The sequence below is a fragment of the Phascolarctos cinereus genome, unplaced genomic scaffold (genome assembly GCF_003287225.1).
Source record: "Phascolarctos cinereus isolate Bilbo 61053 unplaced genomic scaffold, phaCin_HiC Scaffold_4;HRSCAF=312, whole genome shotgun sequence".
Taxonomy (NCBI): Eukaryota; Metazoa; Chordata; class Mammalia; order Diprotodontia; family Phascolarctidae; genus Phascolarctos; species Phascolarctos cinereus.
The window spans coordinates 431,961,038-432,033,126 of NW_027555847.1; the positions used below are offsets into that span (position 1 = coordinate 431,961,038).

Consider the following 72,089-nt stretch of genomic DNA (forward strand, 5'->3'; position numbering starts at 1 on the left):
TCCTTTATGCTCTTTGATTCAGTCACTACCTGCTGATATGAACATCATATGTCCACGTTTCCTCTCCCTAAATCCTTAGCCCTATTCTTCTCTGACCATATAATTCACAGCGTCCATTGATATCCCTTCAAACTCATTAAAGAAACTCATTTTCTTCCTCTCACATCAGTCTAATGAATTATCCTCATGATTCTCAGGGACTTTCTCTAGAAAACAATTCATCCTTCAGTAGTCTCTTCATTGCTGGCTGTTCTTCCTCTAGTGGCTTTAAAACACAAGTAAAGGAAGATGAATTAGCATAAGGCTATTCCCTTCACTTGGTCTCTTTCCTTCTTTAAGTTCTAAGCTAAAGATAATTTTTTTTTATTCACCTTAATATTTCTGTAGTTTTTAAATTGTTGCTGAACCTCTATTTTTGGATAGTTTCTCCTATCTTGGCTTCTACTGTACTCTTCTCTTTTTTTTAGTTCTTTTTGAATGCTTATCTTTCTCCTTTATGTTAAGCAGGGGGAACTTCTCAATGATATGAACTGAACATTCTTCACTTTTATTTAGTCATTCTGGAAACTCTATTTCCAGTGAACCACATGTCTAAATCCTCAACTCCAACTTTATAGCTCCAAATGCATTCAATATGACACTTCTATGAGTCAAAAATTGAACCAAAATCTTTTCTCCTTTAACCCATCTAAACTCATATTTTCCCAATGTCTACCACAAGACCTCTCAAACTTCCACCCCAAAAAGAATTTTGCCAAGGAGATAAAGGCATTTCATCTGTCTTCATAGTCAAAGACACAAAGAACCCTAATGAGTTAACAGCAAGTTGAACTAACAACAGAGAAGGCTAATCCTTACTTCCTGATATAGTCACTCAGCACTCCATCCTCCACCAGTCACCATGTTCTGACAGTGTGAACTGATCCACAAGCATGCAATAGAAATCAGCTCAACTTACTACGCCAGCTTCTAAATAGGAATCATACTCTCACTGAGAGGGCAACTTGGTGTCATGTTGTGCTGCAGTAGTGCTAAGTAAGAAAATTAAAAAAGAACGTGTTGGCATCCAGATGATGTTGATTCTTTTGATCACCTCCCCAAATTCATTTTGGGAAGAAAAAAATGCCACTTACTCAAAATGGGAGGACACTATGACAGCTTTGAGGTCTAGCCCCTAGGGAAACCATCATCAAAGGGAACAAGTAAGAACATTATCAACTGGGAAATTAAAGGAAAGAAAAAGACAAATTGCCAATAAACTCAGCAGAAAGAAAACTCAGCTAATACCTTCAGCACAAAAAGATAATCCAACAGACAAGATATTAATAACATGATGATATTGTCTCCATGCCTGTTAAATAATTCCAAATTTTTCAACATAGATATTGCATGACAAAGGAAAATGAAAGAACACCTGATGAGACAGAAAACTGTATTTTCAAAATAGAATGAAACCAGGGCAGCTACATGATGCAGTGGATAGAGCACCAGCCCTGGAGTGAGGAGGGCTTGAGTTCAAATCTGGCCTCATACATATAACACTCACTAGCTGTGTGACTCAGGGCAAGTCACTTAACCCTAATTGCCCTCACCAAAAAAAAAAAAAAAGAAAGAAAAGAAAAGAAAATAGAATGAAGCCATAGCAGTATCTTCATAAATGTTTTGAGAGAGAGAAGATTTATGAAATCATAACATATAACTCACACAGCACGAATAGTTAACAAGATAAAAAAAAAACAATCCACAATGGCAAATAACACCAAGGAAAAATCAAAAGTGAACAATTATTTGATAATGGAAATAAACAGAAGTGAAGAACATTTGGAAGAATAGAAGAAAAGGGAATATGTGTAAAAGAAAACATAATCATTATACCAGCAAAACATTTTGATCTTAAAAAACAGGCTATGTGTAAAGATAATTTAAGTATTATATATCTTTCCGAAGAATACAAGTCAGAAAACCTGTGGCTATAATGCAAGAAATAATATATTTTAAAAAGCTGTCCAGAATTTCTGAAAGCAGAAAACATAGTGCCAATCAAAAGAATAGGTTGACCACAAAACACAACACAATACAATACCTATGCGGCAAACAACAACATACAGAACGACAGAACTGAACAGTTGCAATGGCAAACAAAAAATTATGCAAATAACCAAGAGAATCACTTTCAAGTATTAAAGAGAAGAAATTCAAATAACATAACTATTGTTCATCCTCCAGAAATTGCAGGCAGGAATCAGATACTGTGGTATTAGTAGCCAAATAGGGCAAGATGTATATCCAGGTGACATATGTGGCAAACCTTAGTCCATTAATTAATGAAAAAAGATGGCTGGTCAATAAAAACACACATTTGAAGCATCCTTCCAAAGAAAACCAGTCATGAGAAAATGATACACCTTGAAAATATTCTGGGCAACAGGAATACACAAAAGGTAAACTAATACCACATGAAGAAAGATACAATAATGAAATATATTCCTTTATAGGGGAAAAAGAGGAAAAAATAGAGACAGACATTTAGTGTATTTGAAATAGCAGAGAAGATGAAAAGAAAAAAAACAACAGAAGGACCACTGAGAGATTTATTTTCAATACATAACAGAAGACATGTTGAAGCAGAACTTTGAAGAAAGCAAAACAAAGAAGAATTAGTGGTGCAGAAACAAATTTGATATATCATAGACCAAACTTAACAGTGCCCTACTTGGAGGCAACTCAGTGTTGTTGTTGTTGTTTTATTATTTGAGTAAAAGCATTAAACTGAAGAATAAAGGGCACATGAAAAGGTAGAGGAGGAAATGAACAAATAGGGGAAATATGATGTACTGTAATAAAGTCAGTGGTAAACAAAGAAGGGAAGTTGCTGTGATGCTCAGGAAGAAGAGAGCGTGCAAGAGAATATGTGAGAAAGCAAATAGAATGATTGTTATTCACAAAAAGAAGAAAGAAAACTGAATTAAATGCAGGAAGAAGTTCTAATGAAGAATTCTCCCATGGAGAAAGAGAGTTATTTTATAATGGTTATAATTCTGGGGAATTTGTACTTTGACTACTACCTGTGAGAAAGAGTTGTGTTTCCATGAGCTGCATTGTGGTTCAACAGAAGAGGAATCAGAGCATCTGGGGTGAGCTGATGGCCAGAAGGGTGGAAAGTGCATATTTTAGGAGAGGAAATCTCTTAGAAAATGGGGAAATGATCATTGTGAGGGCAAGCTATAGTAAAAAATAGACAAACAATAACAACAACAAAAACTACACAGTTAGGGACAAAGGAAAATTTTTATCATGTGGCAATGCATATACTTTTTCATTCTCCTATAGGACTTGTTATTTCAGAAAATTAAATCATTTCATTAAAAGATGATAGGGAAAGAGGTTTAATGGGGCAATAGACAATACCATAAAATCTGTCTGGAGGAAGGAATTCTTAGTAGATGCTTTAAAACCTTTAATTGCAGGAGGAATACAAAGACTAAAGGAAGGGATAAAAAAAAGGCTATGAACTCAAAGAATTAAAGTACATATAAGTATAAAATGTAAGGTGAATGATGAAGAAAATTAAGGATTTTTTTAGAAAAATGCCCCAAAATGAAATAAAAAGCAAACAAGAATTTAAAGGGGAGGAAAAGAAAGGAGATTTTAATTAAACAATTGAAAGAAACAATAGCAAACTAGATTAAAGAATGCAATAAAAAGGAAGTACTAAATTAAGCAAAACTTCCAAAATAAGGAAAGGGATGTCAAGCAAGAGGTTGGGTGTTTAAGGATGAGGGGAATAGAGCTGGTGGAAAGAGCGTTGCCCAGAAGTAGATTAACTGACAAATACATATCCTGATCAAGGCTTAAAAAACAGAGAAAAATCTAGCAAAATGTAAACCCAAATTATATAATTATAAATATTAATGGATTAAACAATCCAATGAAATGGGAAAAAAAAGCATGATAGATTGGGTAAGAAAACCAAACCACACAATTTGTTGCTTATAAATAAAATGAAACAAAAGGAAAAAAAACCCCTAAAACCAAAGAAATGTGCAGAGTACATATAAGTGGCTATAGTTAAATTCATTGTGTGTCACGTAACTGTAAAAGAAGGAAGTGTAGTAACCATGCTACTATGCCAAAATTTCAAAATGTAAAGATATAGATATAGATATAGATATAGATATATAATGAAATTACATTGTATTGAAATGAAACAAATAAAAGAAACCAATGTCAGTATTACACCAACATGCTCCATCTGACTTAGTAACTAATTATATTAAAAAATGTATTACAAGAAGACAAGGACAGTAATACAATAATGAAAGAAGAGTTTCATGATCCCACCTCAGTTTAGGACTAACCCAGCAGAATTATAAAAATAAGGAAAATGCAGAATTGAAGAAATGGCTGGAAAAAAACTAGAGGTAGAATGGTTTTGACATCTTCTAAATGGAAATACTAAAGCATTTAAATATTATAGCAAGTAATCCAACTTTTATTACACTTAACCATGAAGACATGAAATACAGCAAATGACTGCAAAAAGGTAAAAATACAAGATGATAAAGTAAAGGCAGATTTCCCAAGTTCTCCCAAATTCTCTATCAAACAAAATTTTTAAATGCCTCAAAATACATTCTGGTACAGAAGAAACAACAAAAGGATGGAGACAAATCACTTTCCATCCCAATGCAACTTTGGCAGGAAAAACCTGTCACACTTGGGTTTGATTAGAATGCAGTCCAACACAGTCTGGAGCACAGCAAACAAGTTACCTTGGTGAAAAATGAATCTGTGACTTCTGGAATTCTCACCCCACAGACAAAGAAGGGGTCAGATAATGAGTTTAGGTGGAGATTACAGGGGACCCTTTGCTGGCGCTGGTGGCAGGACCCTGTTGCATTGCTCATTCCTGGTTTAAGGTCACAGTCTCAGGGTGAGGAGGAGCACTAGTATAATAGAACATTCAGCCAAAGTGGAGCAGGAATCCTGGTCATGGTTCTAGAGCAGAAAAGAGTATTTGTGGTCACTCACAGACCAGAGCACAGTGTTGGAGAGGAGTAAACACAATTCTCCTTGCATCATATTACCTTTAAAAAACTGAAAGCTTAAAGATAGCCAGAACTACCTCTAAAAACAGCTGCACAAAAACTTGAAGGTTAAGACAGTGCCCACTCTACTCTGGGAGCAGAGTCAAACTTTAATATGAAGCTAAAGCTGGGGAATAAACAAATAATAATAGCAAAATAAGAAGGTACTGAATATAGAACATTACTGTGGGTTCAAGGAAGATGAAAAGAAAGAAGACAACGACGTTAAAACTGGTATATTCAAAGTCTCAAAACAAAAATTGAATTGGTGATAGGCCCAAAAAGAATTCCTGAACAAGCTCAAAAACTCATTATCAAGTAAAAGAAGTAGAAGAAAATTAAAGGAAAATGAAGTAATAAGAAAACCAATGAAAAAGGGTCAGCAGCATGCTAAGGAGGCACACAATACTGAAGAAAATAACACCTTTAAAAGAAAATGGGTCAGATTAGCCAACATGACAAAACAGTAAAATGATAAATGTTGGAGAAGACGTAGGAAAATTGGAACACTAATGCATTGTTGGTGGAGTTGTTAAATTATCCAACCATTTTGGTGAGCAATTTGGAACTATACCCAAAGCGCTATAAAAATGTGCATACCCTTCAACCCAGCAATAGAACTTCTGGGGCTTTATTCCAAAGAGATCATACGAATGGGAAAAGGACCCAGATGTACAAAAATATTCATAGCAGCTCTTTTTGTGGTGGCAAAGAATTGGAAATTGAGAGGATACCCATCAATTGGGGAATGGATGAGCAAGTTGTGGTATATAAATATAATGGAATACTATTGTGCTATAAGAAATGATGAACAGGCTGACTTCAAAAAACCTGGAAAGATTTGAATGATCTGATGCTGAGTGAAGTGAGCAGAATCAAGAGAATATTGTACACAATAACACAGCCACATTATGCAATGACTAATATTGATAAACTTAACCCTAGCCAGCAATACAAGGATGTAAGACATCTCCAGTGGCCTTGAGATGGAAAATGCTATCCACATCCAAAGAAAGAACTATGGAAGTCGAATTGCTATTTTTTTCTCTTCTGTTGAGTTTTGTTTCCTCTTTCTGATGGTTCCTCCTATTGGTTTCAATTTTTACTTATAACATCACTAATGTGAAAATATATTTAATAGGAATGTAAATGTATAGCCTGTTTCAGATTGTGCACCATCTTGGAGAGGGCAGTGGAGAGGAAGGGGGAGAAATATTTAAACTCAAAAGCATATGGAAGCAATTATTGATAAAACAAAATAACTTAATAGAAAAGAAAATATAATAAATGAAGAAAAAGCAGCAAAAAATCCACTGAAAAGAACCCCTCACATTAAAATTGTGCAAATAGAAAAGCAGGTAGAAAACCTCACTTAAAACAGTAATTTCTTAAAAATTAGAACTGAGTAAGTGGAAGATGATGGCTGTATGAGATATCAGGACACAATAAAACAAAATCAAAAGAGTGGAAAAATAAAAGTAACTGTAAATTATCTCATCGGGAAAAAATGACCTCAAAAAGAAATCCAGGAAAGATAAGACTTATTGGGCTACCAAAAAGTCATTAGGAAAAATATGAACCTTGACATCGTCTGTTAAGAAATTATTACCAGATGAATCAACAATGAATTCTATCAAAGATTTAAAGAAGAAAATTAATCCCAATACTATAAAAACTATTCAAGAAAACAGATGAAGAAGGTATCCTACCAAATTCTTCTTATGATACAAATATGGTATAGATACCTAAACTGGGAAGAGTCAAAATAGAGAAAGAAAATTAAAGACCAGCTTTCCTATTGAATATTGATGCAAAAAATATCAATAAAATATTAACAAAGAGACTATAACAACTTTTCATGAGCATATGACAATATAACTACATATGATATATACCATTAATGCAGGGCTGGTTCAATATTAGGAAAACTATTAGCACAATTGACCATATTAACAACAAAAGTCACAGAAATCATATGATTATCTCAATAGATGAAGAAAAAACTTTTTACAACATACAATACCCATTCCTATTAGTAACACTAGATATAAGAATCAATGGAGTCTTCCTTAAAATGATAGGTAGCATCTATCTAAAACCATCAACAAGCATTATATGTGTTGGGGATAAGTTAGAAGCATTTCCAATAAAATCAAGGGTGAAACAAGGATGTCCATCATCATCACTGTTATTCAACATTGTACTAGAAATGTTAGCTTTAGTAATAAGAGGAGAAAAAGAAATAGGAATTAGAATAGGCAAATAAGAAATAGAGCTACCACTGTTTGCAGATGATATGATGGTATACATAGAAAATCCTAGAGAATTAGTAAAAAAAAATACTTGAAATAATTAACAAATTTAGCAAAGTTGCAGGTAATAAAATTAACCCACATATATACATATATATGTATACATGCACACATATATTCATATACATACTCATATTTATATTTATAAATATTTACAGCCAGTGTCTCTGATAAAGGCCTCATTCCTAAAATATATAAAGAACTGAGTCAAATTTCTAAGATAACAAGTCATTCCTCAATTGATAAATGGCCAAAGGTTATGAGCAGGCAGTTTTCAGGTGAAGAAACTGAAGCTATCCATAGTCATATAAAAAAAATTCTCTAAATTACTGTTGATTAGAGGAATACAAATCAAAAGAACTAACAAAAAAAAAGTGATTTAAAACACTTCTTCATGTGCTTGTAGATAGCTTTGATTCCTTCATCTGAAAACTACCTGTTCACATCAGTTGAGCAGTTACCATTTGGGACGTCAGTTGTATTCTCATAAATCTGACTCAGTTCTCCACATGATTTTGAAAGATAAAGCTTTATCAGAGACACTGGCTGTAAAGATTATTTCCCAAACTTTCTGCTTTGCTTCTAATCTTGGTTTCATTGGTTTTGTTTGCATAAAAGCTTTTTAAATGAATATAATAAAAATTATCCATTTTACATTTTTTAATGCTCTCTCTCTTGTTTGGTCATGAATTCTTCCCCTCCCCATAGATCTGTGAGGCAGACTATTCTTTCTTCTTCTAATTTGCATATATTGTCAACTTTTCTGTCTAAATCATACAGTCATGTTGACTTTATCTTGATATACAGTGTTAGATATTGGTCTATAACTAGTTCATGTTCTATTTTTTCCAATGTTCTCAGCATTATTTTGTCAAATAGTGAGTTCATGTCCCAGAAGCTTGGGTCTTTGGGTATATCAAACATTAGCTTAGTATGGTCATTGGCTACCGTGTCTTGTTTACCTAATGTATTCCATTGATCCACCACTGTATTTCTTTGCCAGTACCAGATAGTTTTGATGATTGCTGTTTTATAATACAGTTAGTGATCTGGTATTGCCAGCCCACCAATTTTTTTTTTCATTAATTCCCTTGATATTGTTAACTTTTTGTTTTTTAAGATGAATTTTGTTGTTATTTTTTTCTAGATCTATAAAAACCTTTTCGTGGTTTGACTAATAGGGCATTGAATAAGTAAAAAGTTTAGGCACTTTTATTATATTGGTCAGAACATCCATGAGCAATTGACATTTTCATACATTTTAAAATCTGACTATTTCTGTGAAAAGTATTTTGTAATTATGTTCACATAACTTCTTCGTTTGTCTTTGCAGGTAGACTCCTAAGTATTTTTTAGTTATTTTGCATGTAATTTATTTTTCTATTTCTTGCTGCTTGGCTTTATTGGTCATATAAAGAAATGGTGATGATTTGAGTGAGTTTATCTTATATCCTGCAACTTTGCCAAAGTTTTTACTTATTTCAAGTATATTTGTTTTAGTTGGGCTCTAGGGTTCTCTAAATTTAACATGATATCATCTACAAAGAGAGTTAGTTTTGTTTCCTCATTGCCTATTATAATTCCTTTAATTTATTTTTCTTTTCATACTGCCAGCTAACATTCTAGTGCAATTTTGAACAATAGTAGTGATAATGATCATCCTTGTTTTACCACAATCTTATTGGGAAGGCTTCTAGCTTATCCCCATTGCATATAATGCATTCCTAAAGGTTTTAAATAGATAATGTCTATCATTTTAAGGAAAACTTCCTTTATTCTATTGTTTTAATAGGAATGGATGCTGTATTTTGTAAAAAAGATTTTTCAGCACTAGAGGTAATTATATGATTTTCATTGCTTTTGTTATTGATATGTTCAGTTATGTTGATAATTTTCATAATATTGAACAAAATCTGCATTCTTGGTATAAATCCCACCTGGTCATAGTGTATAATCATTGTGATAAGTTGCCATAATTGACTTCTAGTATTCAGTTCAAAATTTTTACATCAACATTCGTTGAGGAAATGGATCTATAGTTTTTGTTCTCTATTTTAGCTCTTCTTGGATTAGATATCAGTACCATATTCACGTCATAAAAGGATTTTGTAGGATTCCTTCTTTGCCAATTTTTCCAAATAGTTTATATAGAATTGGAATTAATTGTTCTTTAAATGTTTGATAGACTTCACTTATGAACCCAACTGGTCCTGTTTATTCTTTTACTTAGAGAGTTTATTAATGGCTTGCTCAATTTATTTTTCTAAGGTGGGGCTATTTGCATAGTCTATTTTCTGATTTGTTAATCTAGGTAATTTGTATTTTTTGGAAATATTCACAGATTTCACTCAGATTGTCAGATTTATCGTCATACAGTTGGGCAAAATATTTCCTAACAATTGATTTAATTTCTTCTTCATTTATGGTGATTTCATCACTTACATTTTTTGATCCTAGATATTTGTTTTTCTTTCTTCTTTTTTCAATTAAATTAATCTATGGCTTATCTGTGTTATTGTTTTTTTTTCTTTTAATAAAAACAGGTGTGAGCTTCATTTATTAGCTCATTAGTATTTTTTTTTGTTTCATCATTTTTTTTTAATTTCAATCTTATTAATCTCACCTTTGATTTTCAGGATTTCTAATTTGGTGCTCAATTGGGGATTTTACATTTCTTTTAATTTTGATTTCTGCTTCCAGGGTGGGAGGGGCTCTATCTCAGACTTCTTGTGCCAGTTGCTAGACCCTGGCTATTTACCTGGTGCTGCTCTGATGTTGCCCTGAGATCCCTGGGTTCCTTAATGTCTGGTGCTGTGTTGAAGTGGTGATGTGGAAGATGACCTGTGTTGCTGGAGGCTATAGAGTTCTGGCAGCTTACCTGGTGCTGAGCTAGGGTTCTAGTGCTTGTGTCTGGTGTGTGCTAATGCCTCTGTGATTTTTCTACATTTTCATGTGACTACACTGAAGCAAATGGAAGTTCAGATATTGGAGGAGAGCCATTTGCCCTGGCCTGCACTGAAGCACATGGAGTTATGGCTGCTGGAGGATGCCTGCTTACTCAGGGCTACAGTGAAGCATATGATAGATCTTGGAACTGGAGTCTGCCAGTTCCCTGACTATGCTAAGATATGTGGGGAGTCCTGCTGTTGTTTGCCTGCTCCACCACACTTGCCTCAGAATTTTCCATAGGTTTACTTAGGTGGGGCTTGCTGCTGGCTTGCTGGGACACTTCCTGTCTTGGAATATGCTCCCCTTTTTCCTAGCGAGGTGGACCTTTCTTGCTGATTCTCCAAGTCTCCCAAGCTAAAAGACCACTAGTACCTCTATGAGACCCTTCTGCCTCCAGCAATCTTGTCTAGAAAAACAAAAGTCCTCTCAACTAAGTTTTCCTTGGTTTTGGCTTCCTTATTGGAGATCAAGTCACATTAAAATTTGTTTAGGAAAGAAGGACTTCCATGCTTACCGGATAATCAGAAGTGAGAGGCTCAGTCTAGGCTGGTGAGCAAATTTCTTGGGGCTGACAGTAATCATTTTATTCACTCATGCCCTTCAGGAACTGCCCCCACTTCAGAACTGGGGCCTGCAAAATGAGGAAAAGGCTGGATCACATAGAAATATTTGTTATTAAATGGTATAGCACAATATTCACTTCCCTCAGATCCTATAACCCTAACCAGATATGTCCCTTTATGAACTGGAATTTTGAGCATAATAATAGTTCTACCTAATATTACATCAGCCTCGTTAAGTACTAGGCTTGAACAGATCCAACTAATTGAAAGATATTGATTATTGTTCGATCTCACATTTTGTGAACAAAGATGATTTTGCACATTTTGTGCATCTGATATTAAATTAATTTGATATTAAAACATTTAGAGGAATTATTGGTTATACTCAATGTACTTCAGAACACAAGTATACGCATATTTCATATATTACCAATTAAATAGGTTTCATGCTACTTATAAGATAAATTCTGTATATTTTTGTGATATATTCAACTTGCTTCACTTTATTTGAGTCTACCAATAATAAGACCTGTTCTTATAGCCTTTAATATATTAGAAATAACAACATATTTCAAATACATAAAATTTAATACTTATATTTTAATATTTACGCTACTATCTCATAGAAAATTTCAATATAACAATTGTGTCCATGGCTACAAATGTCCTTTTATTTATCAAGTAAACACACAAAATGTTCATTGATGACATGTTAATATCTCCAAAATTCCAGGGTCCTAAAATTTCATTAATGATCTGCTGCAAAAGCTATTTCAGAGCTGTTGCTAATGACAATGATAAGCTTTAAACATAATAGGTGGCATAGAGTATTGACAAATTATTAGTACGTGAATGTATCATCTAGTCCAATCTATTAATTATCCTATTAACTGGACCAGAACTGGCTTTTAACCTGTGGGTGTCCAGAGTTGCACAAAGCAGGCCAGAGGCAGAAGTGTCAAGACACAAACAAAAGTTTAATTAATTTCAATGAGGAAATGCTTGCAAGTGGAAATCCTCCTGAGGAGAGCTTAACATGCTAGGGCAAGGAAGTAGTTTGTATACATAACACACATACACACACACACACACACACACACACACAAACATACACACACAAGTGGACTAGACCTTGACATAATCATTCTTAGGTCTTCAGTAGCTGTTCCCATGGCAGGCTCATGCATGGACAATGCAGACATTCCTGGGTCCTATCAGAAAATCTTCCAAGGTGATTGTTTCACAGCAAGGTATAGACTAGAGTTAGCGAACAGGAGTGTACTGCCTGTTTTAGTTCAGTTAGCTGTTAACAAAAATGGGGGCTATGAGCATGTCAAGAGGTGTGATGGTTGACTCTCTGGTCCCTGGGAAATGAGGGGCAGTGAACACCTTGTGTTGCTCAAAGCAATAAACCATGCCAGAGAGTAAGTTCATCTAGAGCACAAAATATTGTTATTATGTCAAGCTCAGGGCAAAGCCTGCTGTCTGGGCCTTAGCTCTGGGAATAAAGATGTCTCCAAATATATTGACAATCCACCTGAATAACCAAAAACATGGAGGCTAAATGATTTTTCCTATATTATAGCACTGCTTGATAATAGAGCTCTGACTAATTCCCAGTCTAGAAAACTTTTGTACACCACATTAGATTGTCATTGTGTGAGATGTATTATAATAAACACTTACTCAAAGTCACAGGACATAAATATGTGTCCCGTAACTGACATCTATTTGGTATATGATATTGGAAGAGTCTCTCTGAGTACCTCTATCTTAATTCATTAGACAGAAATAATAACTATGTTGTTATGAATCTCTACTCAGATACCCTATGGAAAATAATTTGAATAATAAAATCTATATAAATATTAATTATTATTATCTTATCCTTCTCTTCTTTTAATAGAACTATTATTACCAATATCCTATCATTCTCATCATTTCCCCCTTTTGGGATTCATATATAAATTGTCTTGAAATCAGTTACTAATCTGTTAACATTATTTTTATGGTAAGGGTCCTGTGGTGATTTGCATAGATGAGTATATTAATGTGTATAATAGTAAAGTGTATTTGTTGAGTTCTATAATATATTTAAGGTATTTATCTGTAGTATATAGATTTGTCATCTAACTGTTCATAAAAATATAGCAAGTTTGATGTATAATTCTAGCTTCAGCTTTATATTTTCTAGGTATTTAGTACATATTATATTTTCACTGTATATAGTGTTATATTGTGTAGTTTAGACCATTTCCACACACAGTATCTATTTTTCACAAAATCCAGGGTCTTTAAGCATAACTTTTTCATTATTTCCTATGTCAATTACCAGGTTTTGGATGGCCATTGTAAACACAACCCTTTGGAGAAAAAAATCTACATGATTCAATGATAGGTTCAGTGCTTCTGTGTCATGTTATTGAAGGCTGAGTTCATGTATGTGTTGCTTATGGGGAACTTTTCATTCATTTCATCGATCTTTGTCATTTCAGAGAATCTGTATAGAAATCAACTATTTCAGATTACTTTTCACAAATCTCATAATACGAACCATTTGTCAGCCTTTATTGTTGTTTGGAGATATGATGTTTGCTTGTTCCATAGGTAAATTAATTTATCACCCTTGTTTCAAATTATTTTCTCCTAGATGCTACAAATACTGTAATTATATTTTTAAGAGTAAAATACAATGTTGAAAAAATTCTATTTCATTTGGTCATTCAAAAAATAACTTGCTATGAATATCAAGTTAATCTTTCTGAGTTATCAGTATATGTTGTTTCTTTTTTTTTTCTTGTGTTCTATCAGCATGTATCAGGAATAAGTTGAGAAGACAGAAGAAGAAGGTGAGTTGAAAATTCTTCTGTATAAGAAATGTCTTATGTTTAAAATATATATACAGAATTCTGTGAAGAGCCTTCCTATTCAGAAAAGTATAGTGTGTTTCAGAAAGCTCAACTTTTATGATGGCTCAAGATAAGACTGTACTTTTACTAATGTAGATTATTTTTTCCTGTAGCTCTTATCTTGAAGAGAAATATGAAGATAACTCTGAGAGACTTTAACAATATCTGGACTGAAATGATTCATGTGGGATGGCTGTTAAAGTACAAATAAGTGAAACAGAGAAATCTATCTTTATTACATTGAGAGTTCCAAGTAATTTTGGTATGTTATTTGTCATAGTCAAAATACTGAAAATACATATTAACAGTTATCTGTATTCATTCATTAATTAAGTACATACTATTAATACTAATAATTCAATCAGGAAATTAAGGCAATTATTATATATAAATATATGAATAATTAAGATTTTAAAAAGTGGTTTCTCTAATTGCCACAAATATAACTAAATATTACTTATGCAATGAACTAGGACTTTGGACTGGAGTTAATTAAAAAAAGAAAGAGAAAGAGTTTGTAATTTTGATGGTGAGGGAGAAAAATGTGTCCATAACTTTAGATTGGTATTGAGCTTGAGAGGCCAAAATTAAATATATAGTAATGTCAAGTGACAAGCTGAGGTTGGCAGACATTCTTGTAAACCTTGCTACATATACATTAGTAATGTTATGCTGGTTAAAACCAAATGATATTTTGATAACATTAGAGAAGAATTCCACAAGGAGAATAGGCTGTTTTCATGTGTATAGAGTTTTCTTTTTTAGTGGAACCATATTGCTTTATGTGATCTATATACAGAAAGTGATGTGATTTGTTCTGCTTCCTCTAATTTGGAAGCCATATTATTTTATGTAAAAGAAATTTTGATGGATTTTAGGATAAGGAGAACTTAAAATAGCTCTCTAAAAATTATATTTTATTTGTTTTTCTTTGTCTTTGTCCTGTAGAAGTGTTTTGAATAGAGACTAGTTTTCAATATAGAAATAAAATACTTCAGTATTTTCACTATGTTTGAGCCTCTATTTTACAGTTGCAGCAGATGAATGAGTCATGAATGTGTAACTGAATCAAAGGGTTTCTCATAACCAACAAAGACACTATAAATTTTATTAAATTTTTGAGAAAGTATTTTAATAATTATCAATTTGATAAGTTGCTTTTTACAACCTTAAACATGTGATACTAAATTCTTCCTTCCTTCTTTCCTTTCTCACACTCAGTTTCTGGAAGAAAGAACTTGTCAGCCTCTTACAACTTGTCTTCATGTTGTCCAGATAAGTCTGGGCTTCATGCAGTCTGTCCATGTGATAATAGATCCATGCATATTTTCACCAGGTCACAAGGTTTCTCCTTTCTACCTGGTCAGCATAGTACTCCTGAATCCTTTCTTTAGCATTTTTAAAGATTTCTAAAGCTTCTTTGTTTTGGCCTTTTAGATGTTTCACATAGGCCAGTAAGTTAAAAAGGGTGACTTTGGATCTAATGGTCAGATATTGCAGCTGGTCATCAATTATGTCTTCTGCATAACATACCTCAATGTCCTCCTTCTGTATAATCCAAGTAAAGTGACAATCCAACTTCAGCATGAAATACCTCAAGGAGTTCTTAGATATTTCACTTGTGAATCTTATTCTCATTGGATTTGGCTTGAGTAGGGAATACCATACATACTCAATTGGGTATATAAATCTATCTTACTCTACAGGAAAATAGGGAGGAAGGGGATAAGAGAGCATGGGGATGATAAAGAGGAGGGCAGACTGGGAGAGGGAGTAACCAGAAGCTAACACTTTTGAGAAAGGACAGGGTGAAAAGAGAGAATAAAATAAACAGGGGGTGGGGTGGGATAGGATGAAGGAAAATATAGTTAGTTTTCCACAACATGACTACTAAGGAAGTGTTTTGCATGATTACACATGTATAATCTGTATCTAATTGCTTGCCTTCTCAATAGGGGTGGGTGAGGAGGGGAGGAAGGGAGAGAATTTGGAAACCAAAGCTTTAAAAACAAATGTTAAAAATTGTTTTCACATGCAAATGGGAAATAAGGTATACAGGAAATGGGGTATAGAAATCTATTCTACCCTAGAGGAAAAGAAAAGGGAAAGGGGGTAAGAGAATGGGGGGGGGAGATAGAAGGGAGTGCAGGTTAGGGTAAAGGGTATTCAGAATGCATGCCGTCATGGGGTGAGGAGAGGGATGTGGTGAGGAGAAAATTTGGAACTCAAAATCTTATGGAAATGAATGTTATAAACTAAAAAATAAATTAATTAATAAGAAGAGAAATGCCAAAAATAGCTATTTTACTCGTGTTTATTGTCCAATAGTCCCACATGCTGCAGTACTGTAGTCTGGTCTTATTTGCTTTTCATGTAGCTGTCTGCAGGGCTGCTCTGAATTGTGCTTTCTGAAGAATGAAGATGGACACTGTTTGCAGATTCTTAGCTTGGTGTCAAGTGTTTTTTTTTTTTTTAGGGGGGGTTGCAACAGATATTTGACATAGGTATTGGAAATGTATCATGTTGAATTTATAGATGAGAAAATTTAGACTTAGGGAGCAAAATTACTAGCTTAACATCACAACTAACTTTTGTCACTGTTAGGATTTGATGCCAGATTCCTCAACTGCTTGGTAAACATACATCTTAATGTAACATTATATCTCTCCAGCAATTTAGCCAACTTGGCACATAGCATATCCTTAATAAATACTTTTTGACTGACTTGATAATGACTGAAATTCATTGAATATGACAAACTTACTTTGCTCAGCTTGGCCTTCAGATTACTAAGCCCTAAGTAGCTGTCTTCCTTTGTTTCTTATTGCAGATACATACTAAAAGGTGCAAAGGAGAAAGAAATCTGTTTCCCCACATCAGAGTTTTCTAAATGCTGCTATTTACTGTTCCACCTATATATTCACACATAGATGCACATTTACACAGCCTATATGCATAGATTGAAAAGATTTTTAGAATGGAAGTGTCCTTAAGAAATCATCTTCTATGTAGTGCAGTAGGTAGAGCTCTGGATGAGGGGTTAAGGAAACCTGAGTTCAAATCTGACCATAGACTTTACTTTTTGGGGGTCTTTGATAAAGATAAACAACCATTCATTAAGCTACTACCATGAGCCACATATTATGCAAAGCAATTTACAAATATTATCTCATTTGATCCCCACAACAGCAAAGGGAAGAAAGCACTAATAGTATCCTCTTTTACAGATGAGGCAAGATAGGCACATAGAGATTGAAGATTTGCTCAGTCACACAGCTATTAAACCACTGTGAACAGATCTGAACTCAGATCTTATTGACACTAGGCACAGAGTTGTATCTACTGAACAACCTAAGTATTTATAAATAAATGCCAGATATTATAAATGTTCTCCTCCACATTGGCTTAAAGTTTTACATGCATGATCACAATCATAGTTAGGACTTTGCTCAAGTGTAGCTGACGAGTTTTAACCCAAAGTAGTAGTATATTGCGTGCTGTCTCCTTCATTTATCTAGAGAATTCTATTGATATAAATTTCTCTGGTATTATGAAATCAGTAGCAAGCAAAACCACAGATATCAGTGTCCTGCACCGAACAAAAAAACCAGGAAGTCTTTATTTTTGTACTACTGGTGAATTAGTTTCCGAAAACTAAATGATGTTGTGTTGCATGTATTTTTCTAACATGTTATACAAATATATGCACACACATCCTTATACATACACACACACACACACACACACACATACACACATGGTACATATGCATATAAAATATATAAACACACATACACAATGCACATATGCATTAATATATACACATGTATGTGTGGAAGAAAATTAACATACACATACATGTACATACATGCATGCATGCATGACAGGGTATTTTCCAATATTGAATTGCTAACATTAGAAACAATTATCATATCTTCTGTCTAGGCATCTAGGTGTCACAATGGATGAAGCCCTTGATGCAGAATCAGGAATACTTGATTTCAAATATTCAATGCTAATATACTTATTCATATATGTTTATCTTTCTGCATTTTAGTCATTATTAACCCCATATTCAAACCTAACCTTTCAAAAAATTTGATTATATGACAAAAATGAATTATTAAAATAAAATTTATGGATGAATTCATCCTGCTATTTTCAACTTCCATCAACAAATCAATCAAGTAATCAAGTATTTATTAAATACCTTCTCTGTGCTAGATACTTGCTACTACTATGTGTGTTCAAATTGCTTTTGACTGATTTTAATTAATGAAACAAAGAAATATTCTTCCAAGCAAATTTATATTTCTATTTATCAATAATTTTATTGACATAAGTGTCCATGTCATTAGTATAGTTAGCAGTCAGTGTATGCTTAAAATAACATCCAGGTTTAAAGAAGCAAGAAATATTTTTTAAACTTGCTACATTAATGTCCTACTGATGGCAGAAAGCACGTGAATTGTGTTTCAGTTTTGGTACACCATCATATTTATAAAACTTTCTGTTTTACAAATATGTCTTAGACCAACTGACTGTTGAAGTTATAGATATCTTTTACATTTTTAGTTATAGGATCTTATATAGTATTATCATGGATTTAGGACTAGAAGGAACATTAAGAAATCATTAGGTTCATTTTTTTAATACTTCTGTTTAGAGGCAATCAGGGTTAAGTGACTTGCCCATGGTCACACAGCTAATAAGTGTCTGAGGCTGGATTTGACCTCATGTCCTTTTGATTCTAGAGTTGATACTCTATCCACTGCATCATCTAGCTGCCCCTCCATTTCCTTTTTTTTTAACATGTGACGAAACTAAGACAAAAAAGCTAAATAATTTGCCCAAGATCACAGAGGTGGGATTAGAACCTGTATCTACCTGTCTCCAAATTAATTTGGCCTTATTCATTGTGCCTCAGCTGGAGAGATATTTTTTTTTTCCAACAAAGCACCCTTTAATCCCTCCATAGAGGATTAGCCCCACATGCTGGATGCTTTCCTCTTTTTTTTTTCTTTTTATTTGATACCAATGACTTAGAAGAAATGTATTTTCATGTTTTCCAGAAGGAAAAAAAAATCAAGAAAGGAGCCAGTAATAAACTTCATACTTTAAAATATATATTAACAAATACTTCCAAATCAGGGAACATAGAGCAGAAACTATAGGACCTAACACAAGGGAAGAAATTTGTTTACATAGTCATCAATGTGATGATATTCAATGAAACCCATGATTGAAAAAAAGCCTCTTAATGATCAAAATTCCTACAAAAGGGAGAAGATGAATAAAATGTAAGGATTAACCTCATATATTAAGAAAATGAGGAAAACCAGAAACTAGAGTTAAGAAGCTAGCAACATGGAGGACGTTGGGTGAAGATCAATGAAGGGAGAAGAAGAAGTAATTTTTCTTCAGAATATACCACAGAACAAGTAGACAGAAAAACAAGGGGGGGTGGTGTGGAAACTGAGTTCAGAAAGCATCACAAACCTGTCACAAACACAAGATAGAATAGTTATTATCCAGATATCTACTGGCATTCTTTATACTAATAAAAAGAAGATATAATTTTTGAGTTGCCTTACAAATAATTTTGTCCTTTAAAAAGTAGAGATTTCAAAGGGAAGTTCTATTTTGGATCTGATTCTCATTAAGAATGAGAAACCAGCTTCCGTTGTGGAAATGAAGGAAATTTCATGGGCAAATGACAATCATATCTCCTGGAGTTTGTTTTAGAATTAAGGAAAAGATAAAATAGTGTCACAGAAGTCCCAGTTTTAAAGACAATTGTTTTTTTAAAATGTCAGGTGAACGATATGTAGGATTGCATAGCCTAAAATTCTGTGGGGCAATTCAGTCCAGGAGGAATAAGGAATTTTCAAGAATGACATTCTTAATAAATGAAAGGAAATTATTATGGTGAGGAGAAAAATGGGAAGGGAAAGATACAGATGCATAGGAAATATTACCAACCTTATGTTTTTCCATGTAGAGAAGATGGAGTCAAGGAGAGATAACAGATGATGAGTATGAGTGAGTTAGTGCCTCCTAATAATGTTGAGTGTGAAAGCTCTGAGTGAGCTGAGGAGATTGAGGAAAGTATCCAACTTTTATACTGAATGAAAAAGGAGAATCAAGGGGCAGCTAGGTGGTACAGTGGATAGAGCACTGGCCCTGGAATCAGGAGAACCTCAGTTAAAATCTGGCCTCAGACTTGGCACTTGCTAACTGTATGACCCTGGGCAAGTAACTTAACCCCATTGTCTAGCCAAAAAATAAAAGGAGGATCAAAGAAGAGATAGCCCTCTTACACAAGATATATCAGATAGTGATAACTAATAATACATAGGCAGAGCTATTATTATTACTGTTACTATTATTATCATTATTATTATTATTATTATTTGCTTTTTTCTCTTCATAGGAGAAAGACTTTGTGAAGAGTGAGAACAAAACAGAGATGAATGACAGGAAAATGTATACAGAAAATAAGTAAGAAAATAGAAAGTAAGAGAGCCCATAGCTATCATATAAAATACACCTGTTGGTACTGAAAATATCAGGAACTGTGATGGCTGAGCCACCTTCATATATATTTTAAAGATTATAGAGAAGAGTTAAGTTACTGCAGGACTGTAAAAAAGCAATGTGGTTCAGTTTTCTTTTCTTTTTTTCACAGAAAGAATAGAAAATGCAGTGTCAAATGTGGTCAGTGAGCTTGATTTTAATTACTGTGAAAATTCTAAAATATATTGTCAAAGAAAAGGTTATTGAATATCTATAAAAGTAAATTATAATTACAAAAAGCCAGTTTGATTAACTGAAGAACAAATATGAGACCAATCTTATTTCAAATTTTGACATGGTTATTAACTGTTACATCAGGAAAATGCTAGTTACAATTTACTTTGATTTTAGATAAAATATGTTACATTTTTCTCATGGAAAAAAAATAGAGAGCTAACTATAGAGTAGATCATAGTGTGTTATTCTATCCAGAACTTGTTGAATAACTACATGCACAAAGTAGTCATTAACGGTTCATGGCCAATTTAGCAGGAGATCTACAATAGCATACCCAAGTAATCTCAGCTTGTTCTTATACTCTTTAATATCAATGATGTGGGTAAAGGCACAGAGAACAGGCTTACCTATTTTGCAGATGACATAGAGATGAGAGTAATAAATAGAACTCTGTATCCCAGAATCAGGATCCAAAAATATCTTGACATAATGAATGAATCTAATAATATGAAATTCAGTTAAGATAAATATAAAGGCTCTTGCATACAATCAAAGAACCAACTTCAGCACGATAATGTGAGAGAGGTGTGGATACACAGCAAATTATCATGCAATGATATGAGGATTTTCATTTGATTGTAAATTCAATATTAGTCAGCTATATGACAGCCGAAATATATTGTTTTGAAATTGTCCTTGAAAACAATTTTTAAAAAAGACATAGCTTCTAAGAATAAGAAAATTACAATCCTTCCATACCCTCCTAACATCAGACCATCTAGAATATTGTGTTAACTTTTAATTATGATGTAGAAAAGTAATCTATATGTTGTAAAGTATGCAGAGGACAACAACTGGGATTTTGAAGGATCTCAAGTCCATCATATATAAGAATGTATAGTTGAAGGAATTAAGGATATGGTGGACTTCTATCCTGAACAAGAGAAGATTCAGGGTCAAGAGGGATTCATAGTTGTGTCCAAATATTTTAAGGTCTGATGTGTGGAAGAAGAATTTGACTTTGTCTGTTTGTTCATAGGAGATAACAATGACTAATGAGTGGAAGTTGCAAACAGACAAGTTTAAACATTTCAGGGGGTAGGGAGGGAAGAAGCATTTTTTAAGCATCATCTATGTGCCAAAAAGAGAGAGATTTTTTAGATTTTATAGATATTATCTCATTTCATCCTGACAATAATTCTGTGATGTCCACTCTATTGCAATCTCCATTTTATAGATGAGGAAATGAATCAGAGGTTAAGCCAAGGGTAACACAATTAGTATCTAAGATTTCATTTGAACTCAGGTCTTCCCAAGTCTACGTCAAGTTTCCTATCTATTCTACCATCTAGCTGCCTATTTCAGAGGATGGCTGCTGGAAAGTAGGAGGATATATCTTAGGAAGTACTAGGACTCACTCACTGTAGGTCTTTAAATGTTGTATGTATGATCACTTGTTGGCTGTTACAGATGACTGTGTTTCTAGTTATGTGTTAGACAAGATGGAGATGGAGGTGCCTTCAAACACAAATATACTGTTCTTCTGATACAGTGATGATAATATTGAGTGACAGTGATAGCATATAGATCTGAGTTCAAATCCTGCCTTATAATTTTCCAGCTGAGTTATTGTAGGCAGTTCATTTAACCTATCTCAGTTTCCTCACTTGTAAAATGACACATCTAGTACTCAAATTGTCATATATGCTGTAACCTACTAAAATGCACCAGTATTATCTACATTACTCCATTCCGAGTATGATTTTTCAAATATTGTTGTGCTGAATCAGGTCAGGCATTAGCTAAAAATTGTTTAAAAGACCATTCATTTTTGTAAATCATGTAGATTAATTTCTTCCTCCTCCTCAATTTTAGACCCATGTAAATTTCCATCTAAAATCTCTATCTAAATAATAAGCAGTTAAAAATAGGAAAAGGAATTTTTAGTTTAAGGATTGGGTCGAAACCTGAGTTATTTCTCACAAACTTTTCTTTGATATGTACTTTGACCCATGGTTTCCCCTGTGAATATCAGAATTTGGTTCATATATGAATCTCTTTAGAAAAGTAAGATCCCTGAATTCCCAAGTAGTCACTCAGGTCAACAAACAATTGAATAAATTATAGGCTTTCTTTAATTCAGAGAAAATTCAAATAATTTTACCTGAATCAAGAACTATCCAATACTGTTTTATTTTTCTCCCTAGTGGACATCTACCTCCCTTAGTGATCTAAGCAATCTAGCACTGCAGTGGATTGCCTAATTTTATTTTTTAAATAAATCACCATTTACAAGTTGAGTTTTGAAAGTAATATAATATACATTTGGATAAATATACATTCTACATGACAGCAATACAATTTTTGTGTGCATGTGTATTTTGCAAACATATGTACATATACATGCATACACATATGACATATATGTGTATGTGTATACATACACACATACATACATACATACATACATACATACATACATACATACATACATACATACACACACACACGACTTTGAACTTTATTCTGGTCAAAATTATCAGTTAAAATATATGCATTATGTGCTTAGGGCCAGGGAAATGGTCTCCCAGATTTAAAAAAAAATTCATCTAAGAAATAAATTATTATAGAAAAACCTAATCCAAAAATCTTCTTAAGGAGTTGTCTCTTCTTATGAAAAATAATTTCATGAGAAAATTTGATGAGAAAAATGGAAAGATTTTTTCCTCTCATTCAAATAATGGGGATAATGGTGCCCAAAGCCATCAATCAGAAAGGATTAGTGAAAAGTAGGTTGATATTTAAGGATGTATTTAGTATTTGAAGAAAGATGAAAACGTACTTTTTCCTTTGTATGAGAAAATTGACTCTTTTTAGAGGGAAGACAGGTTAAATGAGCACTGGCAGTTCTAGTCAAGAATGTAAGAGACAGTTTTTTATCTAATCCATGATCAGAGTGTGCAACAAATTTCTATAAATATTTTTCTAGAATAAAACCATAGGTGAGGGCATCAACTATGGCCTTGTAAATTGCTAATACTATCTGAAATTGTAGTGTTGCAGATGACTGAACACAGACAAAATACTGAAGCTTATGCACTAAAAATACACATTAAAAATGAGAATATAGTTGCTAAGGGAAATATGCTCATCTACTTTAAAAAAAAAAGTCCAGTCTTGAACATAATTTGTAATTCTTTTGAAGGAACATAATTTAGAATGGATAGGTCTATGATATAGTGCCATAAGATGAAACCCACATCCGTAGAGCACCATCAAGCTTTTGGTAAATACCTGTGTATGGTTGAGCTGAGATGTTTCTACATTTATGTAACTCCTCATGTGGAAATAATCTTCCCTAACAAATATTTGCTTACCTAACAGTTACTAATCACAAATTTCTATATTTTTCTTGTTTTAAGTTAGTGTTCAACATCCTATATTTTCACTTTTGTACAACTATTTGAATTTCTATTTTTACTTTTTCAACTTAAATGTATGGGATTCTCTCCCTCTCCCAATTAAGTAGATGTTCTCCCCTCTATTTTTTTCTTACTTTACCTCTAGATCTTTCCTGTAGTATTTAATGGTCTCAATTTTATCACTAATATGCCAGTTGTCAGAGATTATGACCCTTATACTCATGTTGCCATTGTTCCAACAACAGAGTGGTATTCATGACTCTCAAGTTCTACTCTGTGGATTTCACACTTACGAACCACAGCAAACTCTTTTAAAGCTCCACTCATCAATAATAGTTCACTTGGGATGAAAAGATTAATTTGTACCAAATGAAAACCTCTTAGTGTACCCTGAAAATCTATAATTATTTCAGTATGCAGTCTTAGTCCTCACTGCATATGTCAGCCTGGAATAGTTTGGAAAAAAAGCTAGGTTTGGAATTGAGAATATCTGGTCAGCTGCGTAATAATGGGGAAATTATTTAATCTTTCAGAACCTAGGCAATTTTCTAAGTCTTTAAAATATAGATGAGCTGCCAATGTCCATCAGTGGAAGGAATATATAGTATTTTACCATGAATAGCTAACCATTTGAAATCACAGATCTGCATCAAAACCAAGCCAAACCAACAGCAAGCAAAAGAAAATATTTTTCCTCTCATTTCTGAGACAAAATAGGAAATGCATCGTAAATTTGCTTGTAATCCTTGTACAGGGGTCATATTAATCTTCTTCATATCATTCCAATTTTAATATATGCACTGCTAAGGCAAATGGAGACATTTTGAATGTTGTGCATAAATCCCTCACCTTGGCAGTGTACTCTGCAGGGATGTTCACAAAGATGATGAAGTTGACACACTCATTACCAAAGCTAATTTAGTGTTTAGGAGGCTCTAAAGGAAAGTGTTGGACAGTTGAGGTATTAGATTGCCTAACATACTGAAGGTCTACAGAACCATTGTGCAGACCTCATTGTTGTATTCTTGTGATACTTGGGCAGTCTACCAGCACCAAGCCAGGAAATTGAATCATTCCCAATTCAGTTGTCTTAGGAAGATTTTGAGATCACCTAGAAGACAGAGTACCACACACTGAGGTCCTTTCTTGAACTGAACTCTCAAGTATTCAAATGCTGCTGCAATGTTAGACACATTGTTTGAATGCCAAAATGTTTAAAAAACTATTCTATGTGAGATGGTGAAGTAAAGGCAGGAACTCACTTGAGCTATCCCTCAAACCCCTCCAAATACCTTTAAATAACTAATCTAAGCAAATTCTAGAGTGGTAGAACACAGAAAAAAAGATGCAGTGAAATAATTTTTCAGCCCAAGACAACTTAGAACAAAGGCAAGAAAGGTCTGTTACACCAAGGTGAGAGAGAAGCACAGTCCAGTACAGGCCACGTGAGCACAGACCAAGGCCCAGCAAAGTAGGAGCAGGTCTTGGGGTGACTGAATCAGTGGCAGGAGTGGTGGTTTATAGACCTCTAAGCTCACAGATACTAAAGGGATTAGAGATCGGGTCAGAAGGATATTAATATGGGTCACTTTGCCTGCACCAGTAGCAGGACTGTGTTGAATTTCCTATATTTAGATCTAGGTCACAGTCCTTGGTCTTAGTCCCAGTGCAAGGAGGAGTACTAGAACAGCAGAACTTGGGGCCACAGCACAGCAGTTACTCTTCTCATAGTTCCATGGTTGAAAAGAGTACTTTTGTTCTCTCAGAAAACAGTGCACATGCCAGAAGAGTAGTAAAGACAGCTCTCCCTAGATCATATCTCCTTGGAAGAGCCACAATATTGCAGGTTCCTAGAATAAACTCCAAAAATAAGTACACAAAAAATCTGAAGGTTGAGACAGTGCCCACTCCACTTGGGAAGCAGAGCACCACTTTAGCATAGAGTTAAAAGTCAAGAAATAGGCTAGAAAATGGCCAAACAACAGAAAAAAAAATTCTGAGCATAGTTACTATGGGGACAAAGAAGATCAAAACACAAACTCAGAAGAAGACAGCAAAGACAAAATTCCTACATCCAAAGATTCCAAGAAAAATGTGAAGTGGTCTCAGGTCATGGAAGAGCTCAAAAAGGATTTTAAAAATGAAGAGGAGTAGAGGAAAAATTGGGTAGAGAAATGACAATGATACAAGAAAATCATGGGGGAAAAAAGAGTCAAGAAGTTGGTTAAGGAAAAATAAAAATATCGAAAAGGACCCTTAAAAAACAGACTAGGCCAAATGCTAAAAGAGGTACAAAAATTCAATGAAGAGAATAATATCTTGAAAATCAGAATTGGCCAAATGGAAGAAGAGGTACAAAGCTTGATGAAGAAAATAATTCCAGGGGCAGAGTCAAGACAATGGAGTAAAAGCACTGAATTGCTTGAGCTTTCCACCAAACCCATACAAATACCTGTAAAAAATGGCTCTAAACCAATTCTAGAGCAGCACAACACAGAAAAAGACAGAGTGAAACAAATATCCAGGCCAAGACAACCTGGATGGTTGATTACAAAGGTGTATCACGCCAGGCAGGGAGAGAAATGAAGTTCAGCATAGGCACACAGGCAATGCTCTTAGTGAACTTGGAGCAGGCCTCAGTGAACTGAATCACTGGCAGCTGTGGTGCTTTCCAAAATTCTCAACCCACAAATGCCAAAGAAAACTTGGAAAGTCAGTAGAAAAAGTCTGTGACCTCAATGAGAGAGAACCTAGGTCCCAGCCCCAGTCCTTGCACAGCTCCTGGGTGATGGCTGATTCGAGTTTCCGGCCCATTGACTGAGGGGAAGTTGAGTAGCTAATCAGAGAGGGATTGCAGGGAGCTCTTTGCTAGTGCTGAAGCAGGATTCTCTTGCTTTACGTGTGCTTGGATCTGGGTCACAGTTCTGGGAGGCAATCCTGGGGAGAGGAGGAGTTCTGGCATGGTGGAACTTGTAGTGATGGTAGAGAGAGAATCCTCCTCACAGTTCCAAGGCAGAAAAGAGTGCTTGTGGTCACTCATAGACCAGAGTACAGGCCAGAAACGGAGTAAACACCTCACCTTTGACCATACCACTTTGGAAGAACTGAAAATTTACAAGTCCCTAGAAGTATCTCTGGCAAGGGGGATAAGAGAGGGAGTGGTGATAGAAGGAAGGGCAGATTGTGGGTTGGGGTAATCAGAAGCAAAAACTAAGGAGGGACAGGGTCAAAAGAGAGAATAGAATAAAAAGGGGTTGGAATAGGATGAAGAGAAATATAGTTAGTTCTCCACAGCATGACGACTGTGGAAGTGTTTTGTATGACTACACATGTATAACCTGTATCAAATTGCTTGCCTTCTCAATGGGGGTAGGTAGAGAAGGAGAAAAGGAGAAAATTTGTAACCCAATGTTTTAAAAACAAATGCTAAAAAAAAATTATTTCCACATGCAACTGGGAAATAAAATACACATCAAATGGAGTATGGAACTCTAACATGCCCTACAGGAAAATTGAAGGGGAAGGGGACAAGAGAAGGGGGGACACAGATAGAAGAGAGGGCAGATTAGGGGAATAGGTATTCAGAATGCATGCCATTTTGGTGGGGGGAGGGATGGAAGGGGGACGGAGAAAATTTGGAACTCAAAATATTGTGGAAGTGAATGTTGCAAACTAAAAATAAATAAATAAATTTTAAAAAAAGAAAAGAAAAAGAAATCATCAAGGAAAACTGCCCTGAGGCCTAGAACCAGAGGATAAAATAGTCATCCAAAGAATCCACAGATCACCTACTGAAAGAGATCCCAAATCAAAAACACCAAGGAATATTGTACTGAATTCCAAGATTATCAGAGCAAGGAAAAAATATAGCAAAGAGCCATAAATAATTCAAATATTGTGAAACCACAGTCAGGAGTATCCAAAACCTTACAGCTTCTACATTAAAAGATCAGAGGGCTTGGAATGTGATATTCTGTAAGGCAAAGGAGCTTGGATTACAACCTAAGATCAACTACCCAGCAAAACTGAGCATAATCTTGAAAGGGAAGAGATGAATATTCAATGAAATAAGGGACTTCCAGACATTCCTGATAAAAATACCAGAGCTAAACAGAAAATTTGATTTTCAAATACAAGACTCTAGAGACATGAAAAAGATTAACATTTGAAACACAGGGATACACACATGGTAAATGTAAAAGGCTAGAGTAGAATATGTTGTGCTTCAGCCGAAGTAAAAAAAAAAAAAAGAAGAGAAAGCAGCAGTAGCAATCCTGATCTCAACAAACTAAAAACAAACCTAAACGAAACAAAAAAAAAGCAAAACTAGATTTAATTGAAAAAGATAATGAAGTAAACTGCATCCTGATAAAAGGCGCCAAAGACAATGAAGTAATATCATTACTAAACCTACATGCACCAAATGGTATGGCATAAGGATAAGTTAAGGGAGGTACAGGGAGAAATAGAAAGCAAAGCTATACTTATAGGGGACCTCAACCTCTCCTATCTGAACTAGGTGAATCTAACCACAAAATAAACAAGAAAACTTAAGGAGGTGAATAGAATTTTAGAAAAGTTAGATGTGGTTGACCTTTGGAAAAAAATGAATGAGGATAGAAAAGAATATACTTTTTTTTTCCTCAGTGGTACATGACATCTACACAATTATTGACCATATATTAAGGCACAAAAATCTTACAATCCAATGCATAAGGGCAGAAATGTTAAATGCATCCTTTTCATATCATGATGCAATAAAAATTATATGTAATAAAGGGCCAGGGAAAGATCAAGCAAAAATTAATTGGAAACTAAATAATCTAATCCTAAAATATGAGTGGGTCAAGCAACAAATCATAGAAACCATCAATAACTTCATCCAACAAAATGACAATAAAGAGACAATAAACCAAAACTTATGAGATGAAGTGAAAGTGGTTTGTAGAGGGAGTTTTATATCTCTAAATGCTTACATGAATAAAATAGAGAAAGAGGAGATCAATGAATTGGGCATGCAACTAAAAAGTCTAGAAAAAGAACAAATTAAAAATCCCCAATTAAATAACAAGTTAGAAATACTGAAAACCAAAGGAGAGATTAATAAAATTGAAATTAAGAAAACTATTGAACTAATAAATAAAACTAAGAGCTGGTTTTATTTAAAAAAACAAAAGAGTTAAACATTTATCAATTTGATTTAAAAAAAAAAGAAAGAAGAAAACCATATTACCAGCATCAAAAATGAAAAAGGGTGAGTTAACCACCAATGAAGAGGAAATCAAAACAGTACTTAGGAGTTTTTTTGCACAAACATGTGCCAATGAATTTGACAATCTTAATGAAATGGAAAAACAAGCATGTCCATTATCACCACTGTTATTCAATATTGTACTCAAAATATTAATTTTAGTATTCAGAGAAGAAAAAGAAATTAAAGGAATTAGAATAGGCACAGAAGAAACAAAGCTACCACTCTTTCTAGATGATATTATGGCATACTTAGAGAATCCTAGAGAATCGAGTAAAAAAGCAAAACTTGTTGAAATAATAAACAACTTTATCAAAGTTGCAGGATATTAAATAGACCCACATAAATCATTGACATTTCTATATATAGCTAACAAAGCCTAATCACAAGAGATGGAAATAGTAATGCCATTTAAAGTTACTGTAGACATTATTGGGAGTCTACCTGCCAAAACAAACCCAGGAACTGTATGAACACAATTACAAAACACTTTTCACACAAATAAGTCAGATCTAAATAATTGGAAAAACATCAGTTGCTCATGGGTAGGCTGAGCTAATATAATAAAAGAGACAATTCTGTCTAAATTCATTTACTTATTCAGTGAGATACCAATCAAACTACCAAAAATTCTTCTATATAGCTAGAAAAACAATAACAAAATTCATCTGGAAGAACAAAAGGAACTAAATAGTAAAGGAGTTAGTGAAAAGAATTGCAAGGGAAGGTATACACATGTACTAGATCTGAAACTATATTATAAAGGACCAATTATCAAAACTATTTGATACTGGCTAAGAAATAAAATGATGGATCAGTGGAATAGATCAGATACACAAGACACAATGGTCAATAACTATAGTAATCTATGTTTTCATTAATCCAAAGTCTCCAGCTTCTGGGATAAGAACTCAATATTTAACAAAAACTGCTAGTATGGTAGAAACTAGGCATAGACCAACATCTTAAACCCTATACCAAGATAAGGTCATGATGAGTACATATTTTAGATATAAATACTGATACAGAAAAGGATAAATGTTGGAGAAGATGTGGGAAAATTGGAACAGTAATGCGTTGTTGGTGGAGTTGTGAACTTATCTAATGATTCTGGAGGCAATTTGGAACTATGCGCAAAGGGCTATAAAATTGTGCTTATCCTTTGACTCCGCAAGACCACTTCTAGGTCTGTATCCCAAATAGATTATAAAAATGAGAAAAGGACCCACATGTACAAAAATATTTGTAGCACCTCTTTTTGTTGTGACCAAGAAATGGAAATTGAGGGGATGTCCATCAGTTGGTGAATGGCTGAACAAGTTGAGATATATGAATGTAATGGAATACTATTGTGCTATAAGAAATGATGAACAGGTAGATTTCAGAAAAATATGGAAAGGCTTATATGAACTGATACTGAGCAGAACCAGGAGAACATTGTACACAGTAACAAACATATTATGTGATGACTGACCTTGATAGATTTATCTCTTCCCAGAAAAGCAAGGATCTAAGACAACTCCAAAAGACTCACAATGGAAAACGCTATCCACATCCAGAGAAAGAACTTTGGAGTCTGAATGCAGATAGAAGCATACCATTTGTTCTACTTTTGTTCAGTTTTGTTTTTTTCCTCTTTCCTATGGGTCTCATTAGTTCTAATTCATTTTTATAACATAACTTAGGTGAAAATGTGTTTAATATGAATGTATAACCACAGTCTATATCAGATTTCATGCTGTCTGGAAGAGGGGGGGAAATGGGTGGAGAAGAAAATTCAAAACTCAAAATCGTATGGAAGTGAATTTTGAAAACTAAAAATAAATATATTAAATATTAAAAAATAAAATCAAGAAAATGGGACGCAAGAGGAAGAATTAATATAGAGGAAGCAGGTGGGAGTAGAGGGCTGGTAATATTGGAACGTAATTCTCATCTAGAAGTAGTTTAGAAGTCTTTTGGGGTCAGAGCCAAGATGATGGAGAGAAACCAGGAAGTTACCTGACCTCTCCAGTTTGCCTCTGACAGAACATTAAATGAAGCCTCTAAATAGAATGTGGGGTGACAGGACCAACAAAAAGATGGAGTGAAAAAATTTTCCAGCTTAAGATAACTTAGAAGAATGTCAGGAATGATCTGTCTTATTTGGGTAAAAGAGGAGGGCAGCCCAGCAACTCAATAGGAGGCTCTTAGACACAGCACAGATCAGCAAATGAGGCCCCTTTTTCTTTCCTCAGCAAACCAACAGTGTGGCCATAAACCCCATTACAGAAAGCAAATTGTGAACTCAGAAGCCCTTGTACAAAAGGCATGACTAGGACAAGCCACCTCAATAGAGTAGGCAAGTTGCAAGTACCTGAGGCCCTGGAGACCAGAATAAGAAGTTTGGGGCAGTACCTCCTGTGTCTTAGAAGCAGAGCTCTACTTTAAAAGTGATGAAATATGCTAAAAATGAGGAAGAAATAGAAAATATCCCTTATTATTGACAGGTATTTTGGAAACATGGAAAATCAAAACAAAGTCAGAAGAGGTGAAAAATGTCACGATGTCCTCATGTGAAGCCTCAAAAAATAATACGAATTGGTCTCAAGAGCAAAAATTTCTTTTGGAAGAGTTCAAAGAGGATTTTTTAAAAAATCAAGTAAGAGAAGTAGAAGAAAAATTGAGGAAAAAAAAAAGAGAGCTATGCAGAAAAATTATGAAAAAAGAGTAAACAGCTTGGAAAATGAAACATAAAAATTGACTGAAGAAAACAATGCCTTAAAAAAAAGTTGGCTGAATGGAAAAGGAGGACCAAAAGCTAACTCAAGAGAATAATTTCTTAAAAATTAGAATTAGGCAAGTGTAAGCTAATGACTCTGTGAGACATCAAGAATTGGCCAAATAAGATAAAAAGAATGAAAAAATAGAAGAAAACATAAAAAAAAAACCTCATTGGATAAACAACTGACCTGGAAGATAGATGCAGGAGACATAATTTAAGAATTATTGGAATACCTTAAGGTCATTACAAAAAATAACTTGGACAGCCTCTTTCAAGAAATTATCAAGGAAAACTTGATATCTTAGAACCAGAGTGTAAAATACTCATTGAAAGAATCCACTGATCACTTCCTGAAAGAGATCACAAAATGATATTGTAGCCAAATTCCAGAATTATCAGGTCAAGAAAAAAAAATAACACAAGCAGACAGAAAAAAAAATCAAATATGAAGGAGCCATAGTCTGTATTACAGGGAACTTAGCAGCTACCACATTAAAGGATCAGAGGGCCTGAAATATGATATTCTGAAAGGTAAAGGGACTTGGATTACAACAAAGAATCAACTATCCAACAAAACTGAGAATAATGTTTCAGGAGAAAAGACGGAGATTCAGTGAAATAGGGGATTTTTCAAACTTTCCTTATGAAAAATGCAGCAATGAACAGAAAGTTTTATCTTCAAATAGATGACTCAAGAAAAGTATTAAAAGGTAAAGAGAAAATAAAAGAAAAAAACATATCATTCAATAAGATTAACGTGTTTATATCCATACATGGGAAGATGATACCTGTAACTCTTGAGAAATGTGGCTCTATTTGGGCAGTTAGTAGGTATGTAGACAGAGGATGTGGGTAGAATTTGATTTTAATGTGATGATATTTTAAAAAGGGGTGAAAAAAAGGATTGTCCTGGGAGAAGAAGAAAATGGGACACAGAATAGGGTAAATTATATCACATAAAGAGGCAAAAAATACCTATTACAATAGGTTGAGCATTGTTTAAAACCTATTCTCATTGTATTTGGCTCAAAGAAGGAGTAATGTACACGCTCAGGTGAGTATAGAAATTTATCTTACCCTATACGGTAAACTTATGGGATGCAACCAAATTAGTTCTTAGGGGAAATTTTGTATCAGTAAATGCTTACATGAATAAAATTAAGATAAGATCAATGAATTACACATGTAACTAAAAAAAAATTAAAATCCCCAATGAAATACTAAATTAGAAATTAAGAAAAGCAAAGGAGAAATTAATAAAATTGAAAACGAGAAATATTTAATTAATAAAACTAAGAGCTGATTTTATGAAGAAAAAAAAAGACATCAACATTGATAAACCATTGGTTAAATGAAAAGAAAAACTTCACCAGTGTCAAAAATAAAAAGGGTGAATTCACCACCAATGAAGGGGCAATTAAAACAATAATTAGGAGCTATTTTGTCCATCTGTGTGCCAATAAATATGACAATCTAAGTGAAATAGATTAATATTTACAAAAAAATATAAATTGTCTAGATTAAGAGAAAAAGAAATAAATTACTTAAGTAACCTCATTTTAAGAACAGAAATTGAACAAGACCTCACTGAAATCCTGAAGAAAAAATCCATAGGCTGAGATTAATTTACATATGAATTCTACCAAACATTCAAAGAACAATTATATCCAATACTACATAAACTTTTTGGAAAAATAGGTGAAGGAATCCTACCAAATTCCTTTTATTTACCTAAACTCAGAAGAGAGAAACAGAGAAAGAATATTATAGACCAATTTCCCTAGTGAATGTTGATGCAAAAATTTTAAATAAAATTGTAGCAGAGATTACAGCAATTTATCAGGAAGATAATACACTATGACCAGGTGGGATTCATACCAGGAATACACAGCTGGTTCAATATTAGCAAAACTGTCAGCATAACTGACCATATAAATAACACATATGATTTTCTCAATAGATGCAGAAAAATCTTTCGACAAAATGGAGCACCTTATTCCTATTAAAAAACCCAGAAAACATAAGAATTAATAGAGTTTGTAAGAAACACTGGGGTAGACCTGAGTATGATATGATTTTAAAAAGTAAAATCATTTAGGAACAACTGAAAAGATTAATTAGCTCATATAAATGAGGTGCAAAACAGAGAATTAACACAGGAATTAGATGGGGGATAAAACCAAATGGTTATCTACCCAAAAAGAATTTACAGAAGAACTTAAAAAAAGACTTTAAAAATCAAATGAGATTGAGGAAACACTAAAAAAAAGAAACCAAAGAAATACGTATGTGTGTGTGTGAGTGTGCATGTGTATATGTATGTATAAACATATTCTAAGTTCTCAAAGTAATGAAATGCTAAAGTTTTAGGGAGGGACACAGGAAAAGGGAGGGATCTTTGGAGAAGAGGGTGAGGGAATAGGTTAAAAGAAAACAGAAAGGTGTTTAGATTAATGGGAATTGGAAGATAAGGGAGGGATCTTTGAAGGGGAGGTATGTTAAGTAATAGGAGGGCAAGGTGTCTGGTAGAAATAAAGCAGAGAAGTCAGGAGAGAGGCAATAAGACACATGTACAAATATTAAATAAAGACAAAGAGTAGAATTTGTCAGAGAAAAAGAAGTAGATGTGGTAAACATGATTTTGGATGAAGTTAAGGCTATAATACATTTAATCAAAAGAGAAAAATAGGGAAATTACACTATGTATCAGCCATTTTTGTCAATGCTGTTTGGGTCTGTTTAAAACAACTGAACAGTATAAGGTGGGAATATCTCTGTAGTGTAGGAAATGATGAGTTTGTGGACTTGGAAAATGTGGAACGATTTAGACTCACAAAGGAAGAGGTTATCCAACCTCAGAGATACTAAGTATCTCAGGATCCAACCTCAGGATAACTAAGTATAGTAAAGTCTTGCATAAATGCATATGAATGTATATGTTTTCATATGACTAAGATTATCAATATCTAAGTATTATATGTGTAACTACATGTATGTATGCATGGGTATATGTATACATACATTTATATGTATATCTGTATTTATATATGTATATATGTATATGTATGTGTGCATGTGTGTATGTGTGTGCATGTGTGTATCTATCTATCCGGGCTTAACTACAGCCTTTTGGGGGTGGGAAGGGGCAAAAAGAACAAAGCAAAAAGTGCACAGGACTGGGAAGATGGTGGAGTAGGTCAGAAAATTCCAAGCTCTCAAGATTTTCCCCTCAAAAAATAAAATAGCACCTCATGACAAAGTGCAAGTTAAAGTAAATAAGCATAGGGGCACAACAGGGGTGATTCTGGGACAACCAGAGAAGATCTGAAGGAAAATTCCAGGACTAGGCTTGATCCCTGGGAAAAGTTAACAACTGCAGGCTAGGGTCTACTAAAACAACAAGCTTAATCAACCAGTAGTAAGCTGTGGGGTTAGCGTGGTTGAAAGGCTGCCTCTGCTGCAGCCACAGGAACTTTCACCCCCAGGACAGTCAGGGGAGTTGGGCCTCTGAGCCAAGGAAGATCAAGGGAACCTATGTTGATAAGGAATGCCCGACCCAGCTGTGCTGTGGAACCTGTCCTGTGAGTGCAGAAGCAGTGGGACAGGGTGCTCCTAGCTCTGTGCACTTACAGGAGGCTAGAGGTTTTGCACTGGTTTCAGGATAGAGGGGAGAACAGAATATCGGAGGCCAGAGGCACCATCCCCCATACCCCAGAACAAGAGGAGATCACAAAAATTAAGCTATTGCTATAAAAAGTGCATAGGAAAAGGAGAAATAATCAAATCAGAAAGTTATTATGGGAATTGAGAGGACTGGGAAGAGAATAGTGAAGCAAAGAAATGCTCTTCTACCCCAAAGAATAAAATCAAATGGTCATCTACCCAAAAAGAATTTACAGAAGAACTTAAAAAAAGACTTTAAAAATCAAATGAGATTGAGGAAAAACTAAAAAAAAAAAAACAAAGAAAACAAAACCTCAAAAAAGAACAATCCAAGTAAAACAAGATTATGAAAAGAAAGTCAACCAATTAGAAATGAAGATCAATAATATTTTTTATTTAGTATTTTATTTTTACCCAGTTACATACAGACACACACACACACACACACACACACACACACACACACACACACATATATATATTTTTTTTTGGTGAGGCAGTTGGGATTAAGTGATTTGCAGGGTCACAAAGCTAGTAAGTGTCAAATGTCTGAGGTCAAATTTGAACTCAGGTCTTCCTGAGTTCAAGGCCAGAGCTGTATCTACTGTGCCACCTAGCTGCCCCCCAAATAATTTCTAACATTTGTTTTTAAAACCTTGAGTTCCAAATTCTCTCCTTTCCTCCCTCCTCAAGCCCCTCATTGAGAAGGCAAGCAATTTGATATAGGTTATATATGTGTAATCATGCAAATGCATATGTAGTCACACATAGGTTATACAGGTATGGTCATACAAAACATATCCATAATAGCCATGTTGTGAAAGAAAACATAGACAAAAAAAAAAGAAGAAAAATAAAGTTTAAAAAAAAGTATGCTTCAATCTGTATTCATACATCATCAGTTCTTTCTTGTGAAATAGATAGCATTTTTCAACATAAGTCCTTAAGAGTTGTCTTATATCGTATTGCTGAGAATAGCTAAGTCATTCACAGCTGATCATCTGATAATATTGCTGTTACTTTGTACACAGTACATTTAACTTTGTATTAGCCCATGCAAGCCTTCCTGTTTTTTTCTGAGAGCATCCTGCTCATCATTTCTTATAGTACAATAATATGCAATAATATTCTGTCATAATCACACACCAAAATTTGTTCAGCCATCTGATGGACATCCTCTCAATTTCCAATTCTTTAATCGCAGAAATGGGCTGCTATAAATATTTTTGTACATATAGGTACTTTATTTTTTTTAAATCTCTTTGGGGATACAAACATAGTGGTGGTATTGCTAGTTCAAAAGGTATGCGTGGTTTTATAGCCTTTTATGCGTAACTCCACATTGCTCTACAGAACGCTTGAATCAGTTCACAACTCTGCTGACAGTGCATTACTCTCTCATTTTCCCCACATCCCTTCCAACATTTGTCATTTACCTTTTCTGCCCCATTAGCCAATCTAATCAGTGTGAGGTAGTACCTCAGAATTGTTTTAATTTGCATTACTCCAATCAATTGTGAGTTAGAATACTTGTTCCTATGGCTATAGATAGCTTTGATTACTTCATCAGAAATGGATTATATCTTTCAATAGTTTGTCAATTAGGAATTTGCTTTTATTTTTTTATAATTTTGACTCAGTTGTGCATATTTTAGAAATGAGGCTTGTATCAGAAAAAAAAAACTTGCTTCAGAATGTTTTTTTCATGGTTACTAATGTTATAACTGTATATACTGTAACTATAATCCTATAACTATTTCCCTGCATCCTATCTCCCATCTCTATTTATTCTATTCTCTCTATCTTTTTACCCTGTCCATCTTCAAAATTGTTCTGCTTCTGACTGGCCTGTCCCCAAATCTGTTCTCCCTTCTATCACCACTCCCCTTCTGTCATCCCCTTCCCATCCCAATTGAGTGAGTGTGTTATTTTGATCATATGAAATCAAAATTTTTTTGCACATTGCAAAACCAATACAGCCAAAATTGGAAGTAAAGTAGAAAATGGGTATAAGTTACATCAAGTTTCTCTCATAAAAGCTTCATTTTTCAGATACATGAGAAACTGAGAAAAATTTATTAAAAAAAGAGAAAGTATCCAATTAATAAATGTTCAAACAAAATAAACAGGTTGTTTCTCTAAAGAAGGAATAAAAGCTATCAGTTGTCATTTAGAAAAAAATTCTAAATCATTAATATTTAGAAAAATGCAAATTAAAACGACTCTGATGTATCACCTCATACCCATCAGATTAGATAATATGACATAAAAGAAAAATGCAAATTCTGGAAGGGGCATGGAAAAATAGGTATTAAACTAATGCCTTGTTGGAGTAATGACATTTTTCAACCATTTTGGAGAACAATTTGGAACTATGTCCAAATGTCTATAAAACTATGCATACACTTTGAACTAACAATGCTATTTTTAAGTCTTTACCCCAAATAGATAAAAGATAAAATAAAGCAAAAAAAATCCATGTGCAACAATATTAATATCAACTTTTTTTTCCCCTGGGGCAAAGAACTGGGAATTTAGGGGATGCCCATCAATAAGGCAATGGCTGAACAAGTTGTGGTATATGATTGTGATGGAATATTAATTTACTATAAGAAATGAGAAGGAAGATGATTTCCAAATAAACTGGGAAGATTTGTATGAACTGATGCAATGTGAACCAAAAGAACACTGTACACAGTAACAACAAATTGTAATAATTTTAAACTGTGAAAGACTTAGCTACTCTGATCAATACAATAATCCATGACAGTTCTAGAAAATGATTTAAAGTACTAACCACTTCCAGAGAGAGAATTGATGCAGGTTCAAGAATATGTTGTTCAGTTTTTGATATTTTCTTCTAAAAAAGTAGCTAATATGGAATTCTGTTTGCATGACTTCAAGTGCATAATTGGTGTGATTTTTCTTGCCTTCTCAATGGTTGTCAGAAGGATGGGAGGGAGGAAGATAGTTGTAAATAAAAATAAAAGTGGATATTAAATATAAATATAATTTTTGAAAAAAACATACACTTTAAGCAGCTGACAAGCCATTTAGAAAATATATTCTATGATAGATAACTCAGCAAAAAGGGGTAAAAGGCTGAATACAACTGATATGACATATAGATAAATATATTTGTAATTTTCTTTTTGTGATAAAAGGAATGCCTATATGATTTCATTTCAAAAAATGAGAAAAATAATGGGGAAGATGTTAACAATACAGATTAAACCTGAAAAGACATCATGGGTATGTACATTTGTTTATTTACATTTTTGATGAGCTACTTGTTAAACATTTAGCTATTCACCCCTATTTCATTCAATTTAGCATAGTGGAAAATCATGAAGGAAGCTTTATGGACATTCTACACATTTAAAAACATTATTATTGCCCCATTTTAAATATTTAGCTAAAAATTATCTGTATTTTAGAAAGATGAAGCTATCGGCAAAAATGTAGAGTAGAAACAGATAATTTTTAGTGCTCTATGTATCTCTATCTAGTGAGCTTATTCTTCAGTCTCCAATGCTCCTTTCTACTAGGAACCATTCAGCTTATCTTTCAGTCAACCAAGGGCTCCACACCCCAGACTTTTCCTTGTCTTTCTCCTCTAATAAACAGCACTGTTCCTCCATGTCTTTTTCTCTCATGGTCTCTCAGGGCAATGACATCCAATCTGAGTCCTAATTTAATGTTTTGATGTTTTTCTCCTGTTAGGTAATGTTTTCATTTTCACTGAAACTTTTATTTCCTTACCCCAAATAAGGAAGCAATATGAAATTATTAGTCATTTTAATATGGCTTGTGGAAAACATTTTTTTTTCATTCAGAGACAAAGTTTATTAAAACAGTAATTGAGATGGGAGAAGTTTTAAGAATCCATGCTATTGGCCAGAGTTTAAGAGTCTGAACCTTTGTAATGAGAATACAACCAGGCCATAATTTTAAGGATTTTGAGGACTTTAATATATGCAGGATGGATCTTTTATACAGAAGACTGTGGGAAGATCTAGATGTGATCTAGTGGTGGTCAAGTAGTCTGGAGTGACTGGGAGGTAACAGAAGGAATCTAGATGGAATTAAGGAGTGGACATCTAGGGTAGGGCCACAATAAAAAGACAGTTGAAAGGATTATTAACTGGAAAGGGCCAAGTGCCCTAAGGGATTGCTAGGGACCTGGGCCGCACTGAAAGTCCAGGGCATTTTAAGGGTGCATCATTAGTTCCCCATCATTCTCCCTTAAAATAAACGGGGCACAAATTCTTTTGAGGTAATGGCAAAGGTCTCAGCTTCCAAAACTGCTTCCTTCTGGCAAGGAATGTAGAGCTGTCCCTGCCTGCCTCAAGGTGCTACCAAAGAGGAGGTTGACTGGAATGGAGTATAGGCTGTATCTAGGGAGTGATAGGGGGACTTTGGTTGGTACCCACCGTTTGTTACCAACTGTAGGTGAATGACCTGTAGTCTGGAAGATACATATCTGACAAACAAGTCTGAAGGACCCAAATATAGGGAGAAGTAGAAGTACAAGAGCCCTATTAGTAATATTTACATTTGACCTGCAAGAATACCTGATCTTGTTACATTCCTGAAAGTAATACTTTTGCAGGTAAAATTTTTCCACCCCTGGGTTCACAAATGAATTTGCTGGAGACTGACTTTTACTCTAATTTTAACAAAAGACTTGGGAGGATACTTAAGTAATGATTAGACCAAATAGGTTACCTCCCTCTGAGAAAAATGATTTCACTGAAGTTCTCTTCCCCAAACCAAAATGAAGATGGTTTTGATTTAACTTCAATAATTTTGGGTAAGGAATGACTACATATTCAGGTCAAAACAGCAAGATATCACATACTTGCATTGTGCTCATAACTTTTACTGACCACTTGCTCTGATTATAGAAATTTGCTATAAAAGGAAAACGCAGGGACAAGATTTAAACCAAGTATGACAGAATTTTCCAACCATGCAGTATCAATACCACCTCAAAACCAGACTCAGGAATAGCCAGGTGGATAACATTCCTTTTCATAGGAACACAATGGGGAAACTGAGCCAAGAGGGTTGCATGTTAGACTGAGTCTAAAATTATCCTCTCAGCTTTTCCTGATGGAGACCTCCCACCTGTATCACATTCTCTCTGAGTAGCTTGTTACATTTCTCTTAGGTGGTGGATTATTGACTATTGATTATTTATGGATTATTATGATCCATCAGACAACTCAAAATAAAATCTTTTATGGTCCCATGAGCTTTTACTTCAAACAGAAAGTTTCACTAATCACAGCTTAGGGAAAAATTTTTCCATGATTCACATCTCAAGTTTAAATTTGTCCTGGTATAAAAGCCAATTGTTAGAGATCATTTCTATATACTTGCAAATTCTCAGCAAACCAAGTTCATTGTTTAGGAACTCCATAACTCTAAGATGTTTTTTGGGGGGAAGTTTGCAAAATAAGGGGATCAACAGGGACCACAAAGAAGTGGCTTACTATCCACCCTGTGTACCCTTAGAGCTGAGGACTGCTCTCAAAGGGCATAACCAATCTGGATGAGGCTTTCATCTCACCATTTTCTTTCCAGACACAGTAATCAATCACCAACTTTAGGTTTTAGCATTAAAACAATAACCAACAATTTTTATAAGTGGTAGCCTGAATGTTTTACCCATATCTAAACTACAGAATTTGCTTGACATAACTGATGCAAAAGTTTGTCAATTTGAGACTTCAGAAGAACCTGTTAACAATCAAGTAACTCCAGTTTTGTTGAATGCATTCCCAAATTACTTTACACGAAGAATCAGCATCTCATCATTAACATGTTAAAGCTACAACTTTAAAAGAACTGGCTTGCCCAAAGTCAGAAGCTGGCTGGCTTTTTACCTAATACAGCTTTGATGAGATAATTTTTTCTCTCTCCCCATGGCTGCTGGGGATGGAGTAGGGTGGTGAGCAGGATGAGCTGAACCTTGGTGTTACTCTCAGGCTTTCTGGATTATCTTAGGGTCCAAGGCCATTGTCAGTGGGGCCCATGTTGTAGCTGCTTCCCATCCTCCCTCCTTCCTTTTGCCAGGTGGAGGAGATGAATAGAAGGTTCGGGGGAGGATAAAACTCCCTTCTCCTATTCTGATCTGGGGTGAAAGGACTTAATAGAAAAACCCAGGCCTGTTTGCAATCTCAGATCTGAGATACCCTCTTGACTCAAGGGAGTGGAGGAATGGAGTGACCACAGTTGTAAGAAGGTGTTTCCAAACTCCTTAATGAAAAAAATAAGAAAAACAAACTGGAAAAAAAAAGCCTGAAAACTCCTTAATGATCAATCACCAAGCCTCTAGAATCTGCTGATGTCTTTAGCTATTCTAACTTCTCACTGTAGCCTAAACTTGGTCAGAGATGAAACTACAGGAAGAAGAATCTTGCTTTTTCTCTAAACTTTCACAGGTTTTCTTGGTCCTTTAGACCATAGAGGCGAGGCACAAAACTTTCCTTTTCAAGGTCTTGGAGATCAAACTTTTCTCAGTTCCAACCTAGGGGCAAATATCAGGGGAAGTGGTGCTGAGTCTAACCTTCGAGAATTTGGTGGCCATGAGATCAGGAGATCAGGTGGATCCCACAGGCACAGGGGAGTCCCTGGGGTGTAGAGGGAAGGGAGTAAGCCTTAAGAAACCAAAAAGCACCTACAGTTTTCCCAATTTCCTAGCACCTGAGGGAATTGGGAGAATTGAAAGAATTGGGCATATGCTTCCATATAGGGTGTCTGTCCTTCTGTTCCATGCTGTGGAAGATAAGCCCAGGTCTATGACCTCAAGAATAACTGCTGGACTGAGAGCCTGAAAGCATAAGGCCTGAAAAACACCTGCAAACTTTTTAAGGTGCTTGGAGAATGACCTCAACCGCAGAGCAAGAAAGGGATAGGGAGAGAAGGGAGGCTTATATATCTTCCAGTCTTGACTGGACAAGAGTTTGAGATTAGACAGTTTCCCAGTGTCAGGGAACCATGTGTTAAGATCTAGGGGTGGTGGGAACCCTGAAATTCAAGAGCAGAAGACACAAGTCCTGCCTCAAATAAATTAGACTTAAGCCTTCTTTCAGTCAGAGACAAGGGTCATTAAAACACCGATTGAGGTGGCTGATATTTTAAGAACGCAAGCTACTGGCCAGATTTTAAGATTATGAGCCTTTGTATTGAGAATATAACCAAGCCAGACTCTTAAAGAATCTGAGCCAAAATAATATTATTTTTATTTATTTGTATTAATTTATTGTTATTTATCGACAATCATTTCCACAAGCTTTTGAGTTTTAAATTTTTCTCCCCTTACCTCTGCACAATATGATATAGGCTATACATATACATTCCTATTAAATGTATTTTCACATTAGTCATGTTGTGAGGAAGGATTAGAATCAATAGAAGGAATCACAATAAAGAAGAAACAAAACAAAATAAAACAGTAGGGAAAAAAATCAAATACTATGCTTCAATCTGCATTCAAACTCCATAGTTATTTCTCTGGATATGGATAGCATTTTCCATCATGAGACTTTTGGAGATATCATGGATGCTTGTATTGCTGAGAAACGTTAAGTCTATCAATACTAGTCATTGCACAACATGGTTTTTACTGCATACAAAGTTCTCCTGGTTCTGCTCACTTCATTCAGCATCAGACCATACAAGTCTTTCTAGGTTTTTCTAAAGTCTACCTGTTCATCATTTCTTATAGCACAATAGTATTCCATTACATTCATATACCACAACTTGTTCAGCAATTCCCCAATTGATGGGCATCCTCTCAATTTCTAATTCTTTGCTACCACAAAAAGAGCTGCTATAAATGTTTTTGTACATGTGGCTTCTTTTCCAATTTGCATGATCTCTTTGGGATACAGCCCTAGAAGTGCTATTGCTGGGTCAAAGGGTGTGCACATTTTTGTATCCCTTTGGACATACTTCTAAATTGCTCTCTAAAATGGTTGGACTATGGGGCAGCGAGGTGGCACAATGGATAGAGCACCGCCCTGGAGTCAGGAGGACCTGAGTTCAAATCTGGCCTCAGACACATAACACTTACTAGCTGTGTGACCTTGGGCAAGTCACTTAACCCCATTATCTAGCAACAAAAACAAAGCAAAAAAATTAAAATAAAATGGTTGGATCACTTCACAACTCCACCAACAATGCATTAGTGTTCCAATTTTCCCACATCTTCTCCAACATTTATCATTTTCCTGCTTTATCATGTTGGCCAATCTGATAGGTGTGATGTCGTACCTCAGAGTTGTATTGATTTACATTTCTCTAATCAATAGTGATTTAGAGCATTTTTCATATCACTTTAAATGGCTTTAATGTTTTCGTCTGAGAACTGCCTGTTCCTATTTTTTGACCATTTATCAATTGGGGAATGACTTGTATTTTTATAAATTTGGATTAATTCTCTATATGTTTTGGAAATGAGGCCCTTATCAGAGATACTGATTATAAAAATTATTTTCTTGTTTTCTATTTTCCTCCTAATCTTGGTGGCATTGGCTTTGTCTGTGCAAAAACTTTTCAATTTAACGTAATCAAAATTATCAATTTTGTGAAGACATTATTTTTAATACAGAAACTTTATTATAGTTCTCTTGAATATTTATTTGGGATGCTTATACACCACATAATTAATTTCTTACCTGCCCACATGTAATTTTTATAGCAAATTCAATTATCTTGGCTGGATCATATCAGATACCAAGATTTCTCTATAAATGAAATTAATTTTATTGATTTTGGTTACCAAAATGAGAACAAAAACAAAAGGGAAGAGCCAAATAGTCAGGTTTTTTTTCTCTAAATGGTGCCAAACAAATTAAATGTTTGCTCAACTTTCTTGTTCACATATCCATATTCATCTTATAATAAGTTCATTTGTAAAGTAATAGTTCAAAGTGTACCTCAGAGACTTACAAGATGTGTGATTATAAACATGTAACTTTAATTCTCTCAGCCTCAATTTCCTCATATGTAAAATGGGCATAATAAAAATATCTACCTTCCAGTGGTATAGTGAATATTATATCTACATCTACATCTACATCTACATCTACATCTACATCTACATCTACATCTACATCTACATCTACATCTACATCTACATCTATATCTATATCTATATCTATACACACATACACACACATACATATATATATAGATACACATATATACATACACAAAGACATATGTGTGCATGTGAGTGTTTATACACACACACACACACACACACATATACACATAATTTTTGCTTTTAGAAATATTATTCTGAGAAAGAGTCCATAGGCTTCACTAGACTGGCCTAGAGGTCTATGATGCAAAAGGTTAAGAACTACTGCACTGTATACATTTTAACTATACTATTACTATAAAGAAGGTTTTTTCAATAAAAATAATAAAAATAAATATCCTCCTCATCTTCTTGCATTCTCATGGCTTTCTGCTGACTTTTTTTCTAATTATTTTACATATATGCACAATGCAGAAAATAATATTACTACATTTTTCCTTTTCTTTTATTTCATTCTCAAAATACAGTCATCAGAGAAATTCTGAATGATAAAAACTAACAATACAACAAAATTTTCAGCTCTGTAGTAATGCTACATTAATGTAAGTTATGAATATGTTTTATTCTTAAGGGCTTATGCTGTACCATCTTCATTTACATGAATTCGGGCAACAAATTTACTCTATTAGCATTAGTATCTTGAAGTTTATCCTCTGCATAAAAATATGTTCATTTTTATCAGAAAAAAAACTTCAATATATTAATTGAAGTCAAGAATCTCATTACTGAAGAGGTTGGAAAAGACATGGTGTCTTTCACTTTAATAAAAAGGCTTCATTTTTATTAGGTGCTATATGTGGTTTTTTTATGATAATTGTGAGTGTGCAGCAAGATCTGAGCTATGGCTAATATAAGTTTCATTATTTTCTCTGCAAAAGAAAATAGGAATTCTGTCTTGTTTTAGTGACTGATACACTGTATTTCTTCATCAAGCTGCTCTGTATTTTCTGAGACACTTGAAATGACAATGAATGAATAAATCCTTTTCCCCTTCTTTTCCCCTTCTTTCACTATTTCAATAGGCTTTTGAAGCTTTTTTTTTTACAATACTGCATTTTGCTTCCTCAGATTAATCTACCATGTATCTGCTGCCAATCCAGACTGCCTTATTCTTGTGCAGGTACATATTTTTAAATAAAGTTTTGATTCAATTTTTAGAATATTTAAGTTTTCTGAATCACAATATTGGAGTTTTTGAGAACCTCAGAAGCCATATTTTAGAACAAATATATGAACCTGAATGTTTTGTTCTCAGTCATTTTTGTCACGTACAACTCTTTGCGACTACATTTGGGGTTTTCTTGTAAAAGATACTTGATTGGTTTGCCATTTCCTTCTCAGCTCATTATATTGATGAGAAAACTGAAACAAAGAGAGTTAAGTGACTTCCCCAGTGTTACACAATGTCTTCCCCAGTGTCACAGAGTGTCTTCTCCAGTGTCTGAGGCCATATTTGAACTTTGAAGATTTCTCTTCCTGACTCCAGGCCCATCACTCTATCCACTATTCCACATAGTTACCCCAGTCTAATGATTCTGGAGAAAAATTTGGAACTATACTGAAAGGGCTATAAAATCATGTATACCCCTTCATTCAAAAATACCATTACTAGATCTGTACCCCAAAGAGATCAGAAGAAAAAGAAAAGGACCTATAGATATAAGAATATTTATAGCAGCTTTTTTTGTGGTGGTAAAGATCTGGAAATTAAAGGGATACTCATCCACTGAGGAATGGCTAAACAAGTTTTGGTATATGATTTTCCTGGAATATTGTGATATAAAAATGATGAGGATGATGGTTTCAGGGAAAAGAATCAAACAAATAAAAGCATAGCAGGACCTATATGAGTTAATGAAAAGAGAAGTGAGAACTTGGAGATCATTGTGCCCAGTAGCAGCATTGTTTTAATGATAATCAACTAAGAAGACTTGTTTTCTATAATCAATACAATGATCCAAGACAATTGTAAAAACCTCATGATGAAAAACAAAAATCAACCTCTAGAAAGAGAAGTGATGAACTCTGTATACAAATTGAAGTGTGATTTTCTTACTTTATTTTTATTTTTTAAAAGATATTACTAATATGGAAATATATTTTGCATGATTTCCCGTGTATAATTGATAATATTTTATTTGCATTCTTGTGGGTTGGGGAGGGTTGGGAAGGAGCTATTGAAATAATTTGGACCTCACCTTAAAATGAAAGGATGTGTGTGGGGCAGTTAGGTGGCACAACGTATAGAGCACTAGCCCTAGATTCTGGAAGCCCTGAGTTCAAATCAGCCTCAGGCACATAACACTTACTAGCTGTGTGACCCCGGCCAAGTCACTTAACCCCATTGTCTAGTCAAAAAAAAAAAAAAGACAGAATGTTATAAACCAACAACATTTATAAGAGATTGGTCAAGCAAATGGCTTTCCTTCTGAACCTGGACTTGTACCCATACAGCACAGATATTTATGGCATGGAAAATAGATATAATTCTAGCTTGATAACTCTCTTGGATATTGGAGGAAAGATGGATTAGGCTCAGGTCACTGACCTTTCTTGCTATTTCCCAGCGAACTTGCTGAAAGGTCAGGTACTGGCCTGATAATACTCACTGAAGAAGCAGTTCAGAACTGAGATTATATCTATCTATACAAATTCTGAACCATGTTTATATATTCAGACAACTATGCACATGCAAGTTCTTACACACAGAGACAATACCTTACATGTATGTTTTCCCACCAGTGAGAGTCTTCAGAAATATTTTTCATAATAACTACTTTTAAGATTTTCAGGGGGCAGAGCCAAAATGGCACAGTAAAAACAGTGACTTGCTTGAGCTCTCCTCCAAACCTCTCCAAATACTTGTAAAAAATGGCTCTAAACAAATTCCAAAGCTGCAGAACCCACAAAAAACTAAGTGAAACAAATTTCCAGCCCAAGACAACCTGGATGGTTGATTGGAAAGGTATATCACACCAGGCTTGGAGAGGAGCTCACTTCAGCATGGGTGCACAGGCCTCATGAACCTGGAGCAGGCCTCAGAGTACTGAATCCTGGGCATCTGTGGCAGTTTCTAGACATCTGAAACCACAAACACCAAAGACAACTTAGAAGGATAGTAGGAAAAGTCTGTGTCTGTGGTGAGAGAGAAGCACAAGCAGTCCCAGCCCCAGTCCTCAAGGAAGGCACTGGGGCAATGGCTGCCTCCAGAGCTTCCAGCCCACAGACTTAGGGGGAATTGAGTGGCTGGTCAGAGTGATATTTCAAGGATCTCTTTGCTGGTGCAGAATTCTTTTGCTTTGCCCACACTAGGATCTGGGTCAGAGTTCTGGGTGGTGGTCCTGGGGCAAGGAGGAGCTCTGGCATGGTGGAGTTTGTATTAGCTATGGAGAGAGAGAATCCTCCTCACAGTTCTAAGACAGAAAACAGTGGACTTCCACTTCTGGGAGCCAAGATAATGGAGTAGAAACGTAGTTGCTCTCACTTTCCCCTATCAAGCTCTGAAAACCCAGAAAATATCACCCCAGAAAAAAAACCCTGAAACAGCTGAACTAGAAGAAAATCAGGGAGCAGCAGTGCCGCAGCCCAACAAATGGGTCTCCCAGTGCCTCAGCAAAAAAAAAGGGAAGCAGCACTACAAAGGGCCCCAAGCTGATAAGCACCCTGCAGCATTCATCTGAAAGGAGCTGAAGAAAGCAACCTAAAGTCTTCCTAAAGCCCAGCCTTGCTGATTCCAACCCAACACTAGGTAAGCTGTCAGAACCCTACAGCCTCCAATTGTCAACCAGGAGGAGATCCTGAAGCCCAGGTGGTAGAGCAGGCAAACACCAACACCTGGACCTCCAAGTGCCTCAGTGAGGGCAGGGGAACCAGGGGAAACCAGCTCAGAAAACCACCAGGTGCCTCAGCACTCTGCCTCAAAGGAATCTCACAATGCATTAGCAGAAGCAAGGGAGGCAGCATTGCAACAGCCCCCAGGCAGATAAAAGCCCTGCACCACCCATCTAAAAGGAGCTGAAGAAAGCTAAAGGAAAGGAAAAGCAGGGAAGTTAGAATTGCCTGAAAGTTCTAGCCTTCCTGATTCCAGCCCAACAAGACATAAGCTGCCAGAACCCTATATCCTCCAACTGCCAAAATAAAAGGTCCCAGGACACAAAGCCAGTGACCAAGACCTAGGCTCCCAACACAAGAAGCTTGGGTCAGTGACCTCTGTTCCCCAGCAGGAGAGCTCAATCTCTTTAAAGGCCAGGGAATAAAGAAACACCATGAGTAAAAAGAAACGTACCATAGATTCATATTATGAGAAGAGTGAAGATCAAGACAGAAATTCTGAAGAGGACAACATTGTTAACAAACCCACGTCTGCAACATCAAAAGGAACTATGAACTGGTCTGAAGCCCAAAAACCCTTCGTAGAAGAGCTCAAGAAGGATTTTAAAAGTCAAATGAGGAGGATAGAAGAGTCCTTTAAAAATACAATTGGCCAATTGGAAAAAAAAAGTACACTAAAGAAAACAAGTCCCTAAAAACACAATTGGCCAATTGAAGAAAGAAGGGGGAAAAAAAACTAACAGAAGAAAAACAATCTGCTAAAAACTAGAATTGGACAAATTGAAACTAATGACTCTATGAGAGAGCAAGAATCACAAATAGAAAGAAAAAAAAATAAAAAAATAGATGAAAACATAAAATACCTCATCAGTAAAATAACTGACCTGCAAAATTGATTCAGGAGAGACAATTTAAAAATTATTGGACTACCTGAAAATCATGATGAAAAAAGAGCCTGGACAGTATCTTTCAGGAAATCATAAAGGAAAACTGCCCTGAAGTCCTAGAACCAGAAGGAAAATAACCATAGAAAGAATACACCACTCACCACCTGAAAGAGATCCCAAATTGACAAGCCAAGGAATATAATAGCAAAATTCCAAAATTACCAGATGAAAGAGAAGGTGCTGCAAGCAGCCAGAAAGAAACAATTTAAATATCATGGAACCACAGTCAGGATTACACAGGACCTTGCAGCTTCTACATTAAAAGACCAGAGGGATGGAACATGATATTCCATAAGGCAAAGGAGCTTGGATTGCAGCCAAGGATCAACTACCCAGCAAAAATGAGCATGATTTTTCAAGGGAGGAGATGGATATTCAATGAAATAGGGACTTCCAAACTTCCTGATAAAAAGACCAGAGCTCAACAAAAAATTTGATCTTCAAGTATAAGATTCAAGAAAGTAAAAAGGTAAATGGGACAGAAAGATACAATATGTTGTTAATAAGGCAGCTGTTTACATCCCTACAAGGGAAGATGACACTTGCAACTCTTGAGAACTGTATTGTTATTCACCATGTTAAAGGAGTATACATAAAGAGGTGGATATTAGTTGACTTTGATGTAAAAAAAAAAATCTAATCAAGTGGGTTAAATGGATCCAAGTAAGTGGATTAGTCTGATCTTAGAAAATGTACTGAGAAAGGAGGAGGCAGACAAGGGTAAATTACATTACAGGAAAAGAACAAAATCCTATTACAGCAGAGGGAAAGAAGGGAGGGGGTGAGCATTGTTTGAACCTTACTCTCATCAGATTTGGCTCAAGAAGGGAATAACATAATCAGTTAGGTATAGAAATCTAACTTGCCCTATAGGCAGTAGGAGGGAAAAGGGGAAAGAAAAGGAGGGGGAAGAAGGGAGGGAAGAAGCAGTAAGGGTAAAGGGAAAAAAGGAAAGGATAAAGAAGGGAGGAGGACTGAAGGAGGCAGTGGTCAAAAGCAAAACACTAGTGAGGGGGAAAGGAAAGGAGAAAGAAAAGCATAAACAGGGGGAAAGGATGGAGAAAAAGACACAGATAGTAATCATAACTGTGAATGTGAATGGGATGAACTCTCCCATAAAATAGAAGCGGACAGCAGAATGGATTAAAAACCATAATCCTACAATATGTTGTTTACAGGAAACACATTTGAAAAAGAGTGACACATACAGGGTAAAGGTAAAAGGCTGGAGCAGAATATATTATGCTTCAGCTGAAGTAAAAAAAAGCAGGGTAGCAATCCTGATCTCAGACAAAGCAAAAGCAAAAATAGATCTAATCAAAAGAGATAAGGAAGGAAACTACATCCTGCTAAAAGGCATCATAGACAATGAAGTAATATCATTACTAAACTATATGCACCAAATGGTATAGCATCCAAATTCTTAGGAGAAGTTCAGGGAGTTACAGGAAGAAATAGACAGCAAAACTATACTAGTGGGGGACCTCAACCTCCCCTCTCTGCACTAGATAAATCTAACCACAAAATAAACAAGAAAGAAGTTAAGGAGGTGAATAGAACATTAGAAAAGTTAGGTATGATAGACCTCTGGAGAAAACTGAATGGGGATAGAAAGGAATATACTTTTTTCCTTAGCAGTACATGGAACACACACACAAACTGACCTTGTACTAGGGCATAAAAACCTCACAATCCAATGCAGAATGGCAGAAATATTAAATGCATTCTTTTCAGATCATGATGCAATAAAAATTATATAATAAAGGGCCATGGAAAGATTGACTAAAAAATAATTGGAAACTAAATAATCTAATCCTAAAAAATGATTGGGTCAAACAAGAAATCATAGAAACAATCAATAATTTCATTCAAGAGAATGACAATAATGAGACAATATACCAAAATATATGGGATGCAGCAAAAGCAGTTCTAGGGGGAAGTTTTATATCTCTAAATGCTTACATAAATAGAAAAAAAGGAGATCAGTGAATTGGACATACAACTAAAAAAAACTAGAAAAGAACAAATTAAAAATCCTCAACTAAACATTAATTAGAAATATTGAAAACCAAAGGAAACAATAATAAAAATTGAAATTAAGAAAACTATTGAACTAATAAATAAAACTAACAGCTGGTTTTATGAATAAAACAATAAAACCAATAAACCTTTGGTTAATTTAATTAAAAAAAAGAAAGAAGAAAACAAATTGCTAGTATGAAGAATGAAAAGTGTCAAGCTACCACCAAGGAAGAGAAAATTAAAGCAATAATTAGGAATTATTTTGCCCAACTGTATGTCAACAAATTTGAAAATCTTAGTGAAATGGATATATATATATATATATATATATATATATACACACACACACACACACACACACACACACACATATATATATAAATTGCCTAGATTAAAAGAAGAGGAAGTAAAATATTTAAATAACCCCATCTCAGAAAAAGATATTGAATAAGACATTGATGAACTCCACAGGAAAAAATCTCCAGGGCCAAATGGATTTAGATGAGAATTCTATCAAACATTTAAAGAACAACTAATTCCAATACTATATATACCATTTCAGAAAATAGATAAAAAAGGAGTCTTACCAAAATTTTTTTATTATACAAATATGGTGCTGATATGTAAACCAGGAAGAGTCAAAACAGAGAAAGAAAATTATAGACCAATTTCTCTAATGAATATAGGAGCAAAAGTTTTAAACAAAATATTAGCAAATAGATTACAGCAACTTATCACAAGAATAATACACTATGACCAGGTAGGATTTATACCAGGAATTAAGGGTTGGTTCAACATTAGGAAAACTATCAGGATAATTGAGCATATCAACAACAAAACCAACAGAAACCACATGATTATGTCAATAGAGGCAATTGACAAAATACAACACCCATTCCTATTAAAAGCACTAGAAAGCATAGGTATAAATGAAGTCTTCCTTAAAATAATAAACAGAAACTATCTAAAACCTTTAGCAAGCATTATATGTAATGGGGATAAGCTAGAAGCATTTCCAATAAGATCAGGGGTGAAACAAGGATGTCCATTATCACCACTGTTATTCAATATTGTACTGGAAACCTTAGCTTTAGCAATAAGAGAAGAAAAAGAAATTGAAGGCATTAGAATAGGCAAAGAAGAAATGAAGCTACCACTCTTTGCAGATGACATGACCATATACTTAGAGAATCCTAGAGAATCAAGTGAAAAATTTCTTGAAATAATAAACAACTTTAGCAAAGCTGCAGGCTATATAAGAAACCCACATAAATCATCGGCATTTCTATATATTACCAACAAAGCCCAACAGCAAAAGATAGAAAGAGAAATCCCACTTAAACTTACTGTAGACATTAAAAAATATTTAGGAGTCTACCTACCAAAACAAAACCAGGAACTGTGTGAACACAATTACTAAACACTTCACACAAATAAAATCAGATCCAAAAAATTGGGAAAACATCAGCTGCTCATGGATAGGCTGAGCTAACATAATAAAAATGACAATCCTACCAAGCTAATTTACTTATTCAGTGCCATACCAATCAAACTATGAAATAATTATTTCATAGAGTTAGAAAAAAATAATAACAAGATTCATTTGGAAAGAAAAAAAGGTCTAGAATATCAAAGGAACTAATGAAAAGAAAGGCAGGGGGAGGTGGCCTAGCAATTTTGGATTTTAAATTGTATTATAAAGCAACAATCATCAAGATTGCTTGGTACTGGTTAAGAAATAGGGAGGTGGATCAGAGGAATAGGTTAAATATGCAAGACACAGTAGTCAATGAATATAGTAATCTATTATTTGATAAACCCAAAGACCCCAGCTTCTGGGATAAGAACCCAGTCTTTGAAAAAAAAACTCCTGGGAAAACTGGAAAAGAGTATGGCAGAAACTAGGCATAGACTGAAATCTCACACCATTTACCAAAATAAATTCAAAATGGGTTCATGATTTAGATATAAAGGCTGATACTATAAGTAAACTGGGAGAACAAGGAATACTTTACCAATCAGATCTATGGAGAATAGAATTCATGACCAAAGAGGAGACAGAGAACATTACAAAAATCAAAATGGATAATTTTGATTACATTAAATTGAAAAGTCTTTGCACAAACAAAGCCAATGCAACTAAGATTAGAAGGAAGGTGGAAAATAGGAAAATAATTTTTACAACCATTGCTTCTGATAGGAGCCTCATTTCTAAAATGTATAAAGAATTAAGACAAATTTATAGGACTACAAGCCATTCTCCAACCGATAAATGGTCAAAGGATATGAACAGACAATTCTCAGATGAAGAAATTAAAACCATCTATAGTCATAAGAAAAACACTCTAAATCGTTATTGATTAGAGAAATGCAAATCAAAACAACTCTGAGGTACCACATCACCCCTATGTTATTGGCCAACATGACAAAACAGGAAAATGATAAATATTGGAGAAGATGTGGGAAAATTTGAACACTATTGCATTGTTGGTGGAGTTGTGAAATGATTCAGCCATTTTGGAGAACAATTTTATAACTGTGCCCAAAGGGCTATAAAAATGTGCATACCTTTGGACCTAGCAGTAGCACTTCTGGGGCTGTATCTCAAAGAGACCATACAAATGGGAAAAGGACCCAATGTACAAAAATTTATAGCAGCTCTTTTCGTGGTGGCAAAGAATTGGAAATTGAGGGGATGCCCATCCATTGGGGAATGGCTGAGCTAGTTGTGGTATATGAATGTAATGGAATGCTATTGTGCTTCAAGAAATGAACAGGCTGACTTCAGAAAAACCTGGAAAGACTTGTATGGTATAATGCTGAGTGAAGTGAGCAGAATCAAGAGAAAGTTGTACACAATAACGACCACAGTATGAAATGATTTATATTTAGAAACTGAACCCTTCTCAGCAATACAAGATCTAAGACATCTCCAGAGGCCTCATGATGGAAAACACTGTCCATATGCAAAGAAAGAACTATGGAAGTTGAATTGCTATCATTTTTTTACTCTTCTGTTGAATGTTGTTTCCTCTTTCTGATGGTCCCTCCTATTGATTTAAATTTTTACTTACATCTTCACTAATGTGAAAATATATTTAATATGAATGTAAATGTAAAGCTTATATCAGATTGTGTGCCCTCTTGGGAAGTGTGGTGGGGACGAAGGGGGTGAAAAATTTTAAACTCAAAAGCATATGGAAGTGATTGTTGATAAATCGAAATAAATTAATAAAATTTAAAAAAAAGACAGAAAAGAGTGCTTGTGGTCACTCATAGACTAGAGCACAGGCCAGGAAAAGAGTAAACACCCAGCCCTTGTTCATAGCATCTTGGAGGAATGGAAAATTTACAGGTCCCTAGAAGTATCTCTGAAAACAGTTACACACAGTCCCCCAACCTTGGGACAGTTCATTTTCCATACTGGAAGCAGACCCCTTCTTTAACAAAGAGTTTATAACTGAAGTTATTGGCTGGGATCATGAGCAAGCAGTGCAAAAGAGTCACACTATATTATCTTACTTTGGTGACCAAAAAGATCAAAACGTACAACCAGAAGAAGACAACAAAGCCAAAGCTCTTACATCCAAAGCCTCCAAGAAAAATATGAATTGGTCCCAGGCTATGGAAGGGCTCAAAAAGGATTTTGAGAAGCAAGTAAGAGAAGTAGAAGAAAAATTGAGAGTGATGCTATAGGCACCCCAAAAATACTGAAGAAAATAACGCCTTAAAAACTAGCCTAACCCAAATGGCAAAAGAGGTCCAAAAAGCCAATGAAGAGAAGAATGCCCTAAAAAGCAAAATTGCCCAAATGGAAAAGGAAATCCAAAAACTTACTGAAGAAAATACTTCCTTAAAAATTAGAATGGAAAAGTTGAAAGCTAGTGACAATTTGAGAAATAAAGGCATTGTAATACTAGTCCAAAGGAATGAAAAAATAGAAGAGGATGTGAAGTATCTCACTGGATAAAACAACTGACCTGGAAAATAGATCCAAGACAGAGAACTTAAGAAGTATTGGACTATATGAGAGCCATGATGAAAAAAGAGCCTAGATATCATCTTTCAAGAAATTATCAAGGAAAACTGACCCATATTTTAGAACCAGAAGGCAAAACAGATATTGAAAGAATCCACTGATTACCTCCTGAAAGAGATCCCCAAAGGAAAACTCCTAGTAATATTGTAGCCAAATTCCAAAGTTCCCAGCTCAAGGAGAAAATATTACAAGCAGCCAGTAAGAAACAATTCAAACCTTGTGGAAACACGATCAGGATAACATGAGATTTAGCAGCTTCTACATTAAGGGACCGCAGGGCATGGAATATAATGTTCCAGAGGGCAAAGGAGATAGGACTACAACCAAGAATCACCTACCCAGCAAAACTGAGTATAATCTATTAGGGGAAAAAGTTTACATTCAGTGAAACATAGGACTTTCAAGCATTCTTGATAAAAAGAACAGAGCTGAATAGAAAATTTGACTTTTAGATATAAGACTGAAGAAGAATATGAAGAGGTAAACAGGAAAGAGAAATCATGAGAGACTTCTTAAGGTCAAATTGTTTACATTCTGCATGGAAAGGTCATATTTATAACTCATGAGTCCTTTGTCAGTATTAGAGTAGTTGGAGGGGAAAAAAATGTATGTATATATGTATGTATGTATGTAAAGAGATAGAGGGCACAGGGTGAATTGAAGATGAAGGGGTGATATCTGGAAAAAAATAAGGAATGAGAGAGGAATATATGGAGAGAAGGAGAAAGGGAGAGGTAGAATGTGCTAAATTATCTCACATAAGACAGACAGGAAAAGACTTTTACAGTGGAGGGTGAATGGGGGAAGGTAGGAGTGAATGAATAAGTCTCATTCTCATTAGATTTGGCTTAAGGAGAGAATACCATACACACTCAATCAGGTATGGAAATTTATCTTACCCTATAGGAAACTAGGGGGAGATAGGGGCAAGAGAGCAGGAGGATGATGGAGGGGAGGGCAGATTGGGGGAGGGGTTAATGAGAAGCAAACACTTCTAAGGAGGGACAAGTTCAAAAGAGAGAATAAAATAAATGGGGGTGGGACAGGATTAAGGGAAATATAGTTAGTTTTTCTCAACACGACTATTATGGAAATGTTTTGCATGACTACACATGTATAACCTGTATCGAGTTACTTGCTTTCTCAGGGAGGGTGGGTGGGGATAGGGAGAGGGAGGAAATTTTGAACCCAAAGTTTTAAAAATAAAAATAATTTCTGTAACATTTTTACATATGTGTTTTTCTTACTAAAGTTTTGAAAAAATTCCAAGGATATTTACAACATTCTGTAAATTATATCCATAAAGTGCTATGTCAGTTCAAATTTTTGTGCACTAAACTTTAAGGAATTGTACATGTGTCAGCATGATCAAAGAAATGGAGCCATCATTTTACCATGCTTTCCTTAAAAGGAAAAAGAAATCTTCCTATACTGAGTCTGTAATTTAAGGAAATCTTGTCAAGTAGCCAACATTTTCTTACACTTTTATCACCATGTGTTAATTCAGATTCAAGTTTAAAAGATTTTCCACTAGTCTGCCAGTGACTTAGAATTCTGGAGCCTATCCCCATCCTCTAGAACCTATAAGGGAGATAAATTTCTTCCATTAATTTTATTAATGGATAACCCTCAATAAAACAAGAACCTAAGTTAGTACAGCAAAATGACCTGGTTACCCAGGCCTTCTCCTACAACCTAATGCTTAATATTTCTCCTCCCTTTCAAAAACAAAGTCACAAGGATTAAAATGGGAGGGAGCGAAGGAAAGAAAAAACAAGAAGAACAACATATGTTCATCCCCTTGCAATCTGTCTTGTATCTATACCACTGGACTGAAAATATTATTTCTTTGTTGATATATTGAATGATCTTTCTTAGTTGTCATTATTCTTAACCTATTTTTTTTTACCCCATTTCCTGTATTTCTTATTTCCAAGTTGTATGTGAAAACATTTTTTTAAAACATGTGTATTTAAAACTTTGAGTTCCAAATTTTCTCCCTTCCTCCCTCCCTACCCACCCTCATTGAAAAGGTAAGTGACTCAATATAGGTTGTACATTTGCAGTTATGCAAAACACTTCCTTAGTAGAGATGTTGTGAAAAACTAATCTATTTCCCTTAATCCTATCCTGCCCTCCCATTTATTCTATTCTTTCTTTTGGCCCTGTCCCTCCTCAGAAGTATTTGCTTCTGATTACCCTCTTTCCCATTCTGCCTTCCTCTCTATCACTCCCCCTGCTCTCTTGTCCCCTTCTCCCCCTATTTTCCTGTAGAGTAAGACACATTTCCATACCCAATTGAATGTGTATGTTGTTCTCTCCTTAAGCCAAATCCTATGAGAATAAGATTCCCCCATTCCCTCTCTCCTTCCCCTGTTTCCCCTCCACTGTGAGAGATTTTTCTTTTCTGTTTTTTTTTTTGTGAGATAATCTACCCCATTCTACCTCTCCCTTTCTTCTCTGAGTATCATCCTCTCTCATCCCTTAATTTTATTCTCCAGATATGACCCCTTCATCTTCAACTCATCCTGTGCCCTCTGTCTATATATACATACATACATACATTTGTTTTCCTTCAACTACCCTAATACTGACAAAGTTCTCATGAGTTACAAATATCTTTCCATGCAAAGAATGCAAACAATTCAATCTTAGTAAGTCTCTTATGATTTCTCTTTCCTATTTACCTCTTCATGTTCCACTTGAGTCCTGTATTTGAAAGTCAAATTTTCTGTTTAGCTCTGGCCTTTTATCAGGAATGCTTGAAAGTCATCTATTTCACTGAATTACCATTTTTTCCCCTGAAGGATTATACTCAGTTTTGCTGGGTAGGTGATTCTTGGTTGTAATCCTATTTCCTTTGCCCTCTGGAATATTATATTCCTTGCCCTGCGGTCCTTTAATCTAGAAGCTGCTAAATCTTGTGTTATTCTGATTGTGTTTCCACAATACTTGAATTGTTTCCTTCTGGCAGCTTGTAATATTTTCTCCTTGACCTGGGAACTCCAGAATTTGGCTACAATATTTCTAGGAGTTTTCCTTTGGGGATCTCTTTCAGGAGGTAATCAGTGGATTCTTTCAATTTCTATTTTGCCCTCTGGTTCTAATATATCAGGGCAGTTTTCCTTGATAAAGTCTTGAAAGATGATGTCTAAGCTCTTTTTTTTATCATGTCTTTCAGATAGTCCAATAATTTTTAAATTCTCTCTCCTGGATCTATTTTCCAGATCAGTTGCTTTTCCAATGAGATATTTCACATTGTTTTCTAATTTTTCATTCTTTTGGATTTGTTTTACAATGTCTTCATTTCTCATAAAGTCACTGTCTTCCAATTGCTCTATTCTAATTTTAAAGGAAGTATTTTTTTCAGTAATCTTTTGGACATCCTTTTCCATTTGGCCAATTTTTCTTTTTAGGTCATTTGTGTCCTCATTGGCTTTTTGGACCTCTTTTGCCATTTGGGTTAGGCTGTTTTTTAAGGTGTTATTTTCTTCGGTATTTTTTTGGGTCTCCTTTAGCAAGCTGTTGACTTGTTTTTCATGATTTTCTTGAATCACTCTCATTTCTCTTCCCAGTTTTTCCTCTTCTTCCCTTACTTGCTTCTCAAAATCCCTTTTGAGCTCTTCCAAGCCCCTGGGACTGATTCATATTTTTCTTGGAGGCTTTGGATGTAGGAACTCTGATTTTGTTGTCTTCTTCTGGTTGTATATTTTGATCTTCTTTGTCACCAAAGTAAGATAATATAGTCTGACTCTTTTTGCACTGCTTACTCATGATCCCAGCCAATTATTTGAGTTTTAAATTCTTTGTTAAGGTAGCAGTCTGCTTCGAATGTGGAGAGTGTACTGTCCCAAGCTTTAGGGGTTTGTGTAGTTGTTTTCAGAGATACTTGTAGGGACCTGTAAATTTTCAGTTCTTCCAAGGTGGTATGATAAGGGGCGAGGTGTTGACTCCTTTCCTGGCCTGTGACCACAAGTATTCCTTTCTGTCCCATAACTGTGAGGAGGGGCTCCTCTCACAGCCACTACAAGCTCCACCATGCCAGCGCTCCTCCTCACCCCAGCACGGCCACCCAGAACTGTGACCCACATCCACACACCGGCAAAGCAAGATATTCCTGCCTCAGCACTGGCAAAGAGATCCCTGCAGTCCCTCTCTGATGAGCCACTGGATTCCCCCTCAGTCTTTGGACCGGAAGCTCGGAAAGCAGCTGCACCCCCCCAGGGCCACGCTTTTGGGAAATGGAGCTGAAACTCCGCCTTCCTCTCTGACCACTGACAGAAACAGACTTTTCCCACTTACCTTCTAAGTTGTCTTTGGCATTTGTGGATTGAGGAGTCTGGAAACCTCCACAGCTGCCCGCGATTCAGTCCTCTGAGGCCTGCTCCAGGTTTGCTGAAGCCTGCGGGGCCCAGCCTGTCATGATATACCTTTCTGATCAATCATCCAAGTTCTCTTGGGCTGGAAATTTTTTTCACTCTGTCTTTTTGTGGGTTCTGCTGCTTCAGAATTTATTTAGAGCCATTTTTTATGAGTATTTGAAGGGGTTTGGAGGAGAGCTCAAGCAAGTCACTACTTTCACTCTGCCATCTTGGTTCCGCCCCCATTCTTAACCTATTCTTAAACTGCACATTTTAACACCCCTTACTCCTAACATTACATATCCAGCCCTCTTCTCTCTACTAAGCTCTCAACTTCTTTGTCCCGTGGAAATCTTGAACAAGTCCAAAGAAGAACTCAATATATTTGTCGCTAAGCCCTTCTCTAACTACCTTAATTTTGTCTAAAGAACCACCATTATTTCAGTCACTTGGCTTCACCACCTACGTGTCAGCCTTAACTCTTTACTCACATTTTCCCTCATAAACAATTAGTTATGTTTTGTTTATTCTGTCTTTATTACACTCCTCTCACATTAGCCACCTTGTATACACTCACATGTGTTGGCAGGTTGTATAAATATTAAGACATGGCTCAGCGTTTTGACCTGTGTCTTCAGTGAATACAATCATACCTGTGCCTGACTTGACAGGAAAGTAATAAGCATTCACTGTCTATCAAAAAAAAATCCCAGGCATTTTTCAGTCTTTTCCCTATTTTTGATATTTTCTGTCTTTGCTTGGAGAATATACCTCTTGCATGCAAGCAGTGATTTTTCCCCTCAGTCATCCAGGTAGTCAAGTGAAATCTTCGGTCATGTAAGATAGCAATATTGAAAGACAGAAGAGCCTTCGGTGGCAGTTTAATGACTATCCTCAAACAAACACACAAACAAACAAAAAAAACAACAATTAGTGGCCAGTGAAGATTCAGTACACTAAGAAGTACTTATTAAATTGAAGCCTTGCTTCTCCAAATTCCAGTATTATTTCTGAGTTTCAGAAATGGAGAGAGGGTTGTGGTGAAATGCACTGTCTCCTGGTCATAAGAAGCAACGTTCTCTTCTCAAAGAAGACTGACCCCTATCATCAAAGATTCAATTAGAAACATAAGTTTCTAATTCTCTCTCTCTCTCTCTCTCTCTCTCTCCAGCATGAAAAAAGAAAAGTGCACATAAATAAGGAAATGTAACTATAATGAGAAGATACAAAACCTGAACTCTTGACTTATGAAGTTGGGGTGTAATAAAGGTATAGAACAGTTGTTGCTGTTGTTTTGCTCTGAATGAAAAAAAAATCATCATAAAGCCTTTTAGTCAAAGCCCTTCCTTTAAAAACACATTCCAATGGAATCTCCTCAACAAAGAACCCCCTGTTGCCATTGGACAATAATGGCATTTTCCCTGAAGATCCAAATAGCATGTTTTACTTTAAATAACTTTTTTAAATGTACTTAACATTAGATTACAACTCCTTACTCTTTGGTTCACTGCTTTCAAATGATAAACTCCATGGGGGCAAGAATATGCATTTCCTGTACCTGCATGCTATGCAAGTATTTTAAAGAGATGAGTGTTACTGATGGTGGTGGTATTTGTATGGGTGGTCAAAATCTCTCAATTCTCCTGCCCTGCCTCCCCCCAGCAAGGAATCCCAAGTCAGCTCAGTATTTTCAAGCCACCTGAGTACTGGGTGATCCTATGTACATAAAAATCCTTGGTTATCAGTTGTACAACAGGAAACCCTAGTGTACTGTAAAAGATGTGGAAATGTTAGAGAACCAATATAAAAAAAAATCTCAAATTTCCTACTTTTGATATGTTCATAAACACTTTTGCTGTGAACATATTGCAACCAGTAACAGCATGAAAGGCAGTGACATCTTTGTGCTTCTATCTGGTACATATCAGTTTGGGTGACAAGATGACACTTCAGCAATTTCCACTTTTCTCTCATTTTGCTTTCGCCTCTGGGGTGATTGCTAGTTCCTTATCATCATTCAAGAGTAGCGAATCTTTCATATTTGGGGGAATCTCTTGAGGAAGGCTTTCCCTCAAAAGGCATTGTATGTTGTGAAGTAGAAAATAAAATGCTTCTGAAGTTTCAAAGATTCAATTTCTTTACTCTCTTTAGAATTACAGAACAGTCCTGTTTGTTGTACTTTGAGTGAGCCTGGCATCCTGAAATGCCTCTCCAGATACATACACATAGCATAGTCCTTCCCTTGGACACTTTCTCTTTTACTAGGCACACTTCTCCCAGAAGTAAGTTTCTTGGGGAAGAATAGAAATTATTCCTCTCTCTAAATCAAGATATTACCTGTTCTACTTTCTCAATTTCTGGGTGGCTCACAGGGTGAGTGTTAGCAATTACTAGAGTGTGGTGCAGTGGAAAGGATATTGAAATTGGAGTCAGAGAACCTGGATTCAAAAGCCATTTCTGGTCCTTGCAAACTTTTTGAACTTTGATAAGTTACTTAATGACTGGATCTCAATTTTTTACATCTGTAAAATTAGTGTTTTTTTTTTCAGATGAATGACCTCTAAGGTTCTTTCCAGCTATAATTCAATGATCAGCCTTCCCTCATACATAGCCCCAACCCTAAAGAAAACATTTTCTAAGAAAGTCTTGCCTATTAAAAGGATCTCTCATTTTTAAGCTCCATAGTATTTTCAATAAGTAAAAATTCTCTTGAGAGTTCACCCATGGACGGATAGTAGTTTCCCCTAATGGGAGGGTGTGAGATTAGGTGGGAGTGAGGATAACACTCTGATAAATTTCTAGTACAGGCCTTGATATTTCTTTTTCCCTTCTACTGTACTTGAAAAACTAGATGAGGGGGAGGATAAGAAGGAATGTCAATGCTTACTGGCAACATATTTATCATCATCATTATCACAGCATATTAATATAGAATTTATTATGTGCCAGGAACTGTGCTAAGTGTTCTATAACTATTATATCATTTGATCCTCAAAACAATGTTGCAAGCTAGATGTTATTACTATCCTAATTGTACAGATGAGGAAACTGAGAAAAATAAAGCTTAAGTAGTTTTCTTAGGGTAACACAGCTAGTAAGCGTTTGAGGTTGAATTTCAACTGAGGTCTTCCTGTCTCAAGGCCTTTCGTTGTTTCCATTATGGCACCTAGAAAATTTTGATCATCAGAATTTGTGCTTCAATGCAGTGAAACTCACATAAACATATGTTAATCTTCATAGACACATTATCATTAAATATTGCGACTGGATAAATACATGGCCCATGGTAATTCATTGCTTTCAGTTTCTAATTACCTTTGTCTTTTAGAATGCAAGCTCCTCTAGGAGAATGTGCCTACGTTGTTTTCTTTATGCTTTATTCTCTCCTCTGCTTTTCTCGATTGAACAGCCTCGAGGTCTACCTAGAATCCCTCCCTTATTACTTTCTCCCTATGGTTTATTCTATCCATTGTCATTTTAAATGTTCATTGAAGCCCTACCACATTGGACTGTATAGAGACAGGACAATGATAAGACAACCAGTGATGCAATCCAGGCTATTAAGTGTGGTAAGAAATCACAAATTCTCCCAGACAGCGAATGAAAGTGTATACTTCTTAGTTAGTGCTTTTTGAATGTATTCTCAATTTCAGTTTAGCAGCCAGATTAAAAGGTTGTTTTTTATCATATCGTAAAGAAACTGAAAGAATACCTGCATCTCTTCTGAATTTGGAAGCCTATACTTTACTCAAATCATCATTCCTTTCCAGAAGCAAGCTCCTCACTTACTTCCATGTTGTACAGATTACATCAGCTAAGATTGCTAAGCATCCTAAAAAAGGCTGGGCTTGTCTTGTCCTGAGTTATATGTAGTTTTAGAGAGTTACCTGGGGCATTAAAAGGTCATGTGCTTCTCTTAGCATCACACAACTAGTATTTATCAAAGGTAGAACTTGAATCTTCTAGACACTCAGGCCTGTTCCCTATCCATTACATCATGCTGCTCCTCATTATGGCATCTATGTCTACAAATAATCCATTTGTTTAACAATTTCTACATGCAGATATATTATCTCATTTGATTATTGAAACAATCCTGAAAGTTTAACTAAACAGCTATTTTTATTTCCATTTTGCATACGAGGAAACTAAAGCTCAGAACAGTTCAATGGCTTCCCCAAAGTCAATAAAGAATTGAAGAATCAGAATCTAATTTCAAGTTTTTGAAATTTATCTCTAAATCACACCACACTCCTCCTTCTATCTGAATCACACAAATGACCTGAAGGCCATACAATAGTGAAGAGAATTTTTCTTCATTTAGTAGTCTCAATAAAATGTGGAAGTTTTTTTCCCCTCAAGTTTTGTACAACAGCTTTACTTTTCACAGATAAAGGATGATCACTTCTCATGGATTTTTTTTTTTTTGTAAATCAAAAAATTGTAGTCTGTAATGTATATCAGAAATATACCTTATCCTTCTACTGAATACTTTGATGGACACATCTTTGCAACAAGAAATACATTTAATTGATAGTAATATGTATTAGTAGTAATCATAATATACCTCTAATGTATATAAAAATCCACATAGTAAAGTCAATTATCCATTCTTGACTCCAATTTTTTTACCTCCTCTTCAGAAGCCATCTTACCCTGAAAATATATTTTTTCTTAGAGTCTCTTCCTTGAATTGTAAGTTGAAGGCCAGGACTAGCACTGCATGAAGTTTCCAAGTCATCTATGCTCACTTCTATTTTGGCTCCCTTGACTTACTGAGCCTTTCCACCCTGACCCGAGAATACCAGTTCCTTTTCTCCATTTTCTATTCCCTTCAATTGTTGTTTTCTCAGATAAGAATAAAAGCTCCTGAATGGTAGAAATTGTACTTTTACTTGGTATTTAATTTTTATTTTTTAATTAAAATGCCTATTTAAAATACACAAATAAGCAAAAGCAAGCAAAACAAATTCTGTGATTGATGATGTCCAAAATTACATCTTTATATAGACTCTGAGTCCTTTTGTTGCTCTGTCAGGAAGTTAGTTTTTCATTGTACTTGTATCTTTGTTGCTTGCAAGACACAATGACCTTAATAAGTGTTGTATACATGTATATATGTACTATATGTATGTGTGTGTATGGATGTCTACATGCATGCATATATGTTTCTGTCCAACTATCTAGCTCTCTATCCAAAGTGATCTCTCCCTTTCTTTTTAAAAGTTAATTATTAAATCAATGAGTATCTTTTATTAGAATATTATTATTATTATTTTCATCTATGTTTGTCCAGATCATAGACATCATTTTTGAATACTGTCACTTATAAATCATATAGCCTAAAGCGAAATTGTGCAGGCATGTTATAATACTTTTCAGAATAATTGAAATGAAATATGTGCCTGGAAGAAAGCAGCATTAATCAAAATACAATTCAGTGAGAAAATGTTTGTCATTTCTACTGTCACATTAAGACATGCTTTGCTATAAGCCACAAGTGTTTTCCTGAAAAGTTACATGTAAATTGAATCTTGAACATACACATATAAACACATACATATATGTATATATATATATATATGTATGTTTGTGTGTGGAAAGAGAGAGAGACACAGAAACACAGAGACACACACAGAGAGAGAGAGAGAGAGAGAGAGAGAGAGAGAGAGAGACAGAGACAGAGAGACAGAGAGGTAGAAGGGGGGCTAGGCTATTAATTCCCCATTCTAATTCATTCTCTATTCAGTCACTGATTGAATTTTCCTAAAGCCCTTATCTGACTGTGTCACTACGACCCCCACTTAATAACTCAAATGATTTGCTATTCCTTCTAGCATCAAATATAAAATTCTTTGTTTGCATCCAAGGCCCTTTATAGCCTGATCCCCTTCTACCTTTCTAGTCCTCTTACATCTTACTCACTGATATGTACTGTTTCATTCAGTGACACTGACCTCCTGGCTGTTCTAGGAAAAAGACACTAGACTCTATGTTTTTTTTTTTTTTTTTGGCTATCCCTCATAACTGGAAAACTCTTCCTCTTCTGCTCCTTCTATTGACCTCTCTGGATTCTTTTAGATCCCAATTAAAATCTGACTTTCCACTGGAAGCCTTCCTCAACGTCTATTAATTCTTTCTCTCTGTTAATTATCTCTTATTTATCCTATAAATATTTGCTTTGTATGTATATTTACATATTCTCTCCCCCATTAGACCTGTAACCTCCTTGAAGATTTAGTATCCCCAGGACTTAGTACAGTTCCTGGAATATACTCTGTACTTAATAAATGTTTGTTAATCGAGTCCATTCATTTATTAATCTTGTACATTCTAGAATAGCCATAAACACTTCAATGGATCCCATATATTGATGTGAATTTTTATTCTGCCCCCCCAAGTATAACATTACTATTTTAAAGAATTCTTTAAGTTTCAAAATTCATTTACATTCCTTTCATTTTTAAAATTAAAATTTTATACATAGGTATTTGTCTTGGAAACCAGCTTTAGGCTGCTGGGCTAAGGCATGACTAAGGTAAGCAGTAAGCTGTTATTTTAATGGTAATAATTGTCTGATGGATAATGAGATAGAGGAATTTGAAGATGAAGAGGGAAATAAGCCATTGGAATGATCCTATAATAGAAGATTTCCATTATTGATTCCAGCTTCTGTATAGTTTTGGAAGGATTGCATTGCCAATCCATCCAGAGGCTGTAGTTGGAAGGGGCTGTTCGGTGAATAAAATTAAATGAATAGAACTGGTCTCACATTGTAAAATGTGTTTTTTAGGTAAGTCAAGTGAATATCATCAAATTCAACATTAATTTATTAGTCATCTACTTTGTTTAAAATATTCTTCTATGTGCTGAGGATACAAAGATAAATGTAACATATGCCTTGTCTCTGAGATCTCATAGGATGGAAAGGCAAGTAGTCAAATAAATAAACAAATGAATGAATAGATAGAGAAAAATAAAAGCTAGCATATTCATATAGTCCCTTAAAGCAAAGCACTTTTTTAGATATATCATTGGATCTTACCAATAACCTTGGGAAGTGGTTCTCATTTTTTACTCCCATTTAATAGATAAGGAAACTTGAAAATACATAGTTTAATGACTTTCTTAGAGTTACACAAGTATCTAGGGAAGAATTTCATTTCACTTCTTCCTTATTCCAAGTCTACCATAATATCTACTATAATACTTACACTTGCTTCTAGGTAATGTGTGAGGGCAAGTGAGATAATCAGAAAGGAGCTAAGCTAAAATACTATGAAATATTTAAAAAGGAAAGATAATTTAAGTTGGTTTGGGGCAAAGGTGCTGGAGGGGAGCATATCACAGAATCTGTAAGTCACTTAAAAAACATTCCTAATACTTAGTTGTACACACAAACACACACACACACACACACACACACACAGAAAATATTTTATTCCATTGTAATTTTTATTAGTAATTTATCTTTACTACTCATAAGAATGAAATATGCATAGCAATATGATCCTTCAAACTATCTACATGATTAAAATGCTCCCCTTTACTTTCCCCTTTTTCCCTCCTACTCAAGGCCCTTCCCTCTTTTAGAGTCCAACTCAGATTTTTTTTTTTCAGGAAATTTTCCATGTCAATAATACTGCTTCTATACATAAATATATGTGACATTTATAATTAGCAAACAACTCTCACACAGACAAAGAGAGGCAGCTGTTACAGGAGTAAGTTAAGGTTAAAAAATGGCTGCCATCAGATATGACTAAAACTATAAAGGTAAAATTCAAGCAAAACAGGGATTTATGTACTAGAGGCTATGGTCTACTGAGAGAAGCCTCACACGGGAATTTCCTCGTAGAATTTTTTTGGTAGACTACTTTTTTTGGAATTATAATAATATAATATAATTAAAAATAAATTTTTACCCATGGAAATAATTAATTTTAGTCTACTCTCCCTCCACACTAAACACATTGTGTCTTCATTAGATTATAAGCTCTTTGAGTAGAGGGATTATTTTTTTTTTTATCTTTTTATCCTAAAGCCTAGAACAGTGTCTTTATGTACACTATAGTAGATATTTCATATATGTATTTCATATTGAACTTAAATGCATCTGAGTCTAAGATAAAATATTTTTATCTTCAAAGCCCTACTCCTATTTAGTTGAACCTCTCTTCTGAAGTGCTACAGTTATTTACTTACATCAGCCTTATACTCTGGAACTAAGAAAATATCTCCACACTTCTAACAGTATTTTTAATCATTATCAACAGGAAGGGTCTTAACATCTTTCCTTTCTTTAGGTCTGACTGTGGTTATTTTCGGTGTTTGTTTTCAATTATTTAGGGCATGAATCAGGGTTTCTGTTGAAAAGATCCTGGGTCATTGCCCCCGTCTACTTAGCTCCTTCCTTCATACTGTTCTCACAGTATTTATGTTAAGCCTCTCACAGAGGTGTATTTATACAGTTTATAATCAGAATATCAGAAATTATTCAAAACAAGTTAACTTTAATTAACTCTGTATATACCAAGAGTATATGCAAGAACCTTCTTCAATACCCATATTAATTATCTTAGAAGTACACAGCTTGAATATGCTCTCTCTATTTTTTTTTTTAGAAAGAGAGTCGGTAAAGGACATTTTGCCAGAGCTTTTTACTCAAAACAAAATCTATATGATAAATCGCTGTGTCCACTGTTGATTTGTCCAGGTATTTGGAGTTCTCTGTTCATCTTTCCTAAAGAAAGGCATGATGGAAACAAAACGGAAAAAAAACCAAAACAACAAATCAATCCCCTTCCAACAACAACAACAACAAAAAAAAAAACCTCTGGAAATTAAGGAAATACAATTGGAGAATGGCTGTTAGAATGTAATATATAAAATTATTGGACTCCTCTTGTTCTGTGAGAAATGAGGGGAAAATAGTTTCCAAGATATTGAAAAAAATAAGACTTGTATGAAATGATGCAGAGTGAGATGTGCAGAATCAAATGAAAAAAAATCAAACTTTCATATCAATATTATAAAAGTGAACAATTCTGAACAGAATTAGCATTCTGATATGCTAACACAACTAAATGGACAACCAAGATTCTAGAGGAATGATGACAAATACTGTCCACCTTGTGACATAACATTAGGCTTATTATGGAGAATGATAAATTCGTTTATGAATTTGACCAACATACAAATTTGCATTCTTTGAATGTACTTACATGATACAGAGGCTTCCTGTATATCTGCCCCCCTCCCTCTTTCTGTCTCTCTGTATCTCTGTCTGTTTCTTTGCTTACATTGGTTCCTGACAAAGCACTTGAAGAAAGAAAAGTAAATATCTTATAAGCTGATTGTTACTTGTTCACTTCCATTCCTATGTTCCAACTTCCCCTTTTTGAAATACCATGACCCAATGGGCAGAATCAATATGGTGGAATAAAAGCAATGACTTGCTTGATATCTCTTCAAAATCCCTCCAGATACCTGTAAAAATGGCACCAAGCAAATTCTAGAGCAGCAAAACTCACAAAAAGACAGAGTGAAACAAATGTATAGCACAAGACAACCTGTATGGATGATTTGAAAGGTCTATTGTAGCAGGCTGGGAGAGGAGCACAGTTCAGCATGGGCGGTCCTCAGCAGATCTGGAGCAGTCCTCAGGTGATTAAATCAAGGGCAGATGTGGTGGTTTCCAGACTTCTCAAGCCACAAACACCAAAGACAAATTAGAAGATCTGTAGGAAAGGCCTGTCTGACCATGGTGAGAGAGGAGCTGTCAGGCCACAGAGCATTAGAAAAACAACTGACCTGGAAAATAGATCCAGGAGAAATAATTTTTCTTTTTCTTTCTTTTTTTTTTTAACTGAACAACATTGTGTATATATTTATTATGTATATACCTGTTTATGTGCATATTGCCTACCCCCAATAGAATGTGAGCCTATTCAGGGCAGAGATTGCCCTCATATTTCTTCAAAGTGGCACAATAGAGAGCTGAGACTAGTCAAGAAGAACTGAGTTAAAATCTAGCCTCAGACAATGACTACTTTTTAAAAATTTTATTAATTTATTTTGATTTATCAATAATAAGTTACACATGCTTTTGAGTTTAAAATTTTTATCCCACTTCCTCCCCACCACACTACCCAAGATGGTGCACAATTTGATACAGGCTCTACATTTACATTCCTATTAAACATATTTTCACATTAGTGATGTTGTAACTAAAAATTAAAACCAATAGGAGGAACTATTAGAAAGAGGAAACAAAACTCAACATAAGAAAGAAAATAGCAATTCAACTTTCATAGTTCTTTCTTTGGATGTAGATAGCATTTTCCATCTTGAGGCCTCTGGAGATGTCTTAGATCCTGGTATTGCTTGGAAGGGTTAAGTTTATCAATATTAGTCATTGCACAAAGTAGCCATTATCGTGTAAAAAGTTCTCTTGGTTCTGCTCATTTCACTCAGCATCAGACCATGCAAGTCTTTCCAGGGTTTTCTGAAGTCAGCCTGTTCATCATTTCTTACAGTAAAATAGTATTTCATTACATTCATATACCACAACTTGCTCAGCCATTCCCCAATTGATGGGCAACCTCTCAATTTCTAATTCTTTGTCACCACAAAAAGAGCTGTGATGAATATTTTTGTACATGTGGGTCCTTTTCTCTTTTGTATGATCCTTTGGAATATAGCCCTAGAAGTGCTATTGCTGGGTCAAATGATATGTACATTTTTAAGCCCTTTGGGCATAATTCCAAATTGTTCTCCAAAAAGGTTGAATAATTTCATAACTCCACCAACAATGCATTAGTGTTCCAATTTTCCCACATCTCAGGAGAGAGAATTAAAAGTCATTGAACTACCTGAAATCCATGATAAAAAAAAAAAACCTAGACATCATCTTTCTAGAAATTATCATGGAAAACTGCCCTGATATTCTAGAACCCAAGGGTAAAATGGAAATTAAAGAATCCACCAATCACCTCCTGAAACAGATCCCTAAAGGAAAACTCCTAGGAATATTATAGCCCAATTCCAGAGTTCCCAGGTCAAGGAGAAAATATTGCAAACAGCCAAAAAGAAACAATTCAAGTATTGTGGAAACACAATCAGTATAACACAAGATTTAGCAGCTTCTACCTTAAGGTTCCAGAAAGCTTGGAGTATAATATTCTGGAGGTCAGAGAAGATAAGATCACAACCAAGAATTACCTATGCAGCAAAGCTGATTATAATTCTCCAGAGGAAAAAAAATGGACATTCAGTTAAATATAGGACTTTCAAGCATTCTTGATAAAAAGACTGAATAGATAAAGAACTGAATAGAAAATTGCACTTTCCAACAGAAGACTCAAGAGAAGCATGAAAAGGTAAACATAAAATATAAATCGTAAGGGACTTATTAAAGTTGAATTGTTTACATTCTTACATGGAAAGAGAATAGTTGTAAGTCATGAGACCTTAGTATTAGAGTAGTTGGAGGGGAAAATTTTATGTATGGGTAGGTAAACAGATAGACAGACAGACAGACAGACAGACAGATAGATAGATAGATAGATAGAGGACACAGGGTGAGTTGAAGATGAAGGGGCGCGATATCTAACAAGCAAAATTAAGGGATGAGAGAGGATTATAATGGGAGAAGGAGAAATGGAGTGGTGGAACAGTATAAATTATCTCACATAAATCAGAGAGAAACACTTTTACAGTGGAGGGGTTGTGTGAGAAGGTGAGAGAGAATGAGTGACTTATTCTCATCAGGTTTGCATTAAGGAGGGAATACCATACACACTCAATAGGGTATGGAAATCTATCTTACCCTACAGTAAAAAAGGGGGAAGAGAATAAGGGAGGGGATGATAGAAAGGAGGGCAGATTGGGGGAGAGTATAATCAGAAGCAAATATATCTGAGGAGGGACAGGGTCAAAAGAGAGAATAGAATAAATGGGGTGGGATAGGATGCAGGGAAATATAGTTAGTATTTCACAACATGACTATTATGGAAGTGTTTTGCAAGACTATACATGTATAACCTGTATTGAGATGATTGCCATCTCAATGAGGGTGGGTAGGGAGGGAAGAAAAGTGA

At 35.0% G+C, this 72,089-nt stretch overlaps 1 non-coding gene across 1 annotated transcript; it reads right to left on the reverse strand.

The window, feature by feature from the left end:
- Positions 1-24,704: 24,704 nt before the first annotated feature.
- LOC144457270 (U6 spliceosomal RNA) lies at positions 24,705-24,811 on the reverse strand. The gene has a single exon (XR_013486591.1). It is a non-coding gene; the product is annotated as a U6 spliceosomal RNA (small nuclear RNA).
- Positions 24,812-72,089: the final 47,278 nt, after the last annotated feature.